This window comes from Lynx rufus, unplaced genomic scaffold, assembly GCF_022079265.1.
Source record: "Lynx rufus isolate CCGP_SWC_20201006 ecotype Redwood Valley unplaced genomic scaffold, mLynRuf1.p SCAF_7, whole genome shotgun sequence".
Taxonomy (NCBI): Eukaryota; Metazoa; Chordata; class Mammalia; order Carnivora; family Felidae; genus Lynx; species Lynx rufus.
Genome location: NW_025814889.1, coordinates 135602022 through 135669222, shown reverse-complemented (window position 1 = coordinate 135669222; position 67201 = coordinate 135602022). Strand labels below are relative to the sequence as shown.

General features: G+C 52.6%; 1 protein-coding gene and 1 pseudogene across 5 annotated transcripts; both read left to right on the top strand.

Moving 5' to 3' along the window:
* The first annotated feature begins 14980 nt into the window (after positions 1–14980).
* Positions 14981–38605, top strand: A4GALT (alpha 1,4-galactosyltransferase (P blood group)). Of its 5 annotated transcripts, none has more exons than XM_047066572.1 (3): positions 14981–15019; positions 35741–35882; positions 37493–38605. In XM_047066572.1, exon 3 carries the CDS (start codon positions 37539–37541, stop codon positions 38598–38600), a length of 1062 nt encoding a protein of 353 aa, XP_046922528.1. In that variant the 5' UTR covers positions 14981–15019; positions 35741–35882; positions 37493–37538; the 3' UTR covers positions 38601–38605. The 5 variants fall into 5 exon arrangements, with proteins under 5 accessions (XP_046922528.1, XP_046922525.1, XP_046922527.1 ...); XM_047066571.1 differs by lacking the exon at positions 14981–15019 and adding an exon at positions 23034–24706 and having other exon boundaries at positions 35741–35797; XM_047066569.1 differs by having other exon boundaries at positions 35741–38605.
* On the top strand, positions 22607–22759 carry LOC124502715 (uncharacterized; annotated as a pseudogene).
* Positions 38606–67201: the final 28596 nt, after the last annotated feature.

Here is a 67201-nt window from a genome sequence, read left to right as displayed (position 1 = left end):
AATTTAATAAACAGAACAAACGAGCAAAGGAAAAAAAGAGAGAGACAAACCCAGATACAGACTCTTAGCTACGGAGAACACACTGATGGTTACCAGAGGGGAGGTTGGGGGGGGTGGGGGAAACAGGTGAAGGGGGTGAACAGGACACTTGTCATTAGGAGCACTGAGTAATGTGTAGAGTTGTTGAATCACTAAATCACTAAAAAAACCCGAAAACCTTGTTCCTCGCCCTCTGGTTCCTGACCATCCCTTGTCTCCTTTCTGCATTCAAACTTCCTGAGAGAATGGTATATATGTTTGCTGTCCCCCCTGGTCCCTCTGGCTTCTCCTCCCAGAGTCCCACATTGCAGGGATGTCAGCCCTTGTCTTCGTGGACCCCTGCAGGGTCTGAGGCCTCGACACCGTCCCTCCCCAAGGCCTCTCCCCTGGCCCCGCTTCGGTCACCCGAGGGCGTTCTCCCTCCACGCTGGCCAGTCCCAGACTGTTGCGGGGCTCCTTCCAGCCCTCTTACTTCTTCTCGTCGTTCTCACCACTCCCAGGACAATCAGAGCCACCAAATCCCCGCCCCACCAGCCCAGCCGGCTCCCCTGACATCCAGGTTCACAGGTGCCCCTGGGCTGTCCCCCAGAGAAGTCACACCTCAGATGCAACACAACAAAACTGAACTCACCGTCCTTCCCGGAGCAGCTGCTCCTGCCACTGCCCCTTTGTACGGGCTGTGCCCCCTGCCAGGGACGCCCTCGCCACACCGACCTGTGGACGAGAGGCCTTTCGTGCTTCCCGACTCAGCTCCAGAGCAGAGAGGGTCACTGCCCCCCTGTAGCTGATTGGATTTCAGCATCGCTGACATCAGTCACCTCTGACGATGCCTCCGTCCAGGCTGGAAGACCAGGCGCCCAGAGGGGTGCTGGTTCCTGCCAGCACCTGAGCGGGTGGCTTCACCCCCCGCCCTCCAGCGCCCGTGTCTTCATTTGCAGAACGGGGACAGTAACCTCCAACTCACCTGCCTCCCCGGGCTGGCCCGGAGGTCACCATTTCGAGTGGGGCTTGTGGTTAGCGTTGTCCTTCCGAGACACCAGCAGGGGGATTGAAACCAAAGAACTTACAGGTAGAAAGGCACTTTGAGCTGCCTTTTTGGGAAAAGCCTCAGTTCATTCATTCATTCATTCATTCAACATTGCCAGGTATCCAGTATCTTCCAGGCCCTGCGCTTGAATGGAACCCAGGCCCTCCCTCCAGAAGCCCTTGGCCAGCGGGGCCAAGAGAGAAGAAAGCAGACCATGTCTCTGCTGTGTCACCAAGGCCGGGATGGGGGCAGGGAGAGGTGAGGCAGGGCCGACACGGAGGCTGACCCATTGCTGTCCCCACATTGGGAGGCAGAACTGGAACACAATCCCGAGTTTCCTCTTGCCTGCCAAGTCCGGGCAGGGCCTTCCCCCGAACAGCTGGACACTGCCATTCACCTCCCGGGGCCAGGGGCACCCCTGGCAGGATTGTGCAGGAAGCTGCGGGGCCTTGGGGGTTAGGGCAGAATAGGATTCCGTTTCTCAGAGTGGGGTTCCCGGTCGAGCAGCAGCAGCAGCCCCTGGAAACTGCTGGAAAGGCAGCCGCTCAAAGTCCCGCCCCAGACCTACCGAATCAGAAACTCCAGGGATGGGGCCCGGCTGTCTGCGGGTTCCAGGAACCTGAGGGTTCAAAAGCCACTGTCCTGGAGTCCCGAAGACCGTCCAAGGGGACGGTAACAGGTGTCCGGTGTGGGCTGGGTGCCCAGCGTGACCCCCGAGGCGGGACAACGTCACAGGTTAGCCCAGGGCAGGATCCGCACTCGAATCAGGTTGCTGTGCCCAGGAAGCCCGGGCTTTACCCGTCAGCCCAAACTCTGGGCGGGAACCAGCCCGTACATAGCCCTGGCCAGGCTGCCAAAGGCCTTCTCCTGCCTGCTTCTTCTGTTCCGTGTCTCTTCTCCAAGTGCTCCGGGCGGGAAAGCAGCTCTCTCTGTGCCGCTGGATTGGTCGACCACCGAGTCACAGCCAGAGGCTGCCGAGTGAAAGAAGGAGGAGGGCACGTCCCACATCGGGCATAGTGACCTCGGGCGGGTCAAGGGACCTCTCCGGGGTTCAGTTTCTTTATCTGTAAAGCAGGATGACCATCCCTCCCCAGGAGCTGGCAGGGAGATTGAGATCACATATGGGAGTGCCACTTCTATTTTCTTCCAAAGCTTAACCAAAGTGACACAAAAAGGACGCTTTTAAAGGCACGACACCTCGGGGCATCTGGGTGGCTCAGTCGGTTAAGCGGCTGACTTCGGCTCGGGTCACGGTCTCACGGGTTTGGGAGTTTCAGCCCCACGATCGGCTTGCTGCTCTCAGCACGGAGCCTGCTTCAGATCCTCTGTCCCCCTCTCTCTACATCCCACCCTCACTCGTATTCTCTGTCTCTGTCTCTCTCAAAAAATAAACATTAAGAGCAAACAAAGGCACAACACCTCGAGGGCAGAACTGACAGGGAAGGAGACGGTGGTTACACTTTGGAAGCTGGAAGGCAGAGAAGGAGCCTAACTCATCTAACAGACCCCCAAAAAGATGAACGCCAGGCTGTTGTGGTGGCCAAGCCCAGGAGCTACAGAATCCGGTAGGATTCCGCTCAGAAAGCAGGGGTGATGGTGCTTGGAAAGGGGGGTAGATCGGGATTTCCGCCTCCAGCTCTGCGGGAGAAGGTTTGCCTCGGAGTGAGGATCCGCCGAGAGCTGGGAAAGCCAGGCGGAGTGCACACACAGGCGCCCCGAGCCAAACCACGGAAGCGTCTGCTCACCCGAGAGTGGGGCGGGAAGCCGGGGGTACGGCCCGGGGCAGAAGTTCTGGAGACAAGGCAGCAGAGCCTTTGACCATCTTGGGAAGCTCGGCAGCACATTTTAGCGCCTCGACAGCCAGGATCCCAGAGGGAAGGGAAGGCAACAGGAAGGACCCCTGCCTCCCCCTGAGATCTGTAGGTTTCTGAAGTCGTACAGGACAGCAAGTGATGAGGCCAGGCAGAAGCCTCTGACCAGCAGAGCGGAGAACAGGTTGGGTAGGCGGGGAAAGGGAGGCTGGGCCTCCACGTCGGCCGCCATATTGGGTAATGAAGAAGATTAGCCCTTTGCCAAAGCAAGGATCCTTGTCACTCCTGTCCAGCAGGAGCCGGCCAGGGATCCCGGGCCATACCTCATTCCCTTCCCCTCTGAATGAGGATCTTATTCACTGCCTACTCTTGTGCCCTGCAAGTCCTGAAGTCAGACGCTTGTCTCTCAGCCTTCGGACTAATTACCTCCCATGACAGGTCCAGTAGGAAAATCAGAAATAAAACTAAATGAGTAACGATATGGAAGACAGAAATGACTTGATCAAGAAGGGTGATGTCACCGAGCTTATTGAGGGGCGCCCGGCTGGCTCTGTCAGAGGAACGTGCGACTCTTGGTCTCGGGGTGGTGAGTTTGAGCCCCCCACTGGGTGTAGAGATTACTTAAGTAAATAAATAAACTTAACAAAGATTGAGATGATTAAATTCTAGACTCTGAAAACGGAACACACTTCCTTTCAGGCACCAGCGGGACATTCGCAAAAACCTAACATACGCACTGGCAGATAACAAAGGAAAACTTGACAAATGCCCTCGCTCCAGGCTCCGAGCGCTCAGCACGGAGCCCAATGCGGGGCTCGAACTCATGAACCACGAGATCATGGCCAGAGCTGAAGTTGGACGCTAAACAGACGGAGCCACCCAGGTGCCTCTGTCTCAATCTCTTTATATAAAGACACCAGTCGGTTGGATTAGGGCGCACCCATATGACCTCATTTTATCTTACTTACCTCTGCAAAGGCCCCATCTCCAAATACAGTCACATTCTGAGGTCCTGGGGATTAAGACTTCGACCCATGAATTTTGAGGGGGACACAATTCAGCCCAGACTATAAAAGAAACAACCCCGCTTCCCGGCAAAGGTCCTACCATCCGGCAAATGTCAAAGCCTCTTAAATAACACTTGGGTGGGGGTGGGGAGGAAATCAAAATCCAAACTGCAGAACATTTAGAAAAAGTCTGTAATAAAAGCACATGTCAGGACCTTTGGGATAAGGAATAGAGCAGTGGTCTCGACGTATTAAAGGACAGGACCTATTTATGTTAACAAACAAGAAAGAAAGAATGAAAATCTATCACGGCCCAGAGAGGTTATTGAACATGCCCCAGAACAGACGTGTCTAAATTGCAGCACTGTTTGTAGTAGCCACCCCTTTCTTGCAAAAAAAAAAAAAAAAAAAAAGAGGGTGGAGGGGAAGAAAGAAAAAGAAGAAAGGGAGAAAGAAGAGAGAAAGGAAGAAAGGAAGAGGGAGGAAGGAAGGAAGGAAGGAAGGAAGAGGAAGGAAGGAGAGAAGGAAGGAAGGAGGGAAGGAAGGAAGGAAGGAAGGAAGGAAGGAGGGGGGGAAGAAGAAAGGAAGGAGGGAGGGAAGGAAGGAAGGAAGGAGGGAGGGAAGGAAGGAAGGAAGGAGGGAGGGAGGGAAGGAAGGAAGGAGGGAGGGAGGGAAGGAAGGAAGGAGGGAGAGAGGGAAGGAAGGAAGGAGGAAGGATGGAAGGAAGGAAGGGCAGGACACAAGGAGAGAAGAAGTGGAGAAAGGAAGAAAGAGAAGGAACTAGAATCATGAATTCACTTTTCTCCTATGCATCGAGGAAGGTATCAGCTGTGTCCCATCGCTGGGTCAGTTGAGAAAACAGACCTCCAAATCATTTTCTGTAGATCTCTCAGGGAACCTGGTTGAGAGACTTGGCTGATTGTCCTGCCACGAAAAACCACCAAGGTGTATTGTTAGGAGAAAAAGCAAGATGCAGAATCGGGCATCCAAAATACTACAGAGTGTGTGTGTGTGTGTGTGTGTGTGTGTGTGTATAGTTTTTTTTAATTTTTTTATAGTTTTTTTAAAGATTCTTAAAAAAATTTTTAACCCATCTCTACACCTAATGCGGGGCCCAAACCCACAACTCCAAGATCAACAGTCACATGTTACACCAGGCGCCCCTCTGGTAAATTTTTAAGATTTTATTTTTAAGTCATCTCTCCACCCAATATGAGGTTTGAACTCACAACCCCGAGATCACATGCTCAACTGACTGAGCCAGTCTGGTGCCCCTTGTTTTTTATAGTATTTTTCAAATTAACAGACTTTATGTTTTAGGGCAGGTTAAATTTGCAGAAGTTTGGGCAGATTGTAGATGTTCTCAGTCAAGCTGAGGAGGTTCCCTGCTACGCTAGTTTGCTGAGTAGGTGTCGGGTTTTGTGAAATGCTTTCTCGGCAACTATGGATATGGTCATATGATTTTTTCTTTAGCCTGTTGATGTAATGGAATACATTAATTGATTCTCAAATGTTGGACCAGCCTTGCATACCTGGAATAAATCCCACTTGGTCCTGACGTATAATTCTCTTCATGCACTGTTGTATTGAATTTGCCAATATTCTGCTGAGGATTTTTGCATCTTTGTTCATGAAGAGATATCGACCTATTGTTTCCCTTTCTTGTAACGTCTTTGTCTGGTTTTGGTTTTAGGGTAACGCTGGCCTCATAGAATGTTAGGAAGTGTTTCTTTTGCTTCTATTCTCTGGAAGGGATCATAGATCATTGGTGTCCCTTTTTCAAATGTTTGGTAGAATTCACCAGTGAAACCATTCGGGCCTGGTGCTTTCTGTTTGGGAAGGTTACGGGGAGAAGTGTTCTATAATCTTATAGTTAAATCTGCCTGGTTTTTGTTGTTGTTGGCAGGCCAGAGTCCTGTCCCTGGGCTATGACCTTCAGAAGAGTTTCTTAGTTTTGTTTTGTTTTTTCCTTATCATATATAAGACTGGAAGGTCAGAGCACGTGGAGTTGGCTAATTTCCCTTTCCCAGGTGGGATAAGGTTCTGGTAAAGTCCCATCCTTTAAGGGCTGGCTTTGCTGCTAAAGGAGTTCAAAGCACCCCCCTCCTTCCTCCCAAATGTGCTGCTTTGGCATATTGATTACGTTGAATTAAAGGCACTTGAAAAACAGTGCATGCACACAGGGTACACTGTGACCTTCCCTTTTCCCTTTTTTAGTTCCAGGAGATAAAATGCCCATGTGAAAGGTGCCTTCTCTGTACCAGGAGGAAGAAACACTCCTATCACGAGACAGGAAGTTAAGGTCAAGAGAAATTTGCACAAACACACATTGTTCGGATAACTCTTAACCTTCCTTTAGTCTCCCCACGTATTTTAGTTACTTGTCCACAATCACTACTCCGTCTTCAACCTAGTATCTAAGCTCTTGGGCCTTATCATTCTTGGGGTCTTCATTTGTCTTGTGAGGGCATCCAAGTACATGTAAATATAATATGCTTTTCTGCTGTTAATCTGTTTTATGTCAGTCTCAGCTGGAAACCCGAAGAGGGTAGGGGAAAATTTTTACTACCCGGGCACTACAGCGAGCAGGAGGAAGAACAAAACCCTTGTGATATATTTCAAAATACAGTAAAACCTTGGTTTGCGAGCGTAATTCGTTCTGGAAACATGCTTATAATCCAAAGCACTTGTATATCAAAGCGAATTTCCCCATAAGAAGTAATGGAAACTCTGATGATTCGTTCCGCAACCCAAAAACTATTCGTATAAAAATGACTCCAATACTGTAATATAATGTAGCGTTACTAAACTTTTGTCATGTACTATATTTAATGGAACTGGCAATAAGGGAGCAGAGGAAAGGGTCTATATCCGCAGGCAGCCTGACCTAGAATGAAGCAAAGCATTCCTAAGTTTACTCTTGGGTGGAAAAGCACAGGACCGTCCGTAGGTGCTTGGAAGTGACAAAAAATACACTGGTGCCAGTTGTGGGGACCTTTCAACGTTCTGAAAAATCACTGATTTCTGCCAAACATCACGGCCTGAGACCAAGCATCCGAGCGTGATCACCCACAGAGACACAGAGAGAGAAAACCGCTGGCTCAGTTGCGATCACGTGACGTTCGGCATCCCATACTATTCGTATTGCAAGGCATCGCTCGTTTATCAAGTTAAAATTTATTAGAAACGTTTGCTCGTCTTGGGGAACCCTCGCAGAACAAGTTACTCGCCATCCAAGGTTTTACTGTAGTTGGTTCGCCCCTTTCCCTGCCCAAAGCTCTGCATGACAGTGTGGGGGTCTCCTTCAGCTTTTCTCTCTCGAGTTTGCCTACTCGGAGCCTCCCGCCAGTGGCAATTGCCATTGAAGTGTTCCTACCACTATCAGCTCCAGGTGGGGGCTTCTGCTCCGAAGCGGCTGTGATTCCCCGGACCTGCCTTTCTCTCCAGTCTTTGGGCCCCGGTTTGCCCTGTGACCCCAGTTCTCTAATGGATCTGAGAAAGGTTGTTGATTTTCAGTTTGCTCACCTTTTTCTTGTTGTGAGGATGGGAGTGATGACCTCCCAGCTCTCTACGGGCTGCGCCGGAAATTGAACATTCTCATTTTCTTTAAGAGGGGGAAAAAAAAAAAACCAACCCACCGCTCTGAAGGTAAATATTTGGCAACGCTCTTTCGTCCTTTGAACCCTGGTGCCGCTCAAGGCTCCGTCCAGGCGCCCATCATCCCTGCGCTCCGACTGTACGTCTCCAGCCCAGATCTGTCCTTGGAGCTCTGGCTCCAATGTCCATCTGCCTTTGACCTCCCGCCTGGATGTCACCGGTGCCTCGATGCATCTCAAGCACACCCCCAATCTGAATTCATCCCGATTCCCCCCAAAGCCAGCCACAGCCCAGGCTTCCTATCACAAACGACAGGCATCCAGGGGCCCAAGCCAGAAACCTAAGCTTCCTTCCAGATGCCTGCCTCCTCTTGCCCTGCATAGCCTGTCAGCCCCCGGCTCCTGTGGATTTTGCAGCCGGCCGGCCCCCCAGCCCCCAGTCCCGGGGGAGATGCCTTAGCGTGGCCTCAGTGCCTCTCCTCTGGGTTGTCTCAGTGGCCTCCTTATCAGCCCGTCAGCACCCTCCAAGCTTCCCACTGCTATAAGAGAGCTATTCCCCGAAAACATTCACTTGTGTCCCACCCCTGCCTGCCCCCAGGCCCCCAGGTGTGTGCAGGATAAACTCTAAACCGTTTCTCCTGCGTCCCAAAGCTAGGTTAGCTAGGTTAGATGGCCCACCGGTGTGACCTGAACTAAGTGACCCAGCCTTGTTAAGCCTCTGATTGGTCATCTATACATTTACTTAGTTCAAATTTTAGAGGGAGAAAGAGGGCACATGCAGGGGAGAGGTGCAGAGAGAGAGAGAGAAAGAGAGAGAGAGAGAATCTTAAGCAGGCTCTACACTTAGCTTAGAGCCTGACATGGGGCTTGATCCCATGACCCTGGGATCATGACTTGAGCCGAAATAGAGTCAGATGCTCAACCGACTGAGCCACCCAGGTGCCTTATTTATTTATTTATTTATTTATTTATTTATTATTTTAGAGAGAGAGAATGCGAGCAGGGGAGAGAAGCAGAGGGGGCGGGGAGAGAGAGAAAGAGAGAGAGAGAGAGAGAGAGAGAGAGAGAGAATCTTAAGCAGGATCCACGCTCAGTGTGGAGCCCACGAGGGGCTCAATCCCACAACCCCGGGATCATGACCTGAGCCAAAATCAAGGGTTGGATGCTCAACCGACTGAGCCACCCCAGTGCCCCTGATTTGTCATCTCTAAAATGGTCAAAATCATATGTTCTCCCTAAGCTTGCATAGATATTAAATAGATGTAAACAGTGTAAAATCCTGTTAAGAAACTCAGGGGTCAGTCAAGGAGAGGGGAAGTCCATTCTAAGGCTGAGGACCAGCAGGGGTGAAAGGAGAAGCAGGAAGGAAAAAGGATGTGCGTCCTTGGTTGGAGGAGCCTATAAATCCAGGGCTCGAAGGCAGAGGGGAGGTCCGGGAAGGTGGGCTTTGGAGCGCCATCTAACAGGGCCGGACCTCATCCTCAGCCCGGGGGGCTTTGGGAAGTTCAGAAGGAAAAGTTGGACCAGGTTTCCTAAAAGCAGGAGACCCATCAAGGGCTGCTGGGAGTGGGTATGAAGCTGGCTGGGGAAAAACCCTTTTGGAGTCTGGGGCTGGATGTAATGACAGAGGAGGGGGTTGGGGCAGGGGCGTTTGTTTTCTTCCCCAGAGATGGGTTGACAGCCTTGGGGACTTGGTTATCAAGCTCAGGAGGCGAGAAGCTCATTAAGCATCATGGGAGATTTCCTGATGCAGCCAAGAGTGGGGGGAGGGCCCATCTTGGGGAAGAGGCTTTGATGAAAGAAACCAGGGTCTATTGCACTTGCCGGGAAGGGGGGGGAGCCTAAACTTCAGTTTCATCAAAGGACCCTTCTTCTGAGCCCCCTATGCTGTCTGCTAATCCTGTTTGGCAAGACCCAAAACCCCTGTGTAATCTGGGACCTCACTACTCAAAGAGCGGGTCTGGGGCCACCAGCGGCAGCAGCAGTGGCACCGGGAGCCTCTTAGAGATGCAGACTCACGGGCTCCAGCCCAGACCCGCAGCACGAGAGCCTGAGCCGTAACCATTCCCCCGGGAACGGTGCGCGAGGTAGAGCTCGCGCAGTGCTGGCTTAAGTCCCATCATGGCAGCCCTTCGTCCATCTTGCATTTCTAGGACCTCAAACATTGTGGGTGCTCAGAAAGGACCGAGGGTTGGACGGATGGCTGGCCGAGGGCTGCTGTAGGGGGTGGAAGGAGCAGGCGTATTTGAGAGCCTTGGGGTGGGGTGGGGGGGTGGGAGATGGGCCAGACTTGGTGGTTGACTGTGTAAGGAGGTGGAGGAGGGGAAGGTGAGGACCCAGGAGGGTTGACGCTGCCGTTTCCAGAGGTTGAGCAGGTAGATGGTGTCTCTGGGTCCTGCAGCCCCTTTGTGGGCCGGATGAGGGCTCGGCTTTGGAAGAAGGCCAGGGTACCCGGAGGCCAGGCCACATGCGCACGAGATGCCTGAGGGGGGCCTGGAAAAGGGCCAAGGGACTCTAGAATGGACGGGACAGGTGGAGAACGTAGAGTCCTCCCGAGGATGACAGTCAGAGGGCAGGAGGCTAAGAAGCACAGAGAGTTTATGGTCAACAGCCAGATGGCACCAGAAAGTCAGAAAGGCGGCCTGGAAACCGCCCACCGAATTTTGCTGATGGAACTGTCAGGAGACCTCAGTCCCCGGAGGGGACAGCCACAGCTATGCGGACTTCCTTCCCAAAGCTCAGCTCGTGTCTATGATAAACGAGACTTAGAAATCCAATTCTTCTGGAGTATTCCATCCTTGATTACAAACTTGATGAAATCCCTGTCAACTGTTTGAGCCGCAATTACAGACGTCCCGAGGCGAGGTCCGAGAACAACTCTGTCATAACATTTATCCTTAAAAGCTTCTAAAATGTCAAGGCCATAGGCATCATTTCCATCCTCGCTTTTGTTTCTTCTTGGGGCTTTGGTGATGAAATTTGGATACCATTTCATGTTTGTGACAATCTCGCAGGACAAGCTGAGGCCACGGGATCTGAATGTTTAACTGTGTCCTCGGCTGGGACACGGGCCTTAGCTGCCTCTCCTGGGATGACACTTGGCTAATTGACCACTGTGGACATGCTCTGTGATGCCCCCTTCTCCTGGACAACTGACGGTGACCCTGTGCAGTGCACCTGAAGAAACCTCTTCCACCCCGGCGGTTCTGGGTGGTCCCCGGGGCTCCCCAGGGCCAGAAAAAGTTTATTCTTTTTTTTTTAAAAGCTTATTTCTTTATTTTGAGAGAGAGAGAGAGAAAGAGAGAGAGAGAGAGAAACCACATGCATGCACGCATGAGAAGGGCAGAGAGAGAGAGAGAGGGAGAAAGAGAGAGAGAGAGAGAAAGAGAGACAGAGGGTGCACAGACCAACACATCCCAACTTACTAAGCTCAATAAAAAATCCAAACAAGTCACAGGGCAGCCATCTTTCCAATTCTCTTGGAATGCTTATCTTGACCTTTCTCTTCTGGGTATCATTATAGCCCTGACCTTTCACAGAGTGAATTTTTTCAAGCTGACTGTAATTATTTCAATTAATAATTTTTGAAGGTCGTGTTATTACAGCTTGGCTCGTGTTGGGGGGAGACTGGATCGTTCCATTGTCTTTCCTCTGCTCGCCGAGTACTTCTGAGGGTGGCTTTCCTTTCTGGCCACAACAGGGCATCCTGGGCCATTCTCATTTTCTTTTTATGTTCCAAAGAATCCCGGTTTCCTTTAGTGGAGAAGGTCTTCGAGGTCAAAGTCTGTGCACTGAGGTGTCCTTGAGATGTGGGGATGGTGGTCAGAGGCTCCTGTGGCTTTTAGGACACTTTGGTCAAAAACAAAACAGGAAATACTTCTATGTATATATATTTTTAATGTTTATTTATTTTTGAGAGAGAGTCAGAGTACAAGTTGGGGAGGGACAGAAAGAGAAAGGGAGACACAGAATCCGAAGCGGGCTCCGGGCTCTGAGCCGTCAGCACAGAGCCCGATGCGGGGCTCGAACCCACGAACTGTGAGATCATGACCTGAGCCGATGTCGGACGCCCAACCGACTGAGCCACCCAGGCACCTCAATACTTCTGTATTTTTAAGGTCATACAGTAAATCCTTTCAGTCTGTGCTTTTATTAACAAAGGTTAGCAGTATTGTTGTTGATCCTGTATTGACAAGTAACCGTGACACTGACGAGAGCCCCCATCCACAGATGGGGACAGGAAGCAGCTGAGAACAGGCACCGGGCAGGAGGGGGGCGGATGAGAGGGGGGACCAGGAAGGGAAGGGCCACAACAGGGCGGAGATGAGTCTTTTGAGAAACAGGCTGGAGGTAGGAGAGAATTGGAGGTCACGGAGGCGGAGGCGGGGGTCGCTTTGCTTTTTGATTTCTTGTCCTTTTTGTGACCATGGGGGGGCCTCCAGTTTGCTTCTGGGTGGAGCAGGTGTCAGTGGTGAAAGCTGAACCAATTAGGATTCTTCCACACACAAGGAAAAAAGAATCTAGCTGATCTGGTTACACCAAACTATACAATGGGGAAGCCTTCGGGTCAAGAGGGTCAGGTGGGGGTGGCGGGGACAGACAGGCTCCAGTGATGCCCCGAGCTCCCTGGCGGCACTTTACAGATGGGTAAACTGAGGCCAGAGCAGGGCTGACATACGGGCTCTTCCATCCCCACCCACTTCCTCCATGCCTTGCCCTCAGTGCCCCCAACAGCCAGGCCAGGGCAGACGAGAGGGGTTTGACCTCAGAGTCTGCCCAGGGCTTAGGGTGAGGCAAAAACTCAAGTTCCAATCTCTGTCCACCTTGACATGCTCTGTGAGCTGGGCGAGTTCCATCTCAGCCTCAGTTTCCTCAGCTGTAAAAGGGAGTTGGTGGCAGCATGATCTCAGAGGGTCGTGAGGTTAAACCAGCTGCTGGGGGAGGGGGGGTGGGGATGGCTCTCGGTTTGTGAGTTCAAGCCCCACATCAGGGGTGGGGGGCTTGGCAGTGTGAAACCTGCTTAGGAATCTCTCTCTCCCTCTCTGTCTGCCCCTCCCCTGCTCGTGCTCTAGCCCTTTCTCTCAAAATAAATAAACTACCATGAAAAAACAATTAAAAAGAGAAAGAAAGAAAAAGGATTGTATTACCAGTGGTGAAATCATACAGGTTCATTCATTCTACACACGTTTGCTGAGTGTCCAGTTACTCTGTTCCAGACACTGTTCCAGGAGGGAGACGTAGCAGTGATCAAGTCAGCAGGAGCCCCTGCTCTGTGGAACTCACATTCCAGAGCACAGGACTGGCTTTAAAATAAATACATACGTGGGGCGACTGGGTGGCTCCGTGGGTTGAGCAGCTGAGCGGCCGACTCCGGCTCCGGTCATGATCTCATGGTTCATGAGTCCGAGCCCCGCACTGGACCCCCTGCTCTCGGTTGCAGAGGCCGCTTGGGATACTCTATCCCCCTCTCTCTATCCCTCCCCTGCTCGTGCTCTCTCTCTCTCTCAAAAATAAAATGTAAAGCATTAAAAATTAAAAAAGAAAGAAATGCATGAGTGAAACATAAGGCATGGTGGTAAGTGTCTGGGGGAAAATCAAGGAGAGAAGGCCGTGGCGAGTGCAGGATGTGTGGGTCTGGTTTGAGGTAGGGAGGTCAGGGAAGCCTCACTGAGAAGCTGACATCGAAGCTTGAGCGTGAAGGAGGAGAGAGCCACGGAGATCCCTGCAAGGCTGTTGCTAGCAGAGGAGCTGTGAGAGCAAAGGCCCTGGAGGTGGTGAGTGCCAGCAAGGAGGCCAGCATGGCTGGGCAGGGTCCCCATGGAAGGGATGGGGCCTGGGTGAGGCAGGGGCGGGGAAGAGGGGGCTAGTGGCTTGGACCGGGGGTGGGGGTGGGGTGGGGGGGGGTGGAGGATGAGGAGTGTCAGATTCTGGACATATTTTCAGGGCAGATCGGATCAGGACTTGCTGTTGGAGTGAGCGTGGGGAAAGTGTGCGGTGGGCACAGAGGAGTCAAGGTTTGGGGCCCAAGTATTTGGAAAATGGAACCGTCCTCAGCTGAGATGGGGCAGTCGCGGGGCAGCATGGGCAGAGATCAGGCCGCTGGCTGGAGCCTTGTGAGGGAGCAGTTAGGTACGTGCGTGCGGGGAGAGGTCTGGGCTGCGGGCCACATCTGGGCGTCATCAGCGGATAGATGTCTCCGGAAGCCACGAGCCTGGACGACAGCATCGAGGTAAAGAGTGGGGAAAGGAGCAGAAGATCAAGGGCTGAGCGCAGCCCGTGGGAACTTCTAGAGGCTGGGGAGAAAAGGGAGTCTGCAAAGGAGGAGAAGACCCAGTCAAGTGTGGGTCTGGGAGGCCAAAAGAGGAAGGTGCTTCAGAGAACAGGAAGTCCGCAGCACTGACGGGAATTGCTGGAGGGACCGGGAGACAAGGACCAGCCTCCGTGTGGCTCCAGTGACACGCACGAGGTCGCTGGGGACCCAAAAGGACGGCTTTAGCGGGCTGGTGGGGGGGCGGGGCATAAGGGACAAAGGAGGAGAGAGACTGGAGACAGGAGGAGAGAACTTTTTCTGGAAAGGGAAGCACAAATGTGAGGCAGCAGTGGGGGCGGTTTCCGGGGGGCCTGGAAGGGTTTTCCTCGTCTTGTTTTGGTTTTATGATAGAAGTACCGGCAGGTGGACCGAGAGAGAGGGCAGAGTTGCTGAGTCAGTGCGGGCGCCAAGGGTGGGAGCCTGCGGACAAAGGGAGGGGGCGTAGGGGGTCAGCGGGTCCTGGGAGGAAAGGCGGCGTCTAAGTGCCAGGTCGGCGGAGACTGCGATGGGCGGCGGGAGCCTCGAGGAATGTCCTTCCGATTCATTCATTCAAAGGCACCTACTAAGTGCCAGACCGTCCCGGGGCCGGGGTGGAGAGTCTCCCGTGTCTCAAGGTGGTGGCCCGGGGGCCAGTCACGGGCTGACGGGGAGGCTGGGCGCAGAGGAGGGGGGACAACAGGGCGAGTGGCGGGTGGACCCGCAGGAGGGCCCGGTGGTGGGGGGTGGGGACCGGGGCGCAGCAGCCGCGAGGACCCTGGGAAGTTGTGAAGGTTCAAGCACATCACTGAAAAGCCTGCACGGCGTTTAGCTCGGGTCACAGCTGGGGACGGGGGCTGGGGAGGTTAATGCAGATGTTCCAGGCCCGGGTTCCAGTCCTGACGCTGCCCCGTCTCGGCTGCATGACCCTCAAGGGACAACCGTGTGAGCCTCGGCTTCCTCATCTGTTAAATGGGGCAATCGGATTATAAAGCCCTAGGGCGGGCGGCCGGGAGGCCCGGGAGCTCCCCATGCCCGTCGGCCGGCGGTCCAGCCGCGGCGCCGGGAGCAGCGGGGACGCGCGGCCCGGGGAGCCGGGACCCAGCAGGGGCGGCGGGCGGCGGGCGGGCGGGGCGGCGCTGACCACGCCCGGGCCGGAGGGGCGGCGCTCCGGCCGCCGGACTCCGGGCACTGCCTCCCGCCGCCGCCCCGCGGGGCCAGCTCGTCCGCCGCCGCCGCCGCGGGAGCCGGAGGTACCGGGGGCCGCGCGCAGGGGGCGGCGGGCGGGGGCGCCGCGGGGTGGAGGGGGGAGGGTGGGCTGCGGGGGGGCGGGGAGGGCCGGGCCGCCGCCCGGGCCACCTGTTCCGGAGGGACGCCAGGGTGCGCGCCGACTGGGCGCGGCGGTCCCCGGCCAACTGCGCCCCGAAGTTGAGCGCGGCGGCGGGACCGGGAGCCTGGCCGGCGAGGGGAGGGCGCGCCGCGCCCGGGAGCCCTCGGAGCAGCGCCGCCCGGGCCCGGGTCCTGCGCCCGCCGAGAGGGGCCGAGGGGGCGGGAGGCCCGGGGCCGAGCCCCGCTGCGCGGCGACCTGGGGCGCGGGGCGCGGCATCCCCTCGGGAGACCTCGCGGCCGGGCGGGGCTCGCCCCTGGCCCCGGAGGGGGTGCGGCTGGGAGAGGGGAGGGAGCGGCCGGCTGGAGGGGAGACCGCCCGGGGCGGGAGGCGTCGGCCCGGGGCCCGGGGAGCGCGCGGTGGGGGGAGGATGCTGAGGCTTCGGAAGCACCCAGGTGGGGGGAGGGCCCTGCAGGTGGAGAGAAGGGCCCGAGCGCTTCTTCCCCGGGGATCCGGACCCGGCGACGAACCGTCTTTCCGGCTTGCTTCGCCCCCTCCCTCTTCTCCAGACGGGAAACACTGAGTGGGATCTGCTCTGTGCTCGGGAGAGGCTCTGGCGGGGAGGTCCAGTCCCCTCCGCTGCTCGCGGAGCCCCCTTGCCTCAGTTTCCTCACCTGACACCGCGGAACAGAAGTTCCCACCTCCTTGACAGACTCAGCCGAGCCCCTGGCACCGAGAGGGTTAAAAGCCATCTTCCGCCGCACCCACCCCTCTCTCTGGAGGACACCGTTTCCGTCTCCCCCAGATCCTCAGGGATTGCTCCAGCTGGCCACTTGGGGGTCCCCAAAAGCAGGGCCCACGTTGGCCAGGACTACACCCTGCATACCTAGGCCTGCCTGCACACCCTGTTCCCACAGGGACTCCCTAGGGGTGTCCCCCAGCCAGGTCCAAATACAAAAGGAAAGAAAGGGAGGAGCTGAAAGGTGGAATCTTCTCGGGGTTCATCTCCCTCCCAAACTTGTTCCTAGTGTCTCGAATGCACGTCCCTGCTTGTCTGCCAGGACAGCTCTATATTGGAGTCCAAACTCCAAAACAGAAATTCTTAAAAACGCGCCTCCTTTCCTTGTGCCAACCGAAGCCCTTTCAGCTGCCTAGAAAGGTCTAGGTGAAAGGTCCAAATTGGAACGAGGGCAGAGTAAGACCAAGTGGCCGCCGGGGACGTTTGCGACCAGACTGGAAGAAAGGGCAGATGAGAAAGGGAAGCTCGAAATGTGGAAACAGCTCTTTCCTCCCCTATCTCTCCCTCCCCGCTGGCTGCAGCCCCTCCCGGCTCTCCCTCCTCTCCCTCTCCCTCCTCTCCCTCTCCCTCCTCTCCCTCTCCCTCCTCTCCCTCCCCGAAGGGCGGGCGGGTGGGTGGGGTATGAGTCTCCTGGCCTCAACCAAGGTCTGCGCCTGCTGTGCTCTCCTGAATGCATTTCTTCCCAACCGTTACCCCCCAGGTGAGCTCACAGCTCCTGCTAAACGCCCCCCCCACCCCCGTATTCTCATTGTTCCCCTCCTCTTCCAGATTGGAAACTTCTGGAGGGACAGAACCTCGCCCGAAACCCAGTGCCCAGCCCAGCACGTAGTAGGTGCTCACTAAATGTTGCTTGAGTGAATTAACTGTAAGAAATAGGGGAAGATTCCATATTTGCATCACCTGGAGATACCTAATCGTTCACATTCACCATTTCGCCAAACTTTCAAAAATACTTTTTTAACGTAGTTGAATATACCTTGTCTATATGAAAACTTCAAATGCCTCACCTCTCGCAAACACTTTTTTTTTTTTTTTTTTTTTTTTTTAACATTTTTATTTATTTTTGGGACAGAGAGAGACAGAGCCTGAACAGGGGAGGGGCAGAGAGAGAGGGAGACACAGAATCGGAAACAGGCTCCAGGCTCCGAGCCATCAGCCCAGAGCCTGACGCGGGGCCCGAACTCACGGACCGCGAGATCGTGACCCGGCTGAAGTCGGACGCCCAACCGACTGCGCCACCCAGGCGCCCCACGCAAACACTTTTTAAAATATTTTTCAGCACTTGGATACGTTACATCATGTTAGTTAATAGACTTTATTTGAAATTTAGGTGCTTTTCAATATTTGGCTCTTTGGGATGACGTTACATGGAACTTTCGCATTTATACATTGTCAGATCTTTCCTGGAAAGAGAATTACCTGGTAGTCACTGCATCTGATGTATAGGAAGGTCTAGAAGGGCTCTACCTAGAACCAGCTGGCTCTGTAGAAGGCCTATACCATTCGTACCTCCTCAGGCTGTGAGTATGCATTTCTCGTTATTTCCTAGAGGTGAAATTACTCTGAGTCAAAGAGTATGAATGTCCGGGATCTTTGTGTGGTTTTTTTCCCCCAGTTTTTTTTTTTTTTTTGTAAATTTTTTTTTAATGTTTATTTATTTCTGAGAGACAGAGAGAGACAGAGCGGGAGCGGGGGAGGGGCAGAGAGAGAGAGGGAGACACAGAATCGGAAGCAGGCTCCAGGCTCTGAGCTGTCAGCACAGAGCCTGATGCGAGGCTCGAACTCACGGACTGTGAGATCATGACCTGAGCCAAAGTCGGATGCCCAACCGACCGAGCCACCCAGGCGCCCCCTCCACCCCGGTTTTACTGAGATATAAATGACAGGCAGGACTGTGTCTGTTGAAGGTATACAGCACGATCTGGTATGCGTGAATTGCGAAATGGTTATCACCATATGTGTGTTTCTTATTCATTTGTTGGAGCTCATCCGTGAGGTCTTTGCCTCTCGTCTGGTCTCTTGGTGGCAAAGACCTCCTCCCAGGTTATCATTTGGCTTTGGCTTTTGCTGCCACCGGTGTGTGTTTTTGAGGAGCACGTTTTTTATTTTTATTTTACTTTATCTGCTGTGGTGCTTTTCGATGACGGAGATGGCTGCATTTATGAGCTGACGGGAAGGAGCCAGAGGACGGAGCGGCTGAGTCCCGGAGGAGAGGCGGGTCCGTAGGTTGAGGTCCCAGAGATGCAGGAGGTAGGGGTGTCTGGCACTGGTTGAGGGACCTTCTGAGCTGGTGAGGACAAGAGGCGAAAGGGAAGGGCTGGACCGACACCTTAGGGACCGGCTTTGATCTTCATGTAGAGAGAGGCGGAAGAGCTCAGTGGAGAGAAGAGATTCTGGTCCTGAGGTCCCAGCTCCCAATGCTGTTTGCCAGCCTCATCCCCTGGGGTCCTCCCTGCTTCCCTGGGAGGTAGCAGGTGTTATCACCCCCCACTTACAGACTGGGGGGAGGGAAGCTGCCTTGTTCTGGTTCAGTCAGCTGATGAGCGGCGGGGATGGGTTCAACGTTGGCCCTCCAACATTAACTGCGCGCCCTTGAGAACCGCTCTCCTCTTGGTGCCTCCATTTCTGGTAGGTATCAGGAAGCCGTGCCCATCTTAGTCCGAGCGAGTGTCCTTTCCTCTCCTGTCTGCCTGTTTGCTTTCCCTCTGGACGGATCCCCGTGGAAGCTGAGCTGGCCACGGGACTAGAAGAACCCCTCCCCTTCTGCTTAGTGCCTGCACACTGTCCCCCGGTGCCCACACCCGCACCCACCAGGAGCTGACTCCAGCAGGACACAGAGCACTTCCTGGAAGTCCCACCAGCGCCAGGTCTGAATGGACAGACGGGGGGGGGGGGGCGCTGGGTGAGGAGGCAGGCACGTGAGGGCGAAGCGGGAGAAGTGATCATCACGCTCACCCAACAGACTCGGTTTGGAAGAGCAGAATCTGTTGTCCCGGGTGTAGACACAGAGCCCAGAAAGGTCCCCACGGCTGCCCCCCCGCCCCCACCTCTCCGGGGTCATCTGCAGTCCTCATTTGCACCTTCCATTGGGTCTCCAAGGCAACCTCCTGATTTGGGGGGCGGGCTTCCACGATTGAGCCCTTACCCGGTGCCAGACGCTGTTACCTGACCTTATTTAACCCCCTCGGTCACCCTGTGCCATTCTGCCCATTTTACAGGTGAAGAAACTAAGACTCAGAGTCAAGAGTTACGTGCCTTTTCTTTATTGCGGGGGGTGGGGGACGTTTGAGGCTCCGGGGCCACAGCACTCCCAGGTGAACTTGGCCACGGGCAGACCCCTTTCACCTAGGGGAGGGGGTTCGAACCCCAGCGGTTCCCTCAACTCTTAAAACTGGTGGATACGAAGAGTGCCCGCTGGATATGAAGAGGGCTGGCGGGAGGCTTAAGTGAGTTACCGTGCAAAAGCCACTCTGCCCCGTGGCTGTGCACAGGAAGTCCTCAGGAAGTGGACACTGACCACGTAGTTCCGCGCCTGTCACGGGGGAGCCAGTCACAAACGTCAACTCAAGCGCGCTCACCCCTCCCCATGCTGAGGGGATGACAGCGTGAGCTCTGGAAAGCCTTTCTGGAGGCCAGTTACTGTGCCGCATCTGTAAGTGCAAATTCCATTTCCTTCGGCCCAAGCGGCTCATTTCGAGGAACCAGTCCTCCCGAAGCAATTAAGGATGTGCTCAAAGACGGGAGTGCAAAGACAGTCACCGCGGTGTCGCCCGTAAAAGCAGAAGGATGCAAACCACACTTCCGGCAGCCCAGACGGGAAGCAGGCGGGACGAAGGATGCGACTAACCACGCGAGGTGACGCGCGACCCTGGGAACTGAGGGTACGGGTCTGCGTTTGTGGGCGTGATAGGAGGGCAGAGGGCACGTGTGCTCTCGAGCAGGTTTGTTCCAGAACCGTTCGCGCGGCTCGATGAGTTTCAGGTCGTGGATATCGCCCCGTATGCGCCACCGCTATCTGGTTTGAAAATACAGGCGCCCGGCGTGTCTCTGGGTGAAAAATAAAACAAGGTATAGAACAGCGCGGGGGATAGGGTCTCCTTCCGTGCGTATGTGGCTCTGTCTGTCCACGGCAGCCCTGTGTGTGGCAGGTGTGCGGAAAGGGACCGAAAAGGCTCCACCGGAACGCTGACGCGGGCACTCGAGGTGCCAAGGTCACGGGGAGGCTGACCGTGGCACGTGCTTTTGCCTCAGGCCTTTAGTGACGTCACACTACCGTCCGCGAGAGAGAGAGTAAAGCAGGAGGTGTCGCTGCAGGGTGCTGACTGGACACGTCCCCCTCTCTGTGGACACGTGGGGACAGTAGCCGCAGGCACGAAGACACAGCTAATGTCGCCCGTCACCCTCGCCTCCGGGAATGGCATTTGGGACTCTTAGCACACGGCAGCTCATCTTGCCTACTGTGGCTGGAGGCTGCTGGGGCAGGGGAGGGGGTGGGGGCGTGGCATTCTGGGAAGCAGGAGGCACATTTTACAGAAACTCGGAGTTCCCAGAGCCTGGCGGGTCTGAGCCATGGAGTTGATTTTCCTTTCAAGTTTTTACCGTCATTTTCAAGGGCTTCTGGAGCGTCAGGATGGTTTTCCTTTATCCCTCGGTCGTCGCAAGTTTCTGGTCCACCTGCTGTCGCCAGGCCCTCCCTAAGTTCGTCAGGGTCACCTACAGCCTTGGGAGAGCGGCGTCTGGCTCAGTGCCCCGAAGGCCCCAAGGCCAAATCACCCTGGCCATTCCCAGCGGGACTCCCCCGGGGCCCTGAGGGTCTGCCCGGGATCCAGGCTGTGGGCGAGGCCAGGCCTTGGGGTGAGTGCTGCTCGTTTGGAAGGGAGCCACGAGGGCCTACTGTGTGCGGCGCGGGGGCCCCAGCCCACGGCCCACGGTGGGAGCTGTGCCAAAATCCAGGCAGCTTCCTGGAGGCGGCCTGCCCTGCTCGTCTAGGTCGGGAGAGACTCAGGGAGGAAGGGCCGTCTGAGAATTTGGGGCAGATATAATAACCCGGGTGCAAATCCTCCCTCCCATGCTTACTAGCCCCGCGGCATCGGGTGGGTCACCTTTCCTGTCGGTCTCTCTGTTTTCTCATGTGTAAAATGGGGCCGTGGTGGTAGATACGAGGACACAGTAAAGGGTGAACGGTGCTTGGCAGGATGCCTCACATTGCATCACAGGATGCCACAACAAGGTGGCACATTCTCGGCAAATGGCAGCTCTTCCCACATATTTCGGTTAAGAGGTTCCTGGACAGGGGAGCGCGGGGGGGGGGGGGCGTTTTAGGGAAAGGAGGGAGCGTATTGCAGAAATCCGGAATTCCCAGAGCCTGTTGGCTTGAGCAATGTGGCAGAGGTCAGCTTGGCTGGGCTGGAGGTTGTGGGCCTGAAGAGGGGCGGGGGCTGCTGGGGAAGTGCCCACAAGGCATGGGTGTTGCGGGGTGGGGTGGGGTGTGGAGACCTGCTGGGGTTCAAGGCAGAGGACAGAGTCCTGAGCTGGGCTGTGGTCACAGGGCTGAAGACGGGCAGGAGAGATGTGTCAGAAAGGTGTTGCAAGAGCGCCTGTCCCCCTGTGTCCCAGCCCTGTGCCTCCCTCTCCTCTGGACCATCCCCAAGAGCCTCGTAGCTGCCTTCTTGTTGCCACACGTCTCCCTTGGTTTAGTCTCAAAAAGCATCCAGATCCTAAAGATCTCTTTAAAGCGTCAGGTACATTGTAGCCCCTTCCTCCTCAAAATCTCCCAAAGGCAGGTCTCCCAATCAGAGAGACAAATCCTTCCAGTGGCCCTCAAGGCCCCCCATGACCCTGCCTCCTCATTATCTCTCTGACTTCCTGTCCTTCCTCCCACCTTGCTTACTGTGCTAGTCCACCAATACGTCGGGCACACATGCCCCAGGGCCTTTGCACTCACTGATTTCCCTCCCTGGACACACTACCCGCCCCCCCCACCCAAGGTAGCCCTAAGGCTTGCCCCCTCACTTCCTTCAGGTCTCTGTCGGCTTTTCAGAGAGGCCATCCCTTGCTGGTCTATGTAAGGTAGCACCCCTGCCCCTGGTCCTCCAGTCCAGTGTTCCTGCTGTATTTCTCAACCCAGCGCATGTTATCGCTTACTGTATTTCTTTATCCGTTAATTTTCTCCGCTAGGATTTCAGCTCCATGAAGCCGAAGAGTATCTGCTTTGTTCACTGCTGTCTGTGTTTCCAGACCTTGGAGTGGGGGGTGGCACATAGTAGGTGTCCAAGCATTTGTTGAATGAAGGACCAGGGTGCTCTGTGTGATGCCGAGGGCTGGCTGGGTTTCTTTCCAAGAAGACGTTTTGGTATCAGCTTGAGCAGGAACTCTCTTATCTGTGAATTATCAGCCCCTTGGCCTTATTATCTGCCTGCGCTCTTGGCCTGACACCAAGGGGCAGGTGGCCCTGAAATACTCTGTCTAGAGAGGCCGATGCTGGCCATGAACAGAACTGGTGCTGGAGAAACCAGATTTGGAAGGTCTTTCTAGAAGGGTCCTTAGAGATGGTCTTTTCCAAGCTCTTTATTTTACCGGTGGAGAAATTGAGGCTCAGAAATGGTGGGGGAGGCCGTACCCCACGATCACAGAGCGAGTGTGTAGAAGATAGAAACCAGGTCCCTTGCTCAGGTAATGTGCAGTTAGCAAAGGCTGTTAAGAATACCGAGTGTGAGCTTTGCTCATTGGCAGTATCGTAGCCAATGAGGTTTATCGGAGGCGCGATTATTGCTAATCGAAAGAATACCGAGTGTGGGCAGTGCTGTGTGTGTGTGCAAACCGCGTGGGGCAGGGTGGGCACTGTCTTTTGCTGCCAGTTAGTTTTAATCTTGAATACAGCAAAAGAGGAAAAAGTCAAGCAACATGGAAACTTTCTTCCAAGTAGGGTGAACTCTGGACTCTTAACTCAGGCCAGCGTTTCTTTCTTTCTTTTCTTTTTCTTTTTTTTTTTTTAAGTTTATTTATTTACTCTAGGAGAGAGAGAGAGTATGTGTGAGCGAGAGAGGAGCAAAGAGAGAGGGAGAGAGAATCCCAAAGAGACTCTCCGCCGACAGCACAGAGCCCCATGTGGGGCTCGATCCCACAAACCGTGAGTTCAGGACCTGAGCCGAGATCAAGAGCCAGATGCTTAACTAACTGAGCCCCCAGGCCAGAGTTTCTAAATGCCTTTTCCATGGGCATTGCATTTGCAGGCATGATTTTTTTTTTTCATGGAGTGGAAGATTTAATATTGTTAAGATAACAATTCTCCCCAAATTGGCCTACGGATTCAGTGCAATCCCCATCAAAATCCCAGCAGTTTTTGGTAGAGATTGATCAGCTGATTCTAAAATTGACACAGAAGTAGGAAGGACCTATCGTGGCCAAAACAATTCTTAAAAAAAGGACAAAGGGTGGGAGGGATACCTGATTTCGAGACTTATCATAAAGCTGGAGTTATGAAGTCCGTGTGGTCTTAGCACAAGGGTAGACGTGTCGTTCAATTAGCAGAATTTGGAGTCCAGAATCACACTCCCGCTTAAACAGCAGATTGAGTTTTGACCAGAGTGCCAAGGTAATTCAGTGTGGGAGCAGACATTTCCGGACCAGCGCTGGAAAAACTAACTATCCCTACGGAAAACAATGAGCCGCAGTCTTCCCTCATACCACACACAAAAATTAACCGAGAATGTAGCCTAGACCTAAGTGCTAAAGGCACCGGTTTTGCTTAAAGCCGGGCATGATTTTATCCGATGAAGAGTTTTCTGCTACCTGTTCCTCTGTGATCTCTGGGCAGAGCAAGCGACCGACGCAGAAAGCTCACCACGCCCTGCCACCGGGGCACTGCAGGGGGTCCTGGCAAGTGCATGTGTGGACATGCCAAGACAGCAAAGGTGTAGGAATCCAGATTCGTGGTGGCTTGTGCTGCCTGAACTGAGCAGAAAGCTCGGGGACGGTGACTTCACCCTATGCTCCTGAGAAGCCAACCCCAGGCAGCCCGATCTTCAGTCCAGCCTCCGGTGCAGAGGGGCAGTGACCCTGGCAGGGAGGGATGGCCTCGGGAAGAGAGGAGAGGTCTAAGACTTGGGGGCAGATCTCCCTAGGGGCAAATCGTGTCTCCCAGGCTTTGGGAAGGTGGCCTTTCCTCTCTCGGGACCCGTGAACACTCAGGCACTTTAATATGAAAAGTCAAAGGCGTGTGACCTTAATTTGTACCCACAGATGGTGAGGCAGGACGTGTCAATTACGCTTTCTACCAGCTGTCATCTGCATCCACACGTGGCTTACAGTTTGCAAAGGGCATTTCCCTGGTCAGTGACCGTATCTGATCTTGGCTTTGTGGGCCGTTTAGGGATCATTCACTCACTCGTTCAGAATATATATATTTATCTATCTACCTATATATCGAGCCCCCGCTTTGCGCTAGCGTCCGTGCTGGCCACGAAAGACGCAACAATGAGTCACAGCAGACTTGGTCCCTGCCCTCTGGGAGCTGACATTGTTTTTCATGGCATCAGTGTGTAATCAGTGCCTTCGAGAAAGACCTTGGGTTGTTTTTCATCGTTTGCGATCGAGAACCAACCTGTGACCTGTACAAGTGGCACTTATCTACGGATAAATTCACAGACTGGGATGGCGTGGCGAAAGGGTTTCGGTGGATGTCATTCAGTTGCCCTCCACCACTGGACTGGTACCATCTGGAATGCCTCCCGGCCGTGTGCGAGATGCCTGTTTGCTCCCAGCCTGGCCAGAAGAACGTGTTGTCGAAGTTTTGGATTTTTGCCAATCTGACAGGTGAGAGATGCTATCTGAGTGTTTCAATTTGCATTTCTTTTACTTACAAAAAGATCCTCCCTCTCGCTGACAGATTAAGGGTCGTGTTTTGCCTGTGCGAAAGCTGCCCTTGGCCTCTTTTTCTTCTCTGTGTTGTTGGTCGTTTTCTCCTTGACTTCTGGGAGCTCTTTAGAGGTTAGGAAAAGTGGACCTTTGGGATCCGAGGGGCACAAAAGTTCTCCCAAGTAGTTCCTTCTACTTTGACTTCCCTGATGGTGTTTTGGAGGAGGACACAGATCAGTTGGCATTTTCAAGGAGTCTAGTTTATTCATCTGTTCTTTTATGGCTTCTGGATGGATTTCCTACATAATTAAGAAAACTTTCCCAACTCTGAAGTTACAAAGGAATTCACCCATGTTTTGTTCTGCATGTTTATGGGGTTTATTATTTTCCATTTGGAGTTTATCCTGGGGCATGTTCTGAGAGGTGAACCGGGCTTCTACTCCACCTGCCCAACACCTTAGAAGACCCATTTAACTTTACTGATTGGAGATACTGCCTTTACTGGATGTGCGAGCACTTCATTATTTCTGTGATAGGTTTTGTCTCATTGTCCTGTTTGTTCGTATGCTAAGACTGCACTGTTTTTGTTTTCTGGTGTGTGTGTGTGTGTGTGTGTGTGTGTGTGTGTGTGTAAGACTGCATTGTTGGGGCGCCTGGGTGGCGCAGTCGGTTAAGCGTCCGACTTCAGCCAGGTCACGATCTCGCGGTCCGTGAGTTCGAGCCCCGCGTCAGGCTCTGGGCTGATGGCTCAGAGCCTGGAGCCTGTTTCCGATTCTGTGTCTCCTTCTCTCTCTGCCCCTCCCCCGTTCGTGCTCTGTCTCTCTCTGTCCCAAAAATAAATAAACGTTGAAAAAAAAATTAAAAAAAAAAAGACTGCATTGTTTTAGGGGTGCCTGGGTGGCTTAGTCTGTTGAGCATCTGACTCTTGGTTTCAGCTCAGGTCATCATCTCATGGTTCGTGAATTCGAGCCCTGCATAGGGCCCTGTGCTGACAGTGTGGAGTCTGCTTGGGATTTTCTCTCTCTCTCTCTCTCTCTCTCTCTCTGCCCTCTCCTTCTCTCTCTCTCTCTCTAAATAAATACATAAACTTCATTTTTTTTTTCAAAGACTGCATTGTTTTAATTATTGAAAATTTATAGGAGCACGTGGGCACAGTCACGTCTGACTCTTGATGTGGCTCAGGTCATGATCTCACAGTTCATGAAATCAAGCCCCTCATGGGGCTCTGTGCTGACAGCAGAGTCTGCTTAGGAGTCTCTCTCTCCCTCTCTCTCTGTCCCTCCCCAGTTCGTGCATGCACACTTGTACTCGCTCTCTCTCTCAAAATAAATAAACATGAAAAAAAAAAAGAAACTTCAGAGTGTGTTTTAATATCTAAAGCACTCCAGCCCTTTCTCATTTTTTCCTCCTTCTCAGAGTTTTCCTATGGGTCTTGGCTTGTTTATTTTGGTATATGAACTTCAGACTCAATTTGTAAATTCCAGACTCACACATGTGTCTTTGGTTTTGTTTCCCTTGCTTGTGGAGAGGTATCTAGAAAAGGGTTTCAAGAGCTGAGATCAAAGAAATTACTGCCTGTGCTCTCTTCTAGGAATTTTATGGTTTTGTGTCTCACATCTAGGTCTTTGATACATTTTGAGTTTATTTGTGTGCGTGAAGAAAGCGGCCCAGTTTCATGCTTTTGCATGTGGCTGTCCCGTCTTCCCAACACGATTTCTTGAAGAGACTGTCTTTTCCCCGTTACGTATTCTTGCTTCCTTTGTCGAAGATTAAGTGGACGTACGAGCGGGGGGTTATTTCTGGGCTCGCTATTCTGTTGCATTGATCTATGCGTCTGATTTTGTGCCAGTGCCATGCTGTTTTGATGACGACAGCTTTGTAGTGCATCTTGACATCTGGGATTGGGAAACCACCCCCTTTGGTCTTCTTTCTCAAGATTGCTTTGGCTACTCGGGGTCTTTTGTGGTTCCATACAAATTTTGGCATTATTTGTTCTAGTTCTGTGGAAAAATGCTGTTGGTATTCTGATAAGGATTGCATTAAATCTGTAACTTGCTTTGGGTAGTGTGGACATTTCAACAATATTGGTTCTTTTGATCCGTGAGCATAGAATACCTTTCCATTTCTTTGTGTCATCTTTGATTTTTGTCATCAGTGTTTTATAGTTCTCAGAGTATCGATCTTTCACGTCCTTGGGTAAGTTTATTACTAGGTATTTTATTCCTTCTGGTACAATTGTAGATGGGATTGGTTTCTTACTTTCAGTTTCTGCTACTTCATTATTTGTGTGTGGAAATGCAACAGAGATTTCTGTGTATTAATTTCTATATGTCTTATGACTTCACTGAATTCGCTGATTAGTTCTAATAGTTTTTTTGTTTTGTTTTGTTTTTGTTTTTGAAACTTTAGGTTTCCTCTTTATAGTATCGTGTCATGTGCAAATAGTGAGAGTTTTTCTTCTTCCTTACCAATTTGGATGCCTTTTATATCTTTTTCTTGTCTGATTGCTGTGGCTAGGACTTCCAGCACTGTGTTGAATAAAAGTGGTGAGAGTGAACGTTCTTGTCTTGTTACTGACCTTAGAAGAAAAGCTGTTTTTTACCATTGACATGATGTTAGCTGTGGGTTTTTCATATATGGCCTTTATTATGTTGAGATAATGTTCCCTCTAAACCTGTTTTGTTGAGGGTTTTTATCATGAATGGATGTTGTACTTCCTCAGGTGCTTTTTCTGCATCTGTTGAGATGATTGTATGGTTTTCATCCTTTCCCTTGTTAATAGGATGTGTCGTGTTGATTGATTTTTGAATATTGAGCCACCCTGGCCTCCCAGGAATAAATCCCAGTTGATCATGCTGAATGCTTTTTTCCCCTGCCCCTCCCAAGGATTTTTTAAATATATTGTTGGATTCAGCTTGGTAATATTTTGTTGGCAATTTTTGCATCTGTGTTCATCAGAAATATTGGCCTATAGTTTTCTTTTTTTTTTTTTTTTGTAGTATCTTTATCTGATTTTGATATCAGGGTAAGGCTGACCTCATAAAATGAATTTGGAAACTTTCCTCCCTCTTCTATTTTTTTGGAATAGTTTAACTATTTAAAGAATAGGTATGAACTCTTTCTTAAGCCTTTGGTAGACTTTGCCTGTGAAGCCATCCAGTCCTGGACTTTTGTTTGTTGGGTTTTTGTTTTTTATTTATTTATTTATTTTTATTACTGATTCAGTTTCATTGCTGGTAATCAGTCTTTTCAGATTTTCCATTTCTTCCTGATTCAGTTTTGGAAGGTTATATGTTTCTAGGAATGTATCCATTTTTTCCAAGTTGTCTAATTTGTTGGTATGTCATTTTCCATAGTATTTTCGTATAATTCTTTGTGTTTCTGTGGTGTTGCTTGCTATTTCTTCTCTTTCATTTCCGGTTTTGTTTACTTGAGTCCTCTCTCTTTTTTTCTCAATGAATCCAGCTAAAGGTTTGTCAGTTTTGTTTTCAATTTTAGTGAATGCTTCAACTCTTGAGAACAAAGTGTGTTGCCTATTATGAAGATAGAGAGTTTGATACAGTGTAGAACCTCACTGATCATTTATTTACATTTTCTGAATTCTTATTTATATTTATTTCTTGGGTTAAGAGTGGTGACTTAAGGGGTGCCTGGGTAGCTCTGTTGGTTAAGCGTTCGACTTCGGCTCAGGTCATGATCTCACACTTCGTGGGTTCGAGCCCCGTGTCGGGCTCTGTGCTGACAGCTCGGAGCCTACAACCTGCTTCGGATTCTGTATCTCCCTCTCTCTCTGCCTCTCCCCCACTCCTGCTCTGTCTCTGTCTCTGTCTCTCTCTCAAAATTAAATAAACATTTAAAACATTCTAAAAAAAGAGTGGTGAATTAAAATCTCTTATTAGTGTGTTTCAATCTATTTATCGTAGCATTCTGTAATTTCTAATTCCTGAAAATTGCTGCTGGTATGTTGTGAATTATACCTTTTAGCATTATTATTGGCCCTTCTTTGGCTCACTTACTGATGGTTGCTTGAATTCTCAGTCTGATATTAAGATTACGGCCCCAGCTTTCTTTTTGTTTATACTTGTTTTTATATTTTTGCTCTTTCTTTTGCTTTTAACCATTCTAAATCATTTTGATGTATATCTCTTAAATACAGGATAGAGTTGGGTTTTGTTTGGGATCTAAATAAAAAAATCTTTTTCTTAGTAAAGGTAAGCGAGGCAAGCCGGTTTATATATATTGATGCGACAGGTGTCTGGTATTCTTTCCATCATGTTGTGTATGTGTGTATATGTCTTTGCACACGTGGGAGGGCTATATTCTTTATTCTTTCACTGTGTTTAAAAAAAATCCCCCTGATATTCGGGAAAGCTTGTATTTTTGTTCTAGTGGCTACATTTATATTGACACCCTTATATAAAATACTCTTAGTTTCTTTTTTCTTTAGAGAGTCTCTGTTGTTTCTCTTCTATGAACAACAATAAACTTAACGGGTTTCCCTTTCTCTTGTGGCTGCCCCATTTCAGCTGATACTGTACTGAGTGATTAAGGCATATCTTCTGTCAGTTCTAAAGCCTCAGAGGGGCCTTTAAAGTCCTTTAAAGTACCTTTAAAGTCCAGAGATTTGGGGGCACCTGGGTGGCTCAGTTGGTTGAACGTCTGACTTCGGCTCAGGTCACGATCGCATGGTTCGTGGGTTCGAGCCCCGCATCGTGGCTCTGTGGAGACACGCTCAATGTCTGCAGCCTACTTCCGATTCTGTGTCTCGCTCTCTCTCTCTCTGCCCCTCCCCTGTTCGTGTTCTGTCTCTGTCTCTCAAAAATAAAATAAAACATTTTAAAAAAAAATTAAAGTCCTGGGGCGCCTGGGTGGCGCAGTCGGTTAAGCATCCGACTTCAGCCAGGTCACGATCTCGCGGTCCGTGAGTTCGAGCCCCGCATCGGGCTCTGGGCTGATGGCTCAGAGCCTGGAGCCTGTTTCCGATTCTGTGTCTCCCTCTCTGCCCCTCCCCCGTTCATGCTCTGTCTCTCTCTGTCCCAAAAATAAATAAAAACGTTGAAAAAAAAATTAAAGTCCAGAGATTTTACTATTACACGTCTCGGGATTCACGGTTCCGGGTCACCGCTGTCTAACGCACGGTGTGCCTTTCCATTCATGGGATCAAGTCTCCCCCTATTTCAGGTAAGTTCTCCTGAATTTTAATCGCAAATATTTCTTCTAGCCATTGGCGTCATTTTCTTCCTCAGGAGCCCTGGCCGCACGTTTGTTGGCTCCCCTCTGCTGCCTGTTCCACCTCGTGTCTTCAGTTCTAACATCTCCTTGATGATTTCTGTTGGATTTTCTTGACTTCTTCTCCCTTTCCTGTTTGTATCTCTTTCGATACTTTGTATGGAGCCCGTGCTCCCGTGTGTCTCTGGCCGTTTGGTTTTCATTTCCGAAGTGTTTTTGTTATCGCCTTCTAATTCTTTCCTGAGGTCTGTCAGTCCTCACACATCATCCTCTTCTCTTGCTGTCACTTTGCCTAATTGTTTCTTCTCCAGCTCTTGTACCTTCTGCTTTTTGGTCTGCCTTCATGGCTAGAATTACTTTTTAAAGTTGTTGTTGTTCTCATTGTTTTAAATTCATGCTGTAATTTTGTATTCGAATTTTTATTTGTTTTGTGGTGATTTTTTTTTTAATTTTTTTTTCAACGTTTATTTATTTTTGGGACAGAGAGAGACAGAGCATGAACGGGGGAGGGGCAGAGAGAGAGGGAGACACAGAATCCGAAGCAGGCTCCAGGCTCTGAGCCATCAGCCCAGAGCCCGATGCGGGGCTCGAACTCACGGACCGCGAGATCGTGACCTGGCTGAAGTCGGACGCTTAACCGACTGCGCCACCCAGGCGCCCCTGTGGTGATTTTTTTTTAAAAAAAATGTGTATTTATTTTTCGAGAGAGAGCAAGCTGGGGAGGGGCAGAGAGAGAGAGAGAGAGAGAGAGAGGGAGAGAGAAATCCCAAGCAGGCTCCGCTCTGTCAGCACCACCCAGATGCCACATGTTTTGTGATTTTTTTTAAGTTTATTTATTTATTTTTGAGAGAGAGAGAGAGAGAGAGAAAGCACGAGCAGGGAAGGGGCAGAGAGAGAGGGAGAGAGGGAATCCCAAGCAGGCTCCACGGTCAGTGCAGAGGCCGACACGGGGCTCGATCTCACCAACCGTGAGTTCATGAGCTGAGCCAGATCGTCATCAACTGACTGAGCCACCCAGGTGCCCCATGTGGTGATATTTTCACAGTGAATTTTCTTAACTGTAGTGAATTTCTTTTTAAAGTTTATTTATTTTTGAGAAAGAGAGAGACAGAGTGCTAGTGGGGGAGGGGCAGAGAGAGAGGGAGACACAGAATCCGAAGCAGACTCCAGGCTCTGAGCTGTCCGCCCAGAGCCTGACGCGGGGCTCCAACTCACAAACGGTGAGACCGTGACCTCGGCTGAAGTCGGCCGCTTAACCGACTGAGCCACCGAGGCGCCCCCAACTATAGTGAATGCTTAAACTACAGTGAATAGTTTCTCTACATAGGAGAACATTAGCGTTCCTTCCCCTTTTCATTCTTGTAGCTTCCTTATATGGACACTGTGTTTATTCCTTTCACCATTGTTTTTTATATTCAAATCGGTTGAATTTTCCTGGATCAGCATTTAACAGGAGGTTTTGGTAGAAATTGGGAGACAGGCCAGGCAAGTTCTCTAAGTTTCTCTGTTGAAAGACTCCCTCCTCTGCTTTTATGGAAATGGATTGTTCCTTTAGAATACGACCCTTCTCAGGACCCAGTGCTCTTTTGCCTCACAGAACCCAACCGGGTTCAAGGGGACACCTGCCTGCATCCTTGAACTCTCCTGCTTCATCCAGGCTACATCTGTCTTCTGACTTACTCCTCTTGCTTTTAGAAGTGGCGATCTCTATGATCTTCCACTTCCGGCCCCGCCCCTCCCCCCCCCCCCCGCCCCCGTTCCTCCCCACCTCACCGCTGTATCTGCTGGTCCAGCTTTGCGAGTTGGAGTTTATGGGTTTTTCATGCCCCGGTTTTGCTAAAGCTGTAGCTTGTGGCTTATTTTCTCTTTCCTGTGTTGCTCTGTATGACATCAGCAGGGGGGGGAAAGATCCAGAACCCAGAATCTGCCTTATTCCTATTGGAAAAAGAAGTCTCTACCTCCCTACCTCCCTGGCTTTAGAACATCTTATAGGCTCTGGAGGAGGAACATTTTATAACCTCCATTCTGAAAACAGCCATTTTTACGAGGATCACTTCCTAATAACTGCAACTCCTACTCCTTCAGTAGAAATATTCATTTACTGGGGCACCCGGCTGGCTCAGTTGGTTAAGCTTCTGACTTCGGCTCAGGCCATGATCTGGCAGTCTGTGAGTTCGAGCCCCCCGTCGGGCTCTGTGCCGACAGCTCGGAGCCTGGAGCCCGCTTCGGATTCTGTGTCTCCCTCTCTCTCTGCCCCTCCCCCATGCACGCGCGTGCTCTGTCTCTCTGTCTCTCTCAAAAATAAATAAGCATTTAAAAAGTTTTTAAAAAGAGAAGGATTTATTTATGCCCTGAAAGATGGGAGGGGGTGTGCAGGGACAGGACAGCGGACCCTTCAAGCAGGGTTTCCAAGCTCTAGGTATTGATTTTTCCCATCAAAGAGGGTCTGAGTTCCTGATCCTGTCCTGTCTCCAGAAGTGTCCCTGCTTTCAATTTGGCAGACTCTTCCCACGTCCCCCCCACCCCGTCTCTGTGTCTGTGGAAAGTGCAGGATGTACCAGTCTCTCTCTCCGTCTCTTGGCTCTGTTGCCTCTGGGCCGGCTTCAGCCTCAGCCAGGCTCTCCCCTCTGGCTCGGGCCTCATCTTAGAGACCCCACTGGAAAGCTCCTGACTCTGCTTGGCCCGCACTGGGTTACATGCCCTGCCCCCGGCTACTCACTGTGGCTGGAGAACGTGACACAGTCATTAGGCAGATCTGAATCTGTGCCGCCCCCGAGAGCTGGAGAGTGGGGTCTGTGGGGCAGAGGTGGTCCCTCAAAGGCAATCAGGATACTCTTATCAGCAGAGGGGGGACGGATGCTGGGCAGGCAAAGCCTGCCACCCCATGTCCACTGGGACTCCCCAGCGCTGTCCTGCCACGCAGAGAGGCCCCCCCAGGCACATTCTCCACGGAGCTGCCGTTTCAGGGATGTTCCAGGCAGCGTGTGACCTGAGAGGGGCTCTGAGTCTCCAGGGCAGAGGGACACAGAAAGGAGGTGTAGTGGGGTGGATCGTGGCCTCAGAGAAGATTGTCACGTCCCAACCCTGCGACACGTGAATGTGACCTCCTTTGGGAAAAGGGTCTCTGCAGGCGTTACTAAGTTAAGGATCTTGAGTTAAGGAAATGACCCCGTGTTAGTGAGGTGGGCCATAAGTACAATGACAAGTGTCCTTGCAAGAGACAGAGGGGAAGACCGCGTGAAGACAGAGGCAGAGATTGGAGGAAGCGGCCACAAGCCCAGGAATGCCTGGAGCCGCCAGAAACTGGGAGAAGCAAGGAACCGTTCTCCCCCGGAGCCCGAGAAGGGGCGTGGTCCGGCTGACACCTTGGATTTAGACCTCCACTCTGCAGAGCTGTGAGAAGATACGCGTCTGCGTTCAGCCTCAGAGCCGGGGTCCTCAGTTTCCGCAGCCACAGGAAGCCGATACAGGATGCTGATCAGAGTCTCGCACATCTCCTTGGTTTTGTGCTTTGAGACTTCTGCTGGGCTCTCAGCCTCCTGCAGCAGCTCGAGGAAGGCCCGGGGAGGGGACGTTTCTTGCAGAGGGGTAGGAAGAGCTCCCTAAGGGTGCCAGTTCCACTCTCTGCTGCTGCGAGACCCTGGCCAAGTCCCTCACCGTCTCTGGGCCTCTGTGTCCCCCTTGGGATATCAGACTCTCCAAGGGCCTAGCTCTGGAACCCCAGGGACAGTGAGCACCTATCCTGGTAGTAAGTCGTTCAGGAAGTGTGGACTGTGTCTGACCATTGCCGCGACCCTGTTCTGTCTGGGTCGTGGTCAGCCAGCAGTGGGCTGAGCTGGGCTGGACCTGGGAGCCGAGGGAAGGGCAGAGGGAGATGCCCCTACTGTGGGCCGTGAATGAATGACAACCTTCAGGTAGTGGGGCCATTCCCAGGCCCTGGGCTGGTCCCTGATGCTGACGCTCCTGACGTGGGGCCCCCAAAACTAATGCAAGGGCCGAACCCACAGGGAGCGGTCAGGCCTTTGGCCCTTTGGCCTGCCGGCTGTGTGCTTCTCGCCCTCACGTCCTGCCTGAGATGGATCATGGGGGGCTGGGAGGGTCCCTGAGGATGGGGAGCCACAGAAGAGCTCAGGGCAGGGAAGTGGCCACAGTTGACCAGCTAACTGGAAATCTCTCCCCGGTGCAGGGCTGAAAGCGTTAGGCAGGGAGGCAGGAGGAGGAGCAGTGTGCCAGGCTCCACTGACAAGGGTCAGGACTTGAGCCACAGCTGCGAGGCCCATCCAGGGGGGCCAGGAGCATGCTTCGGGCCTGAGGTCACACGGGTATTTGGCTGTGGCCAACTTGGCCCCGCGCGTCGTTTCTATTCCTGGGTCTTGGGCTCGAGCACCAAATACGGTGTTGCTCGGGGCCGGTACTCTCCCCTGCGGTCGGCGCGGGCTCAGGTGGCAAATCCCGTCTCCCCAACAGGCCCAGACCCCACCCCACCCCACAGAAGGCCCAGATCACCCCAACGCCTCGGGACCCCCGAGCAGCCAGGACCTTGCTCGATCCAACTGTCTGTCCCCTGCTCGGTGTGGTTCACACTGGGTTAAAAATACTCAAGACCAAAATAGCCTCTCCTCGCAGGCGAAAACCAGGGCGGGGGAACACAAGGTTCTTGATGTATATTGGCCCTGCCACTCCTGACCCAGCCGCCGACCCCCAGGTCCCTCACACAGGCGCTCAACTGCTTTATTCGGTCACGTGCTGATTTGCTGGCTCACTGACTTATTCACTCATTCATTCACTCATTCGTTCATTCACTCGCTGATCATTCACTGATCTGCTCCTTCACTCACTCGCTCCCACCTTCGTTCACCCACCCGCTGCGTCACTCACTCCCTTGGTATTTGTTAACTACCTTCCAAGAGTCATCTCTTCTGGATGCTGAACAAAAGGCAAAAAATACCTGTCCTCGTGGGGTTATGCTCCAAATAAGTAACCCAAACAGACGAGTACCAAATGTCCAGCATGCTCGATTAGGTGCCGCGAGCTCCACAGGGGACTATGGAAGGGCTGGGGAGGCATGATTTTTGAGGACGAGAGGGAGGTGAGGGAACGAGCCAGGTAAACACTATGGGAAGAACATTCCAAGCCGAGGGAACAGCAAGTGTGCAGGCCCTGAGATGGCAGCACGGGGGTGGGCGGTGGGGTTGAGAAGGCGTGAGGAGGCCAGGCGTGGCTGGGGTAGGGCAAGTGGGGTGTGAGGTCAGGGATGGGGGCACCTGGGCGACCGGGGCCTCCCACATCACTGAGGGTCTGAACAGAGGAATGGCGTGACCTGGCTTGTGTTTTTGAAGTGTCCCTCTGGCGGCCAGGGGAGTGAGTCAGTGAGTGAGCGGGTCCACGAGAGGATGAGTCAGGTTGTGTGTCCCTACTATGCGCCAAGGACCGAGCTGGGCTCCGGGGAGGAGGGCAGGTGTGCAGGCGCCCTTGGCGGTATGGAGGCCCATCTGGCTAAGGCCCCTCCATCAGTGTGACCTCTCCAGAAGCCACCTTCTCTTTGCTGCATTTCAACTGTGACTAGTGCATTTCCAGATGGTCCCCCCACACGCTGAGAGCTCCTCCAGGGCAGAGCCGCGCCCAGCTCTCCCTTTCTCCCAAGTACATTCCCTGTGGGGCCGAGACAGTCAACAAATCAATGAACATCCCCCCCTGTGCGGCTGGGGGCTGACTCCGTGAGCCCGCTACCCCCCTCACTCTGTGTCTCGCTGTGTCTTACAGATGGATTTGTGGACGCGGAGAGCTTGTGGAAGGGCCGTGTTCCTGTTGGCAGAGAAGGTTGGCTGCTGAGCCGGGGCGTGTCTCCAGGAGGGCTGCCCGGCTGCCCAGATCCCCACCTCGCCGCCATGGGCCGCCCAGGCTGGTCAGTTACCAGCCAGTGACGTCATCGCGGTTCCCGGCCCTCCACCAGGAGGGCCGGCCAGTTGCTCAGTCTCGCTGTCAGGCCAGGAGATCCGTCCGTCCTGGGGAAGGGGTGACTCTAGCTCCCCTTAGCCTGCGGGCCGCACCCAGTCCCCCCGCCCCTCTGTGTCCAAGTTTCCTGGCCGCTGAAGGAGAAATGATACAACTACCCCTGGGGTTACTGAGAGCCAGAGGGGGTGTGCGTGGGGCACCAAGAATTTAGAAGGCACTGAGTACACGGTGGCCAGGATCCTGCGAAAAGCGAGAACAGCCCCGGCGAATGTGCACCGAGTCCTCAAAGTGCCAGGCGCGCTCCCAGGTCCCCTCTGCCGGTTCTCTCCCGGGCCGGATGGTGCAGTGGTGAGAGAGTGCACTCTGGAGCCAGATGGCCTGGCTTCCAAGCCCTGCCCTGCCACTTGCCTACCGTGGGACTGTATGTGAGCTTACCAGACTTCTCAGTGCCTCGGTTTCTTCACCTGTAAGATGGGGGCGATGATCGCCTCTGCAAAGGGTGGTTGTGAGGGTTTAAGAAGTTGACTATGTGTGAAATGCTGAGCACGTCACCTGGCACGTGTGTGGTGACGGCCAACCCTTTAGTGGGTTCCAGTGTTCCCGTCCTGAAGGTGGCAAATCTGAGCTGAGTGCGTTGCCCCAGGTCTTAGCTGGTTCAGGTACACGTCAGGTCCCGTGCCTCCCAGATGCTCCTATAGTCCTACCCTTGGGGACAGAGCCCAAGCCTGTTTTGTTCCCCCAGCCACCTGCTGGGCCCCCAGGATGTTCTTAGCTGCTGGCCAAGTGGACATCACCAGGAGAGGGTGAGGGTCCAAGGGCAATAGTCCTGGGCAAGGTTACGGGCTACGGCACAACCTCCCCGCCCCTGTCCCTCCAGACCTGCGTCTGTAAGTTGCACGGCCCAGGGCGGGGGCTGGGGAAGCCAGGTGCCCAGGAGACCCCACTGCGTCTGAGGCAAGGGCTTTAGGACCCAGCACGCATCCCCGTGTGTCTGGAGCCCACCCGTCCTGCAAGCTTGCCAGCCAGCCCCTTAGCAGCCAGCGCCCAGGCCGCCGGAGCCCCAGGCTTCTCTGCAGAAAGTCCCCAAGGCTGCTTGGCCGTCTGCCTCCTCGGCGCAGTTCCAGCCGGTCTGTGGAGCTGAATGGGGCTGAGGGGTAAAGCGCTAGGCTTCGAATCACAGGCTGCCAGCGGCCCGAGGGGGACCGGCCTCACCCGGCAAAGGGGCCTGCGTGCCGCGTGCAGGAGCATCACCTCTGACAACCCTCGTGGCTGCCGGAACCCCGGCCTGGGCCCGCGATGGCCACGTGTCGTAGATAGCACTGGCTGCGTCCTTGGGAAGCTCACAGGTGTGTCACAGAGAGCGAAAGGGACTCTGCCCAGACCTCGGCCCCGTGGCCTGCTTTTCCAGCTTTCCCAGGTGAGGAAGGAGATGGGACTCTGCGACCAGCGGGCCCCAGGGCTTCGGAAGCCAGCATCGGCCGTGGCCGGTGTCTGTGGGAAGCGTTTTCTCGGGCTTAGGGAGGTGGCAGCCTGCCCTGATGTGCTGCTCGTCTCTTGCAGACCAGCCAGTTCCCGCTGGAGGCTCCTGGGGTCATCCGGGGAGAACATGTCCAGGCCCCCTGACTGCCTGCTGCGGCTGCTCCGGGGAGCCCCGAGGCAGCGGGTCTGCACCCTGTTTATCATCAGCTTCAAGTTCACGTTTTTCGTCTCCGTCATGATCTACTGGCACATCGCGGGAGAGCCCGGCGGCCAGAGGGAGTTCTCTAACCTGCCTGCCGACGTCCCCTGCCCCCGGCTGGTGCCCCCTACGCCGATCTCCAGCACCCCGCCTCCGGGCAACATCTTCTTCCTGGAGACCTCAGACCGGACCAACCCCAACTTCCTTTTCATGTGCTCCGTGGAGTCGGCGGCCAGGGCTCACCCCGAGTCCCGGGTGGTGGTCCTGATGAAGGGGCTGCCCGGCGGGAACGCCTCCCTGCCCCGGCACCTGGGGCTCTCGCTTCTGGGCTGCTTCCCCAACGTCCACGTGCTCCCGCTGGACCTGGAAGAGCTGTTCCGGGACACGCCGCTGGCGGCCTGGTACGCGGCCAGGCGACGCCGGTGGGAGCCTTACCTGCTGCCCGTGCTCTCCGACGCCTCCAGGATCGCGCTCATGTGGAAGTTCGGGGGCATCTACCTGGACACGGACTTCATCGTCCTCAAGAGCCTGCGGAATCTGACCAACACGCTGGGCACTCAGTCCCGCTACGTCCTCAACGGGGCCTTCCTGGCCTTCGAGCGCCACCACGAGTTCATGGCGCTGTGCATGCGAGACTTCGTGGCCCACTACAACGGCTGGATCTGGGGCCACCAGGGCCCGCAGCTGCTCACGCGGGTCTTCAAGAAGTGGTGCTCCGTCCGCAGCCTGGGTGACAGCCACGCCTGCCGCGGGGTCACCGCCCTGCCCTGTGAGGCCTTCTACCCCATCCCCTGGCAGAACTGGAAGAAGTACTTCGAGGACATCAGCCCCCGGGAGCTGCGCCGGCTGCTCAACGCCACCTACGCCGTCCACGTGTGGAACAGGAAGAGCCAGGGCACCCGCTTCAAGGCCACGTCCAGGGCACTGCTGGCCCAGCTCCATGCCCGCTACTGCCCCACGACACACGAGGCCATGAAGATGTACTTGTGAGGGCCCTGCCGGGCCCCGCCCACCCCGCGCCCCACCCGGGCGTCCTGATGGAGAGGGGCTCCCGGTCACCTTTCCCCGGGGGAGGCGAGACGGGGCGGGGGGAGCGGCAGCCAGAATGAGCTGGAGTGAGCCGGGTGAACATCTGGGTCATCTGGACGGGACACACCAGAGCCGTCGTGAACACCGAAGCGTCTTCCAGGGCATCACAGGGAAGCCAGGCTGGTGGGGGCTGAGGGGCCCACCACGGGAGCATGGAAAAACCCAAGAAAAGGGGATAGGAAGGAGAGGGGGGCTCCTGAGGAGCAGGGGGAGGCAGCCTGTAGGAGAGCCGGGGGTGCAAACCCAGCCTCGTGAACCCAGGTAGGTGCCTGGCTCTTTTCTGCCTTTGGTTTCTTTCTCAGCAGCACTGAGACATGCAGAGCTGGCCTGGGGAGCCCTTTGGGGGAGGCCTGCCTGCCCACCCCATTCTTTCTTCTTTCCAGAGTTGTTGCAAGGGTGAGATGTGCCAGCTGGCCACCCCAGGGCATGGGGGCGTGGAGTTCTTTTGGCTCAGGAAAAGCATTTTAAGGAAAACACCCCCCCCACCCACGATCAACACATGATAATAATAAATATAATAAAAGTGACGCCCTGACACCAAGTGCTTGGTGGTTGATGAAACGAACCCGCTCACACAGCCCACATTAGCCCCATCCTGCAGATGGGGAAGCATCTGGGGCTGGAGGGGGTTGGTGACAAGCTTGAGGTCACTCAGCCTGCCCAGAGAGCAGAGTCTAGGGACCCAGCAGCCAATAAGCTGACAGCCTGGGGGTGGGGTTGGCGTGGGGAGCCTGCGTTCCTACCCTTTACCCCCGGTGCGTAACCTAAACGAGGCCAAATGAGATGCCCCCAAGAGCCCGTTACCAGAGTAGGGCCATGCTGCCCCCGGCCCGTGGGGTCCCTCCTGCCCCACCTTGGATGCCTGGCCAAGATCCCGGGAGAGACCAGAGGTGCCCTGCTCGCAGTCCCAGGGCTGGGCCAGAGGAAAATGCTCTCTGCCAGGTGAGGCCCCAGCTGGTTGGTGTTGAGGAAGCCGTCTCTGAGAGCTGGGCATTCTGGTCAGCCTGGAGAAGCACTCCCCCTGCGGGGCCACGATGCTGCCGGGGACTCGGGCTCGGCAGGCTGCGCCCTGGCAGCCAAGGGGCAGGTGTTTAGAGACCCCTGGATTCTGCCTGCAGACCCTCTTGGGCAGCCTTATTAGGAAGTGAGCTCCCTGGCTCTAGGGGTACTCAAGAACAGGAGATATTTTGGTGAAAACAATGGATTCTATGTAAGTAATTTCTCCAACCACAACATCATTCACCTATCTTTTAATTTTTTTTTTTAGAACGAGCAGGTTTTACTTCAATAATGGAAATTCTATAACTGTATATACTTAGGCAGGTAAGGTGCCCTCCTAGGATCAAGCATTGGTTAATCAGCCACTTAGCCGTCGTGTGTGAGTGCCTACTGGGTACCAGCACGCAGAGGTGAACAGACGACGTCACTTGCTCACCCTCAGCGCCTCTGTGGGCCTAACTCGGGCCCAGCATTACTGATCGCTGGTCCTGCCTCCCTCTGCAGCCTTCAGCATGGCCCTCCACTCCGGCCAAACTGCATATGCTTGACTCCCCTCCCTCTCTATTGGCCACTCTGTGCCTGTATTGCCCTTCCCATCCATCTTCACCAACAGACTCTTCATGTTCCTTCCCATAAGGTGGATGTCCCCTCCGGGAAGCCTTCTCTGACTGCCCTTCCTGCGGCCCCACAGCTCCCAGGCATCTTTGACTACTATTGGATCCTTGGCCCGTCCCCAAAGATCTTGAAGGGCAGCGGCTTGTCAGAGCCTCTCGGGGCTATCGCTGGGTTTGGGCTCAGGCTCCCAGTGGGGCACATCCATGTAATTTTCGGCGGGGGTGGGCACGGGGGTGCCTCAAGAGGTTCCCAGAAGTCCATGCAGAGCTGAGGGACCAGCTCTGGGTCCCCTCTCCCCGGGGGGGGGTGCATCAGTAAGATCGTTGGGGCCTCGGCCGCCCTTGCCGCCTTCTAATCCGCCAGGCCAGGCCAGAGCAGCTGAAGCCAGTTCTGCAGGAGCACAGCCTGGCCAAATGTTCACAGACCTCCTGAGAGGACCCCATTCTGGAAACGGGGCCCAGGAGGCAGCCTTGGCTTCCAGACTCTCCTCACATCATGCCAGGCGGGGCCAAGAACGGGAGAACTCTCAGATGCTCCTGGCATCCTTTCTCTGAGAAAGGGGGCAGGGGAAGGCGGAGGGGGCACGCAGGCGATTTTTCCTCTTCCGCGTCCTACAAAGGACCCTCCATCCATCAGCCTGGCAGTTGGGACACTGGACCTCAGCCTGACCCACGCCCAGCCTCTTAATGCGGCGGATATAAACCAGTCAGGATTCAGCTGGCCAGAAATAACAGCAGCGGCCTGGAGAAAAGAGGCCGAGAGGATGGGTGTGGGCAGGCAGAGGTAAGGGGGAAAGGCTGATTCATCCCCTGGTTGTGAGGCCGGAAGATGCCACCCTCACCACCCAGCCTGGAGGACCCCAGCCTCCTCCACCCGCCCTGGTGCTCTGTTCTTGCATGGTTGTGACGATCAAATGGGCCAGCGCGGCGCCTGGCACGGAATACGTTTCTATGTTACACCCCTCCCCCAAAATGCTCCCTGGGGAAACTGAGGCTTAGCACGTGGGCAGCAACACCGAGATTCGAACCCAGCCCTGGGCTGGCCTGAGGCCTGAGCTCCAAGCAGGGAGGAGGTAGGCTGGGGACGCTGGAGAGGGCTCTTCCCTTTTTTTTGGAGAGGGCTCTTCCTGACCTCCCAGGGCAACACCCACAGAGCAGAGCTCCGGCCTCCCCACCCACCCCCTGTGGCCTCCTCTGCCTCTACCTGACTCCCCCGCCCCTTGGTGCTTCGCTCAACCCCATCCCAAGCTCACAGCCTTGGGCTAACCCCCCTTCTTAATAGCCGGAACATTTGCTGGGCAACTGAGTTCTCCAGTTCTCGGAAAGGGGAAGGGAGGGGCGGGCTCCCATGGAAGGCTGCCCTGGGGACAGTAATCAGATCCTAGGAACCCTGCGGTTGGTTTCTGGCTGTGTGTTTGCAGATGCTTTTGTTTGGGAGTCTAGGAAGATGAGGATCCAGCCCTTTACGGGGGGGGGGGGGGGGGGGGGGTCAAGAGGGGCCCAGCAGGGCCTGAGGCAGGTAATCTAATGAATCTTCCTGGCTGGCCAAGCCCAGGCAAGCAGGACAGTAGCTTTTCCAGCAGCTCTGGGCTAGGGGAACAAGTCCCCTCGCCCCTGTATCAAAATTCAACTTCTTGTTTAAATATTAAATTGGGACGTCCTCCATCCAAGTGCCTAACAGAGGCAGAGGATGAGTAAGTTAACTAAGAAGTGTGTTCCTGGAAGTCTGGTTTCATGGTTCACTTATCCCTCAACCTCTGCTAGTCCTGACGTGGCCCAGGCCGGTGCAAGGCATGCTGGGAATTCCAGCGTGAGGTCGGGGCTTGGGACGCCCGTGGACTCAGGGGTGATCTGGGCTGTGGCGGAAGGGAACCCACTTTCCTGGCCAAGGGCCACAGCAGGGGGGAACCAAGGTGGTGGGTGAGACTGAACTGGGGGGGGGGAGGTCCCCAAACAGGAAGACATTCGTCACAGCCATGGTCCACCACCCACACAAATCAGAACCCCGCCCCAATCCCCACCACCTTCCAAGGAGAGAACCAAGAACAGAGACTCAACAACTCAGGGTGTCTCCATAAGGTACTCAGGAAGCTGCTGTCATGAAAAGACTCCAAAAGTAGGGTTGCTTAAACAAGGCAAGAAATTGTTCCTCTCTCACATCATGGCCCTAGGTTGAGCACTGCAAGGCCCGTGGGCCTGGATGGGGCATCCAAAGGTCTCCAGAGAGAGAGGGAGAGAGGGAGAATCCCAGGTAGGCTCCCCACTGTCGCTGCAGAGCCCTTTCCCTACCCCAATTACTAGCAAAGGGAGTAGAATGACAAAGACTGGCTTAGACCAATTGAGATTTAACCCCCCCCCCCCCCGGGCCTGGGAAGGGTGCCCCACTTCCTTTCCAGCTTTAGACCACCTGAGGGCTGAACACAATCAGGGTTCCCTTAGCAAGAAAGAAGAAGGGTAGGTGTGGGTGTGGGTAAGGAGCTTCCCTGGGAACTGGCATTTCCCGCCCACCTGCTCTGCCCCAAGCCCAGCAATAAACACTTTCCTGCACATGATTTCATTCGCCCCACTGGACGCAGGCGGCATTTCCTGTATGAGGAAATGGAGACTCAGAGAGGTTAGGTGACTTGCCTGAGGCCACACAGTCAACACCTGGAAGAGCTCAAGTTGCAGCCCAGGTGTGTGGAACTCAAGAGCCAGGCCCTTCCGGTGACGGGAACCTCTTAGTTCTATGACCGGCAAAATCAGATCTTAAGCAATATTCCATGCTGATGTAAATGGCGGAGTATTTTTTTTTTAACATTTACTCATTTTAGAGAGATAGAGCCCAAGTAGAGGACGGGCAGAGAGAGAGGGAATGGCAGAGTATTTTTGCAGAGACATGGGTTTTATTCTACATCAAAACTGAAGGCACATTTTAATAGTATCCTAAGGCTCTTTGCAAAATCGTTTTTTGGGGGGAGGTATCTGTTTTCATTAGATGCAGTGCACAATTTTACTCTTTTTGGCCTCTCACTCGTCCATGACTGGTTGGCGTTGAGACCATTTGAGGGTTCATTAATCACGAATGAAACGAATCTGTCAGGATTCATCTCAATGGTAAATAGCAACAACAAGGTAAGAGTGGCTTAAACAGGTTAGAAGTCACTTTCTCGCGGGGTGCCTGGGTGGCTCAGTCAGTTGAGCATCCCACTTTGGCTCGGGTCACGATCTCATGGGTCGTGAGTTCGGGCCCCGCATCGGGCTCTGCGCTGATGGTGCGGAGCCTGCTCGGGATTCTGCATTTTCTCTCTCTGTCAAAATAAATAAATAAACTTAAAAAAAAAAAAAAGTTACTTTCTTCGCTTGTGAAGAAGCCCAAGGAGGGCAGCCCAGGGCTGGTCACCACAATGTCAGTGAGCCAGGTTCCCATCGGCTTGTGGGTTGTACCACCCTCAGCACACGGCTTCCACCTACCTTTCAGTCCAAGATGGCTGCTCAAGCGCCAGCATCACGTATGCATTCCAGCCAGAAGGGATAAGGAAGGACTGAAGCAGGGCACTCTCTGCCCCTTAGAGGGAGTCCCCCAAAGTGGCATGTGATATTTACACCTCACATCATTTGCCAGAACTTAAGTCATAGGACAACTTAGCTGCAAAGGAGGAGTTGAACCGTGATGCCCTCCCTTTACAGCCTCAGCACCCACGGGGCTGGACGGCCCTGCAGGATTGTCCCGAGTTAGGGCAAGGGGCTGGGTCTTTACAGGCCATGCTGACGAGTCACTGGATGCAGGCAGTCCCTAGAAGACATGACCTTGGGCAAGGCAGCTTTTGTAGCCCCCAAAGGGCCAAGAACTGACGACCATGTTCCAGTTGCTCTCCCAGAAGCAAGTTAAGTTCTCCATTCCAGGAGGGGAACCTGGGCAGTTCATCACAGCACCCACCCCAATACTGTGAGATTCTACTCATGCGATGCTCGAAGACAGGCAAAATAATCCACGGTGTTGGAAGTCAGGATCACGGTCGCCCTGGGAGGGGGCTCGGGGCTCCGGTTACCATTTCTCGATCTGGTGATCAAGAAAATCCGCTGGTCTTACATTTACGGATTATGTGCTTCGCTGGAATCACAGGACGGGGGCTCTGAGGGCGGAGGGAGAGGGCTGGGGAGGCCGTTATGCTGCAGCGCAGGACGACGTGGGGACCTGGGGGACGGCCTGCCCGCTGGCCTGGTGGGAGCGTGAGCAGACAAGAAACTCAGACGAGACTTGAATGTGAGCGGCCCCTGGAGATGCGGCTCGGGCTCCACGACAGCCCAGACTGAGCTCACCCAAGGCCCTGGCCAGGGATGGCTTAGAAAGGACGAGCTGGTCCCAGGCAAGAGTGTCAAATAAGGACCTTGGAGGCCAAAGACCCGCTGGAGGGGGATGCCTACCCCTCGGAGAGTGAGTCCTGGAGAAGCAGCTGGAGGAGGCGGAGCGAGGCCAGAAGCCAGCAGTGTCCCGGAAGTGAGCCGGGGTGGGGAAGGGGGGTCAGTCCTTCTGGGGCTCAGAGAGGCCCCTGGTGCTAACAGCTGGGGCCTCTGAGCCCCCAGGCCAGCAGTCCCAGGCTCTCTCCCTCCAGGCACGGGCAGTGAGCATTTACGAAGAGGGTCGGCAGTAATCAGGGAGGCCTTGCAGGGATCCCAGGCAGAGGAGGCACTGACAGGGCTGATGGGGACTTGGCCCCTCTTTGCCAGCCCAGCCCATGCTCTTGGAGCAGAGGATGAGCAGGGGGCCCAAGCAGTCTGGGCCAGAAGCGGCCCGGGCTGCATGGTATGGAGGACAGAGCCGCGCTGGGCTGGGACTCCAGCGTAGCCAGGAGGGGGAGGGCTAGGCTGGGCCCTGGGATTCGGGGCCTTTGGGCTATTCAGCCCCAATGTTACCTTAGGAAGTCGAAAGAGTTAGCGGTGTGCAAATCATACTCGATAAAGACCCCTTGGAAGGCTGCCTTGCAGGGTAGTGGGAAGAAATGTGTTCCATGGGCCAACAACCCCCCCGTGGGACTGAAGAAAGTCACATCCTCTCTGGGCCTCAGTTTCCTCATCTGCAAAGTGGGGACAAGGTACTAAGGAGCCCTTAAGCAGTTTCTGGCTCTAAAATCCCCAAACAGGGGCGCCCGGGTGGCTCAGTCGGTTAAGCGTTGGACTTCAGCTCAGGTCATGCTCTCACGGTTCGTGAGTTCGAGCCCCACTTTGGGTGAGCTTGAGTCCCGCTTCGGGTGAACCCCGCTTCTCTCTCTTCCTCCCTCTTTCTCTCTCCCTCTATGCCCCTTGTGGGATTCTCTCTCCCTCTCTCTCTGCCCCTCGCTCACTTGTGCCCTCTCTCATAAATAAATAAATAAATAAATAAATAGAATCCCCAAATGGATGAAAAACTTCAAGGGGCCTCAGGGGCTAGAGTTGGGATGTGGCCACAGGACCTCTGTGAGGCCTGGATGGGACAGGGGGCTCTGACCCAGCTGCCCTGGGAGTACCTGTAGCAGCACCTGGGAGGAAGTTTCTGGATACAGCCTGCAGAGCCATTATAGGGCATCCACGCCAGGAGATCACACACCTCAAAGCCCGGAGGCAACGAAGGCCTGAGACAACGTGTCCCCAGATTGCAGGAAAGTGTCTGCCTTATGTCACCTCACCCAACTCTCTGGGGCGGGTATCACGACCGACCGTCATTTTGCCAGGAGATGGGCACCACAGGGGCCCAGGGATTCCCAGCTGGTTCCTGCCACCCGGAACAGAGCCGTCTGGAACACAGCCTGGCCCCCTGGCCCCTCTCTGCCCCCCGTCCCTCCCGGCAGTTCCCACACACAGCACTTTCATTTCCCTTGCAGGCTCTGAGAGCTTCAAGGACAAGGTCATCACACGACCCTTTGCATGGGTGCAGGATTTGACGTTTCACAAAGCGCCCCGTCCTCCTGTGAGGCAAGGGTGAGCCCTACTTCACTGCGGAGACACCCATGCCCTGAGAAGCCCGGGCCCAAAGTCCACAGCTGGTGGGAGGCAGAGCCGGACGTGATCCAGGTCTGTCTGAGCTTCATTCCTGTCCCAAGCCCAGGAGTATGCCGCTCGGCCGTCCTCTAGGGAAACCCAAGAAGGACCCACTCATTATTGGGGTGGGGGCGTGCAGAGAGGGTCACAGGACCCCCCTCAGATCCAGCCCACTGTCCGGTCCATCCCATCAGGTAAGGCTCAGGCCTTTCTGTGCCAAGAGACCGAACCTCTGATGGGGGAATCCAGGCAGAACGACGCTTCCTCCCCTGTGGGCAGCCACTGCCCACCCCCCCACCCCCGGCTCCTCTGAGAGGCCTCAGGCCCGACTCTGCATGTGCCGGAACCTGCTGTGGCATCTGGGTCCCATTAGCCTGCTGTGGGCTGGCTTGAATCTCAGCAGCCCCCGGGGGGACCCCAGCCGGGCTGATGCAACTCACATCTGTCCCTACTCCCCCCAGCAGCTCCCAGGGGTGAGAGTCCCCACCCCCAGAAGTCTCCCAGGACTGGACAAGGAGGAGACAGGAAGCATGAAAGGCTTACACGGGTCTTCAAATTGTGGTCCTGGTTTTCCTTGGCAGCTGGTCTCGGGACTGGCTCTGTGTCCGTGAATGCCTCTCCTATCGGCCTGTGAGCTCCTCAAGGGTAGAACCATGTCTGATTTATTTTATTTTAATGTTTATTTTTGAGAGAGAGAGAGAACAAGCAGGGAGGGGCAGAGAGAGAGAGGGAGACACAGAATCCGAAGCAGGTTCTAAGCTCTGAACTGTCAGCACAGAGCCCGACGCGGGGTTCGAACCCACGAGCTATGAGAGATCATGACCCAAGCCGAAGTCAGACGCTCAACCAACTAAGCCACCCAGGCACCCCGAACCACGTCTGATTTATCCGCGAGCCCCCAGCTTTGCCCTGCCTGGGCCCCATCACAGAAGTGTGAACTGAGTGAGAGAATGAATGAATGAAGAATGAATGAATAGAAGCATGTATCTGCGAGGGTCAAGTCAGGAAAACGGAAATCTTAGCAGTTATTTTACTCATAAAAAAATGTTATATTGGGGGGCACCTGGGTGGCTCAGTCGGTTGAGCACTCCACTCCGGCTCAGGTCATGATCTCCAGTTCATGGTTTCGAGCCCCACCTTGGGCTCTGCACTGACAGCTTGGAGCCTGGAGCCTGCTTCGGGTTCTGTGTCTCCCTCTCTCTCTGCCCCTCCCCTGCTCACGCTGTGTGTGTCTCTCTCTCTGAAAATAAATAACCATTAAAAAAAAAAAGTAGGGGCGCCTGGGTGGCGCAGTCGGTTAAGCGTCCGACTTCAGCCAGGTCACGATCTCGCGGTCTGTGAGTTCGAGCCCCGCATTGGGCTCTGGGCTGATGGCTCAGAGCCTGGAGCCTGTTTCCGATTCTGTGTCTCCCTCTCTCTCTGCCCCTCCCCCGTTCATGCTCTGTCTCTCTCTGTCCCAAAAATAAATAAAAGTTGAAAAAAAAAAAGTAAAAAAAATAAATTAACGTTGATATTTCTTTTTTTTTTTTTTAAGAATTTTTTTTTAGCCAAAATGAACTACTGGGACGTCATCAAAATAAAAAGCTTCTGCACAGCGAAGGAAACAATCAGCAAAACTAAAAGGCAACCGACAGAATGGGAGAAGATATTTGCAAACGACATGTCAGATAAAGGGTTAGTATCCAAAATCTATAAAGAGCTTATCAAACTCAACACCCAAAACACAAATAATTCAGTGAAGAAATGGGCAAAAGACATGAATAGACACTTCTCCAAAGGAGACATCCAGATGGCCAGCTGACACATGCAAAAATGCTCCACATCACTCATCACCAGGGAAATACAAATGAAAACCACAATGAGGTACCACCTCACACCTGTCAGAATGGCTAACATCAACAACTCAGGCAACAACAGATGTTGGTGAGGATGCAAAAAAAAGAGAATCTTGCACTGTTGGTGGGAATGCAAGCTGGTGCAGCCACTCTGGAGAACGGTATGGAGGTTCCTCAAAAAACTAAAAATAGAACTACCCTACGACACAGCAATTGCACGACTAGGCATTTATCCAAGGGACACGGGTGTGCTGTTTCAAAGGGACACATGCACCCCCATGTCTATAGCAGCACTATCGACAATAGCCAAAGGATGGAAAGAGCCCAAATGTCCATCGATGGATGAATGGAGAAAGGAGATGTGGTATATATACACAGTGGAGTATTACTCGCCAACCAAAAAGAATAAAATCTTGCCATTTGCAACCACGTGGATGGAACTGGAGGGTATTATGCTAAGTGAAATTAGTCAGAGAAAGACAAAAATCATATGACTTCACTCATATGAGTGAGGACTTTAAGAGACAAAACAGATGAACATAAGGGAAGGGAAGCAAAAATAACATAAAAACAAGGAGGGGGACAAAATATCAGAGACTCTTAAATATGGAGAAGAAACAGAGGGTTGCTGGAGGGTTTGTGGGACGGGGGGATGGGCTAAATGGGGAAGGGGCACTAAGGAATCTACTCCTGAACTCACTGTTGCACACTATATGCTAACTAACTTGGATGCACATTTTACATAATTAATTAATTCATTAATTTTTTAAAAAGAATTTTTTAAATTTTTTTTGTAAGTTTATTTACTTTGACAGAGACAGAGAGAGTGTGAGTGGGGGAGGGGCGGAGAGAGGGAGACAGAGAATCCCAAGCAGGCTCTGTGCTGTCAGCGCCCAATCAGGGCTTGAGCTCACAAAACTGTGAGAGCACGATCTGAGCTGATCAGAGTCGGACACTCAACTGACTGAGCCACCCAGGTGCCCTCCCCGCCTTTTAAAAAGCTTTCAAGTGGTCTCTACACCCAACGTGGGGCTCAAACTCACAACCCCGAGATCAAGAGTCACATGCTCCACCGACTAAGCCAGGGGGGCGTCCCTAGAATGTTGATGTTTCAAAGGACACCCAATTGGGAAAGTGAAAAGAGGACCCACAGAATGGCAGAAAATATTTGCATATCTGGAATATACAAAGGACTGTTACAACTCAAAAATAAAAAGACAACCCAATTAAAAAAATGGGCAATGGATTATTTCTCCAAAGAAGATATGCAAATGGCCAATAAGCACACAAAAAGATGCCCAACAGGGATGCCCCCCGGGTGGCTCAGGTCATGATCTCACGGTTCATCAGTCTGAGCCCGGAGCTGGGCTCCACTCTGACCGTGCAGAGCCTGCTTGGGATTCGCTCTCTCCCTCTCTCTCTCCCCCTCTCTCTCCCCCTCTTCCCTGCAAAATAAATAAATAAACAGTTTTTAAAAAAATCAATAGGAAAGTATGCAATGAGATCAGGAAGCACTACGGCAAAGCCTTGAACTTGAAACCCATCCAACAGACATGTGTCAGTGCTGACTGTGCTTACAAGACAAAAACCCCAAACCTAAAATTCCTCAAATCTCGGGGAAATTGAAGTGGCTTCCTTATTTGCCTTTAGCAACCCACTGTTTTAATAGCAACATGAAACTTGGTTACGACAAAGCCTTTCTTGGCCATGAAAGGCCACAGCGGACTCCAGCAACTATCTATTTAAAAGGGGAAATGATGATGATGGCGGGGATGGCCACTGACAGTTTTCCAGCCCTTGCTGTCAGCCAGCTGTTACATGTGTAACTCACTTACCCTCACACTCACCCTTTGAAGAAGGGGCATATTGACCCACTTTGCAAGATCTCGAAGGCTCTTCTGGGTTAAGATGAGCCATTTGTGGTCAAGGTCATTCTGAGGTTGGCCTTTCACGAATTGCTACATCTCCCATGTTTGGCCAGTCTGGCTCCTGACTCCTCTGGTGAGACACATCAGGCACGTCCCCTTGGACAGAAGCACGCCTTCCAAGAGAGGCCCAAGACGTGGGGGACTATGCCCCTGGAACCAGCTACCTGGCTCCCTGCCCTCAGGCCTCTGTCGTCACCAGCACTGCCCTGTTCCCCTCTCCTGCATCTGTGTTTCTGCCCGAGCGTCTCCCTGTGGCTGGGGCTCCAGGCCTTATCCCCTGGCAAGCCCTCCCCCTTCTCAGGGCCGCTTTTGTCTCCCCCCACTACTGAGCCTCCTCGTCCTGTTCCCTGTCCCAGGAAAGTCCCCACATGCCCAGAGAGGCCAAATCAACTGAATATTTCTTCACCAGAAAGCTCCACATCCTAGCCATGATGGGGAAACAAAGCTTTTTTTTTTTTTCCTAATCAGAGTAAAAGGAAAAAAAAAGTCCCAAACGACTCCATGATGTTTTCGTAGAGCAAAAAGACACACACACACACACACACACACACACACACAGCATTTTACAAAGTAGATTTCTGGCCATTGCAAAATGATCATAAATTGTCTCAACCTCCCAAAGAGCCCGAAAGGAAAATTTATCTCAAACAGCTTCTTACTTTCCACTGGGCTTTAAATGTAGTCCAACGGGTCCGTTCGACCGCAGAAGGCCAAAGCAAGGTTGCGGGAAAATAGTTCACATGAAGAAAGGGAGGAAAAGATCAGCCTCTTGTCCAGAGCCTAGAAACTACTGGAAGTCCTCAGCCCAACTCAACCCTTTCCCATCACAAAGCCACAGAATTCCAGGACTGTGAGGGACCGCAGACCCACAGGCCCAGCGGCGACATCCCTGGACAAACACTCACCCTTCCATTTGAAGATAGCCTGTAAGTGTTGATACGATTCCAAATGCAGAAACAAACACTGAAATTGATAATGGCTTAGAGAAAGTAACATTTTATTTCTAAAAGTAAGAAGCCAAGGGTGGCAGTCAGGGCTCAAGGATTTAGCTGCTTCTCAAAGTCATCCAAACACCCAGGCTCCTGCCACCCTGCTCTGTCCCTCCATATCCAGCTTTCATCTCATGGTCCAAAGCAGCTGCTCTAGCTCCTGCCATTGCACCCACACTCAGCCAGCAGACTCAACCCAGAGCTTGTTCCCATCACTTCTGCTCTATCCCATTGGCTACACCCTACTCCTGTTAGTTGCAAGGGAAGCTGGGAAAAACAGTTGTTAGACGGGGTGCCAGGTGACCAACTAAAAAGGTCTATTGTTGTATATTAGACAGGGAAATAGTTATTTGGGAGAAACTGGCCATTTCTGCCACAGAGGGTTCCTGTGGGAAAATACAGATCGTTTTATGGCACAGTTTTCCAGAATGCACCACGCTAAAGCATGACGAATGTCAAAGTTTGTTTTCTTTGGAACTTGCTAGCATCTTGGGCACGGTCCCACTTTGTTGTTAATGCCAAAACCGTGTCCCAAGATAAAAATGTAATGTTTTTTGGACTCTGCTATTGGATCCAAGGATGAGTTCTGGAGTTTGACTCTGGTTTAACTACTCAGGTGTGATTCTGGGCCTTCTTCCCGTAAACCATATGGCTTTGGGCAAATTCCTTACCTGCTTGTCACTCCGTTTTCTCATCTGTAAAATGGGGATAGTAATTGTTCCTGCCTCGTATGACTGTGAGATTGCATGGCCGGCACAGTCTTGGGCATGTAGGAAAAGGTCGGGAAACGCTGTTATTTCATTGTTACTCCCCCCGCCCCTTTTAGCCTCCAGTCCCACTGCTCAGTCTCACTTTGCTCATCTATAAAATCATGGGTGTGCGGGGCGCCTGGGTGGCTCAGCCGGTTAAGTGTCCGACTTCGGCTCAGGTCATGATCTCTCGTTGGTAGGTGTGAGCCCCTCATCGGGCTCTGTGCTGACAGCTCGGAGCCTGGAGCCTGCTTCGGATTCTGTGTCTCTGCCTCTCCCTTATTCGCAATCTCTCTCTCTCTCTCTCTCAAAATAAAATAAAATAAAATAAAATAAAACATTAAAAAAATGTTTTTAACTCACAAGTGTGATGGCTAGTCTCCAAAGATGGCTCCAAACAGTCTCTCCCACTCAAGGCACACGCACCACATGTCCTATCAGGATGGGGAGCTTACTGGTCACCCCTTGAGTCTGGGCTGGGCGGAGGGCGGCGGCAGAAGGGATAGTGTGCCACTCTGGGCCTGACCTTTAAGAGAACAGGCAGCTTCCACTCCCTCCCTCTCGGAACCCGCACGCCAGGCGGTGAGGAAGACCAAGCAGGTGCAGGGACAGGCCCACAGGCAAGAACGAGGCTCCCGGCTGTGTGAATGAGCCATCAGGGAAATGGATCTTCCAGGCGGTCCACTATCCCAGTTGATGGCCAGTGGAGCTGAGACGTGATCCTGCCGACCCCACGGAATTGCAAGGTGTGAGCAAATAAACAAAGGATCTTTGTTCCAAGCTACTAAATTTGAAGGGGATGGGTTACGAAGCAACGGGTGACCAGCAGACAGCCTGTATGTAGAAGTAGGATGCTGTTGAAATAAACATTTTCGGGGCGCCTGGGTGGCGCAGTCGGTTAAGCGTCCGACTTCAGCCAGGTCACGATCTCGTGGTCCGTGAGTTCGAGCCCCGCATCGGGCTCTGGGCTGATGGCTCAGAGCCTGGAGCCTGTTTCCGATTCTGTGTCTCCCTCTCTCTGCCCCTCCCCCGTTCATGCTCTGTCTCTCTCTGTCCCAAAAATAAATAAACGTTGAAAAAAAAAATTTAAAGAAATAAACATTTTCTAAACATGTTTATTTATCTCTGAGAGAGAGGAGAGAGAGAGACAGACGGACAGAGTGTGAGCGGGGGAGGGGCAGAGGGAGAGGGAGACACAGAATCCAAAGCAGGTTCCAGGCTCCGAGCTGTCAGCTCCAACACGGGGTTCGAACTCACGAACCACGAGATCATGACCTGAGCCGCAGTCAGATGCTTCACCCACGGAGCCACCCAGGTGCCTCTCCCTGAAACAAGCATTTTGTACGTGTGGCATTGGATTGGGGACCAGACGGTACGAAGGGTCTTGTGCAAGCACAGTGAGGAGTTGCAGGTGGCTGCTGAGGAAAATGGGACCCTGGTGATGTAACCCAAGTTGACTACAAGCACACACTTGTTTTAATCTCCTCCCGTTCATCTCATGGGTGAGACGGGGGATTACGGGATGGCTGAAAACACGACACCCCCCACCGGACAGGTGGGACAGACAGCAGCGTATGAGTCACCGCAGGCCAGGCAGGGCCACTCGGGGCTGGACCCGGGCACGGCGCGACAACCAGGGGCGGTGGGAGGCAAGCTTTGTAGTATCGAGAGGGTGGAGTGCCCCTGGCTCCCACGGGAGGATGTGATGGGCTTGTTCGTGTAGCTCCCTGGGGCTGCCAGGGAACCGAAACCCGCCACGCACACGTAAGTGGGAACTGTACCTGGTGCAGGTGATAAGGAGGGTTGTCTGGCTAGGGGACCTTATCCAACCACAGGAGCAGAGCTGAGGTTAGGGGGACTTGCCGTTAGGCCATTTGAGGGCCTTCTGATTTCACCAGAAGTCAAGGCGGTACGCAATATTGGCTTTAATTTTAGTCTCTATACCACAGCACTTAGCCCAGCTGTTGTAGAACACAGGAAAGGTGTCTAAGGGGGGCGCCTGGAGGGGGGGCTCAGTCAGTTTAGGGTCCGACTTCGGCTCAGGTCACGATCTCACACTTCGTGAGTTGGAGCCCCGCGTCCAGCTCTGTGCCCGCAGCTCAGAGCCTGGAGCCTGCTTCGGATTCTGTCTTCCTCGCTCTCTGCCCCTCCCCCACTTGGACTCTCTCCAAAATAAATAAACATTAAAAAAGAAGAAGAAGTTATTTTCCAGGCAAAGTTAATTTTTTTTTGGGGGGGGGGTCCTGCAGCAACAGCCACAACATATTATTCCCCAGAGAAAGTGGTCTGTTTCCTTTCACGTTGCAGGATTTCTCACCTAGCTTTCTTGTTTATTTCACACAACCACCTTACTAAGTTGTAATAAAGATTCCCATTTTATTTTTATTTTTTTTTAATTTTTTTTTAACGTTTATTTACTTTTGAGACAGAGAGAGACAGAGCATGAATGGGGGAGGGTCAGAGAGAGAGAGGGAGACACAGAATCTGAAACAGGCTCCAGGCTCTGAGCTGTCAGCACAGAGCCCGACGCGGGGCTCGAACTCACGAACCGTGAGATCGTGACCTGAGCCAAAGTCAGACACTTAACCGACTGAGCCACCCAGGCGCCCCAAGATTCCCATTTTAGAGATGGGGCTCTTGAGGCCTCAGAGAGGTCCAGGCTCGAATCACTGTCTCTCGGAGGACAGAACTCATGCTCAGTCAACCACACCAGACAGTCCCAGGCTTTCGCTCAAAGCCCCTGCCCTGTGACTACCCAGGGGACCCAGATCTCAGATGGGGATAAAAATATATGACAAATCCCATCCTTGCTTGTTACAGCGCAAAAACCCGCAATGCTCATCTGTGTCCGTGTGCAGGCTGCAGTGTGGACCCCAGATCCCAGTCTGACTTAAGCGTGTCAGAATAGCTGGGCCGGCTCCTCTCTCTGAAGGGCACTTGGGCGGTGCCCTTCACCCCACCACTATTTGACTTGGCCGTACAGCAGTCCCTGGGGGCTGCGTCCAGAGAGGCACCTGCCAGGCCAGACTGCCTGGATCCCAGCTATGTGATGCTGGGAAGCGAGTCAGTGACGTGTTTTCTCTGGAACGGTGGCAATACAGCTGACAGCCCAGACCGGTCGGGAGGAATGGACGTGTTACAGTGTGTCTACAAGGTCCCTTATAGCATACAACAAGCACCCTCCTTTCCTTATTATTCGACGAACAGATGGATGGATTTAATTACAACGCTATAAGGTAGACAAGAGAGGCTATAATTAGCCCCATTTTACAGATGAGAAAATTGAAGCTCGGAGCATTAAAAAGTTTGCCCGAGACAGAATGGGTATAATTATTCTCATTTTACAGACTATAAAACTGAGGCTCAAGGGAGCTAAGTAATGGGCTTAGGGTCAAAGTCAATGTCAAAGCCAGGTCCAGGCCTAGACCTCTCTGGCCTAGGCCTCACCTCTGCCCTCAGTAATATCCCCCGTTTTGAATTCTGCAGGATTTCACACGGGGCACAGGTGGCCCCAGAGGACAGGTGGCCCAAGATGGTGTAGGTACCACAGTAGCCTGCCTCCTCCAGGCTGCCCTGCTCAGGCCTCACCTGCTCAGGGCTGTGCAGAAAGTCCCCTGGGAAATGTTGGCTCTCCCTCTGGGCTCAGCACCTGTGTCCGACTGGGTGGAAGGAGACGGGGTCTGGACCAGAACACCCCAGGACCCCATCCTCCCCTGGCTGGGTTAGAGGGCCTGGCGCTGTGCCTGAAAGCCCGTCATAATCACTTCCTTTGGGTTTAAGTTGCTGTGTAGCCGGAACTTTCTCATAAAATAGAAATGCTACCCAGAGGGGAGACTTTAGGAAGTCTTAACAATCGGGTAGAAGACAGCCAGGGAGGGGCTAAGGTGTCTTTCCCGATTTTTAGTAAAAGGCAGCAGAGTCTGTTTTGAAAGGAGGTAGGTGGAAAGGGACAGAAGAAAGTTCCAGAGTGTGAAATTTGGAGGAGTTAACGGGCACCTATGGGAGGTTTGAGGGAAGACAGCTATTACCAAGCGCTAAAGTTTATTAAGCACCTTCTTTGCGCCAGGCTCTGTCCTCAGCACTGACCGCAGCACCTCCTTGAACCCATCAGGCGGGGACGCCTAGGGGATGGGCCCTGCGTGCGCGCCCCCGCGGATGCCATCCGGACCCCAGTTCTAGAGTTTCATCCTGCTGATGCCGGGAGCCTCCGGGGCGCTGGAGAACTAAGGGGCAGGGCTAGAAGTGCTGAGCGCGGCGGGGGAATAAGCCGAGGAGGGGATGGCCAAGGAAGGAGATGGGCGGGATGGAGGGGAATTTCATCTCGAGCGCTGGTGGCCGGTTGCCACCGCCTCGAGGCTGCGCGGGGGACCAAGACGGCGACCCCGAGGCTCCAGAGGGCGCCCCACAGCCCCTCCGGGTATCTGAGGAGCCCCGGACAGAGAGCGCAGGGGGGGGGGGGCAAGGGGGGCAGCTCTCCGCAGGCTGATTCGGCCCCTCACCAGGCCCCCCAGCTCTCCCACCTCCCGGCCTGTGTTCGAGCCACGCCCTCGGCCAGAACACATTCTCCACCCCTTGAACTCCTGCCGGTCCTCCCAGGCCTTCCCGGGCAGCCTCCCCAGGCCGCCCACCCCGCCCCAGGACAGAGTTTCTGCTCCGCCCTGCGGCTTCCCCGGAGCCCACGGCCCGAGGGTACTGCACGGTTCCTAGAGGGGCCGCGGCCTCTCCTCCCCGCCGAGGGGTCTGCAAGGGGGACAGACGCCGGCTTAACGGGAACATCTCCTAGAGCGGTGGAGACACGAGTGCGCGCGCGCGCACACACACACACACAAACACACACACACACACACACACACACACACACACACACACATAGCGGAGATGCACGCACAATTCGTAGGGAGACACGCCCCCGCCAGGGGTGGCTATTAGGGGTGCAAGAGGCCGCAGGCCCGCAAACCCGCGCAGGGAGACTTTTCTTGGCCCTGGGCGCCCCCTGGTGGCCGGGGCCTGCCCACGGGCGCGTACCCTGACTCTGCGCGCCCCCCACCGCTGACTCAGGGCCGGGTAGCCTCCCCGGGCCCCTAGGCCGGTGTCCCCTGTCCTGCCCCACCCCACCTCTCCCCAGCGTCTTCTTGGTCTGGGAGGACCGGCTGGGAGTCTGTGAAGAGCGTGCGCCTCCTCCAGGAATACCGGGGTCGCAGGGAGGGAGCGGGCAGGGGGAGCCGAAGTCCGGCAGATCTGAATCCACCACCACCGGACAGACCTTTCCGTCCCGATCCACCCCTCCCCCCCCGCCCCACCCTGGATGGCACGCGCACACCGTGGGCACACACGCACGTGCCGGGGGCACACACTCGCCCCACCATACTCCTGCAAACACGCACTCACAGGTGCGCACGACACGCGCGCGCTCACCCACCTACACGTGCATGCGCGCACACGCTGACTCGCCGCTCTTTCTGTTAAGTGTGGTTCACCCTTTGCTCACTCCACCGGGTTCATCACCGGGCTTGCTGGTGCCCGCCTCCCATGATCCAAGATCTAGGCCTTGGGCCCTCAGACCCCGCCCCCCAAATCCCACCTGCGGCTCAGGTCAGCTGCAGGGCAGAGCTAGTATTCCTGAGCCGCCCAGAATCCCGAGGTGGTGCCACCTTCTGGGGCAGGCCACTCAAATCCCAAGGCACACAGAGCCCCCTCGTGTGCCAAGCCCTGGGCTAACAGAAGATGGGATTAGCCAGCACTGCTGTAAGAGTGGGGTGGGTTAAGGGCTGCTGTGACCACACCACACCGCAGCGCGAGTGGCTGTGATGGTGGAATTTTAGGTCCAGTGACAGGCTGGAGGGGAGTCCCAAGCCCACTTACTGAGTAATTCATCACTGCCTTCCTAATTTGAAATGTCACCTTGACACTGGACTTCAAATGTTCCCCTGATGTCTATTCTGCATTGGACAGAACCAGGGAGCCTCTGCCCCACCCACTCTGTTTCCCAGCAGAGGGGAACCTTGCTACCTGCCTGGGGTATTCTCTTGTGCTGCGGCTGGCCTGAGAATTAACTGATCTGAGACAGGTTATCCCGAAGGAAGCATACAGATTTATGTAATGTTCCTATGTGTACATAGGAATCTCTAGAAGAAAAAATAAAGACCCAAAGAAGCCATTGGGCCCCAAAGCTTGTATACCTTTCTTTGCATAAAGAACGAGATATCTTGGGGCGCCTGGGTCGCTCAGCTGGTTAAGCCTGGGACTTCGGCTCAGGTTATGATCTCACGGGTTCGTGAGTTCGAGCCCTGCATCTGGCTGTCTGCTGTCAGCACAGAGCCTGCTTCAGATCCTGTTTCCCCTCTCTCGTTGTCCCTCTCCCCTCTCAAAAAGAAATAAACATTAAAGAAGAAGAAGAAGGAAGTACCGTGTAGGGATGCGACAAGACAAAGGGTTTTGCCTGGGGGCAGTAACGCTGTGGGACAGTGAGTAGGAAATCTATGGGGAAACTCTTGGAAGAGGCGGCTTATTTTAGATTTGTTTCTATACATCCGATGTGGCTTGGACCCCTAGTTTCCGGCGATAAGAATGTTCTCTTCTCAGTGCAGGGAGGGCCCGCTTCTCTTGGCAAATGTTAGGAGGGACTTTTAGGTAGGAAGGGGGTGGGCAGGGAGCCCTTGCTCTAGCTGCTGCTTGTTAAATGCCTTCAGCTCAACGTAGTCAATATACCAAAGCTGCATATTTTGGTGTAACTTGTTCTGAACCTGTCCCCAGTACTTAGAGCTCTGGCCCCAGGCATGGGACCACGATCGGTGAACTGGGATGAGGACAAAGCTGCCAGTATCTGTCCCCTCACCCTCGACCACCCCAGTCCCCAGAGAGCCCCTCCCACTCCTAGGTATGGGGGGTTGGTGGCATTCCCAGCTGCTTGTGGCTGGATGGGGAAAGCCCGTCCCTCTCTGGGTTGGTTTTCCTTTCCTTTTTTTAATGAATAGAGTTTGGTTTTTGGAGCAGTCTTAGATTTACAGAAAATTGAGTAGATAGTAGAGAGTTCCCATATACCCCCCCCCGTGCCCACTGCTCCCCTGTTATTAACATCTCACATTAGGGCGATGCATTCGTTACAACTGATGGACCGATACCGGTACACGGTTATTAACTAAAGTCTGCAATTTACACTGGGGCCCACTGTCTGAGTTGCACAGTTCTGTGGTTTCAGATAAATGCATCATGTCACGTATCCATCATTACAATGCCAGATTGGCCTCTCTTTGACTAAGCAATATGTGGTTTTTTTTAACGTTAATTTATTTTTGAGACAGGGAGAGACAGCATGAACGGGGGAGGGTCAGAGAGAGAGGGAGACACAGAATCTGAAACAGGCTCCAGGCTCTGAGCTGTCAGCACAGAGCCTGACGCGGGGCTCGAACTCACGGACCGCGAGATCATGACCTGAGCTGAAGTCGGATGCTTAACCGACTGAGCCACCCAGGCGCCCCAGCAATATGTGTTTAAAGTTAGTCCATGCCTTTTCATGGCTTAATAGCTAAGTTTTTTGTTTTGTTTTGTTTTGTTTTTAGCCCTGAAGACTATCCCATCGAATGGATATACATTCCATTATCTATTCATCTACTAAAGGACATTTTAGTTGCTTTCAGTCTGGGGCAATCATGAATAGAAATGCTATAAACATTAATGTGCAGGGATTTGTGTGACCAATAAGTTTTCAGATCAGCTGGGTAAATACCAAGGAGTGTGACTGCTGGATCACATGGGAAGGCCATTTTAGCTTTGTTAAGAAACTACCAAACTGTCTTGCAAAGTGGCTGTACTGTTGTGCATTTCCACCAGCAATGAGTGAGAGTTCCGTTGATGCACATGCTCACCAGCATTTGGGTATTTTTATTTTAGTTTTTTTTTTTTTTTTTGATTTGGGCCATTTTGATTTTAATAGTTGTGTGTGGTATCTTATTGTTGTTTTAATTTGCAATTGACTAATACATGTGATTTTGGTCACCTTTTCCTACGCTTATTTGCCAACCTGTATGTCTTCTTCGGTGAGGTGTCTTTTTAGATCTTTTGCCCATTTGTGGGTTGTTCATTTTTCTTACTATGGAGTTATAAGAGTTCTTTGTATATTTTGGATACAAGTTCTTTATCAAATATGTATTTTGCACATACTTTTTCCCCGACTCTGACTTATCTTTTCAATCTCTTAATGGAGTTCTGCTTTAAGAAGCTCATTATTGGGGCACCCCCCAGTCAGTAGAGCATGTGACTCTTGATCTCCAGGTTGTGAGTTCAAGCCCCAAGTTGAGCATAAATCTTATTTTATTTATTTTGTAAAATGTTTATTTTTGAGAGAGAGAGAGCAAGCAGGGGAGGGGCAGAGAGAGAGGGAGACACAGAACCTGAAACAAGCTCCAGGCTCTAAGCTGTCAGCACAGAGCCCAACGTGGGGCTCAAACCCAGGAACAGTGAGATCATGACCTGAGCTGAAGTTGGACGCTTAACAGACTGAGGGACCCAGGCACCCCAGCATAGAGCTTACTTTAAAAAAAGAAGAAGAAGGGGCGCCTGAGTGGTTCAGCGGGTTGTGTCCGATTTCGACTCAGGTCATGACGTCAGTTCGTGAGTTCGAGTCCCATGTTGGGATCTCTGGTTTCAGATCCTCTGTTCCCCCCTTCTGCCCCTTTCCCACTTGTGCATTCGCATGATCTCTCTCTCTCTCTCTCTCTCTCTCAAAAATAAATAAACATTTGGGGGGGAGGAGGAGGAGGAGAAGGGGGAGGAGGAGGAGGAAGAGGGGGAGGAGGAAGAGAAGCTCATTGTTGCCACCACCTATGCCTCGACCCCGAATCCAGCTTCTGTCAGTAAGAATGATGTGTCCCTGACTTCTCTGTCCTTCTCTCAGTGGGTTTGAGTTTGGGCAGGGGGAAAAGAGTACCTGTTTTGAGCCCCTAAAGCCCTAATATCTATTACGTCAAATGTTTAAATGAGGATCGAATGGTTGTTTTTACTGGAACATATTAAGTGCTCAATTAACTTAGATAATTATAATAAGTACTACATCTTTTGATAGCTAATGGAGTCAGTCTTTGCTCATCACACTTCCTTTCCAGAATTTCTCCTAGCTATTTTCATACATTTACTCTTCTGGATGAATTATTTAATTAATGTTTTAAGTAATTTGTTTGGATTTCATTAAATGCATAAGGAATTTAGAAAAAAATAGACATTTTAATGACAGTGGGTTTCTCTCCAAGAATGAAGCTCGACTTTTGATTTAGGTCTTGCTTTTTGCCCCTTTTCTTCACATAGAACTTACACAATACTTGCTAAATTTATTTCCTGGTACTTTCCTGTTTTTTCTTAAATGCTATTATGAATCAAGTGTTTTCTGCAGATACATATCCTAATCGATTACTATATATAGGCAATTGCTTTTTTTAAATAGCCTTTATTATTTGGAACAGTTTTAGGTTCACAGCAAAATTGAGTGGAAGATAACAGAGATTTCTCTAAAACCCCCAGCGCTCACACATGCACAGACTCCCTGTTATCAGCGCTCCCCACCGGAGTGGGACATTTGTCACAGTTGATGAACCTGCATTGACATGTCATCGTCACCCAGTCCATTAGGCTTTCTTCTTGGTGGTGTACCTTCTATGGGTTTGGACAAAAGCATAATGACGTGTGTGCACCATTAAAGTATCACACAGACTAGTTTTCACTTGATTTTTAAGTAGTAATTTTTTTCTAATCTCCTTAAAGTTTCTAATAGTGGTTCTAATTGATTCTCTTAGCTTTTCCAAGTAATAATGTAAAAACGGAGGAATTTGGCCTCTGCATTTCCAACACTTATCCCTTTTATTTATGTGCCCTGTCTAATTGCATGGCTTAGTTCCCCCAGAGCAGCATTAAATAGCGGTGACAGGAAATACTTGCCTTGTTCCAGAAGTTAATGGGAATGCATCTAGTGTTCGCCAGAGAACATAATGCTGGCTTTTGCTGTCATACGTTTATACATATTTTATCATGCTGAAGCATAAAATCTATTCCTATTTTAATAACATATTTTTCTAAAATTAAGAATGGAGGGGGGCGCCCGGGTGGCTCAGTCGGTTGAGCGTCCAACTTCGGCTCAGATCATGATCTCATGGTTCGTGGGTTCGAGCCCCACGTCGGACTCTACACTGACAGCTCAGAGCCTGGGGGCTGCTTCGGATTCTGTGTCTCCCTCTCTCTCTACTTCTCCCCTGCTCATGCTCTGTCTCTATCAAAAATAAATAAACGTGAAAAAAATTAAAAAAAAAAAAAGAATGGAGGGGTGCCTGGGTGGCTCAGTCGGGTAGGCATCTGACTCTTGATTTCAGCTCAGGTCATGATCCCAGGGTCGTGGGATTGAGCCTCACATGGGGCGGGGGGGAGGGGGCAGTGTGGAGCGTGGAGTGTGGAGCCTGCTTGAGATGCTCTCTCTCTCTCTCTCTCTCTCTCTCTCTCTCTCCCCCCCTCTGCCCCTCTCCCCCCTCTAAAAATAAAAAAAGGGAAAAAATCTATTAAAATAAAATTAGGAATGGATGTTGGCTTTTATGAAATACCTCCTTAGTATCTATTGAGACACTCATTTGCTGTTTCTCCTACAGTCAGTTCATGGTGGAAGACAGGTTCTGTACAATTCGGGAAACAAGGCTCAGGCAGGGCAGGTCATTTGCCCAGGGTCACACAATGGGCAGGTGACAGGGCTCCTCGAAGCCCATGCTCTTTATCACCTGCCTGCCCCCCAAAGCTGCCTGCTCTGAATGCTTGTGACCTTGCAGCTCCCAGGAGGCCACCCTGCACCCCTAGTCCCCTGCCAGGCCTTACCCACAGTCCTCACAGCCTTTGTGGCCCCCACATCCCTGCTCTCCTGCAGGAGATGCCAGCCCAGGTCAGCAGCCACCTGTGTCTCACCCATAAACACAGGTTAAAGCCACAGGAGACAGGCCTGGGTGGAGCAGGGGGTATTAAGCAGTCCCAGGGTGGCAGAAAGTAGAAGAAAAAGGTTTTTCCACCAGGCTTGATAAAAGAGGAAAGGGCATATAGCTGCCCTCAGGCAGAGGTATGGCTTCACAGGGGTGGGTTTAATTTTTTTTAATTATCTTTTTAAATGTTTGTTTATTTATTTTTGAAAGAGAGAGAGTGAGCTCGTGAGGGGCAGAGAAAGAAGGGGAGAGAGAGAGAGAATCCCAAGCAAGCTCTGTACTGTCAGGGCAGGGCTGGATGCAGGGCTTGAACTTGCATCGTGAGATCATGACCTGAGCCGAAACCAGGAGTCAGACACTCCACTGACCGAGCCACCCAGGCGCCCCTCACGGTGTTGACTTTAAAGCAGATACACGGGGGCACCTGGGTGTCTCAGTTGGTTCAGCATCTGACTCTTGATTTTGGCTCAGGACATGATCTCCACATTTGTGAGATCATGCCCCTCATTGGGCTCCATGCTGACAGCACAGAGGCTGCTTGGGACTCTCTCTCTCTCTCTCTCTCTGACCCCTCCCCTGCTCTCGCTCTCTCTCTCTCAAAATAAACTTAAAATAAAATAAAATAAAATAAAATAAGATAAAATTTTAAAAATGAAATGAAATAAAACAAGGTAAAATAAAATAAAATAAGATAATAAAAAAATGAAATGAAATGAAATAAAATAAAATAAAACAAAGTAAAACAAAACAAAATAAAATAAAATAAGATAAGATAAAATGAAATGAAATGAAATAAAGTAAAATAAAATAAAATAAGATAAAATTAAAAAATGAAATGAAATAAAATAAAGTAAAACAAAACAAAATAAAATAAAATAAGATAAGATAAAATGAAATGAAATGAAATAAAATAAAGTAAAATAAAATAAAATAAGATAAAATAAAAAAATGAAATGAAATAAAATAAAGTAAAACAAAATAAAATAAAATAAGATAAGATAAGATAAAATGAAATGAAATGAAATAAAATAAAGTAAAATAAAATAAAATAAGATAAAATAAAAAAATGAAATGAAATGAAATAAAGTAAAGTAAAATAAAATAAAATAATGAAATGAAATGAAATAAAGTAAAATAAAATAAAATAAGATAAAATGAAATGAAATAAAATAAAATAAAATAAAATAAGATAAAATAAAAAAATGAAATGAAATAAAATAAAGTAAAATAAAAAAATGAAATGAAATGAAATAACGTAAAATAAAATAAAATAAGATAAAATGAAATGAAATAAAATAAAATAAAATAAAATAAGATAAAATAAAAAAATGAAATGAAATAAAATAAAGTAAAATAAAAAAATGAAATGAAATGAAAATAAAGTAAAACAAAACAAAACAAAATAAAATAAAATATAAAATAAAATAAAAGTAGGCACAAAGAAAGCATCTGGGCTCAGAAGAAGAGCCTCGGGCTCTGGCTCAAGCCCATCCTGCCCATCCCAGGACCCTGCCCCTTGCCGTGCTGGGTGACCTGGACAGGCCCAGGCCCGTGAGTGCTGAGGCACAGAGCCCCCCGAGGAAGCCTCTCAGAGCTCCGGGCCGGCCCACGAGGCAGGCAGCAGGGGAAGAGCTGGCCGCTCTGCCTTCCGCCCTGGTTGCCACCCGCACCTGCTGCCTCTCTGGCCCGCGCGTGGAACAGCTGAGCCCGGAGGTGGCTCGGAGTCCCTGCAGGACCAGCATTTAGTAGAGACGCTGCGGCGGCCACACGCTGTGTTCATTATCCCATTTAATTTAAATTAACTTACTGTAATTAAATCCTCCGAGTAATCCCGCCTGGAAGACGACACGGTCTTCTCAGTGTTGAGTGCTTTGCAGACCATCTCATTTACCCCATTTTACAGATGAGGAAGTTGAGGTGAGGGAGGGAAAATAATGTAGCCAGGGTTGTTGGTGGCGGGGGGACGGGGGGCGGCGGTGGCAGGGAGGTCAATCAGAGCCAGGGCCCCTGCCTTTGACTGCGATGTTAATATTTCAGCCTCCTGTAGATTTTCTGAGACCTCTGAGGTCACCCTGTTCCCAGCTGGCCACACCAGTGAAAACAGGTCGTGTGGGGGAGGGGGAGGAAACTGCAATTAGCCGAGGGCCTCCTGAGACTGAAATCCATGTTTACTTATGACAAAACCGAGAATTCGGGTGGCCTGAATTGTCCAGCTGGGGGCGCTGGATACCAAGCCGGGACAGGAGCTTTGCAGAGATCTCTTTCCCAGCTGCCTAGGACATCTCCCCTCTGGGCCCCAGGGATGCTCTCCTCCTGCCTGCTCACGTGGGGCTCCTCCTCACCCCCTGCCCCCCCCCCACCCCAGGAGCCTGGACAGACCTCCAGGTGTTATCTTTGGCTCACAACCGCCCCCCCCCCCCTCGCCAGAGTGTGGGAGGCCAGGCCTGCGCTGATCAAGGTGACACTTCTGGCCCAGATCAGGGCCTGGGCAGTCTGACTCCCCGACCTTGCTGGCCTCTCGCCTGGCCAGCTGCGCCCTCGGCCATGTCCCTGCTACCTCTTCCAGCTCCAGAATGTTTTCTTTTCCTTCTTCAACTCCACTCTAAAGCAGAGACCCAGAGTGGGGGCTGGTCATTCTATAACAACCTGCTTCTGGGCCTGAGACCCCCAGACCTACAGCGTCTCAAGGGCAGGCCCGCGGAGGCCTCCGGGCGGTGTGCCGAGTGCACAAACAGCACGAGGTCCCTTGTGGGTGGTGCGCCCAGGCAGGACAGGGCCTCTGAGGGACCGGACATCCGGGGATCTGCGGTTGTAGCAGGATTCTCGCACAGAGAGTCGTGACTCTGCGGCTTTTCTTCCCAGGAAGCAACTTTAGTCGTGCCGGCACCGCTCTGTTGGCTTCATACCCGAAGAACTGAGCCCTGAACGCCACGTGGCGTCGTAGTTTTTTATATATTTTCTACCTCTTTGTCTCCCATCTATGGTAACACGCAAACAGGCAGTCTGATGAAATGGTCTCCCGTTGCAAGGTCGTGAGGGACGTTGTCACGTATGGTCTAGCCAGGTTGCCTTGAGGTTTTTTTTTTTTTTTCTTTCCTTAGGGGTGGGACCCTACCACATGGTTGGTCCTCTGCCACTGCTGTTCCCAGAACGGCCGGAAGTGGACCGTATGGGACTTGACTTTCCGCTAACCAGACTCCAAGAAGCTGACCAAGAACCCAGAGTAGCCAGGTGCTGATTCACAGAGATGGTCACGTGTGTGGGGTGGCCTGCCCAGGGGAGCTGCTGAGGGGAGCGGGAGGCCTTCAGCCACAAGCCCAACACCATTCTGCGCAAGGTACTTCCAGGTTCATCAAGCAAGCCCTTTGCCGCTCCACCCGGTGCACCCGTGACCCACTGGGACTGGGGATCCGGGGTTATTTAGCGCTATGTGGACATGCTACGTTAACTGATGTGGACTCCCACGGAGAGAAAGTTCTTGCCTTTTCAAGTCTCTTTCCAGCCTTCTCATCAGGGCAAAAGAAAGCCTCGATTGGGTGGATGGCCTTTACGACCCTGGCAGAGCACTCTTTTCATCCAGACATGAACACCCCTACCCCCAGCCCCACCCCAGGCCTCCAGGGCAACAGCATCCGGCTAGAAATGAATCACGTGATTTCCATGGTGCCTATCTTTATGGTTGCTTTTTTTCTTTTTTCCTTTTTAAATTTTATTTATTTTTGCAGAGAGAGAGAGAGAGAGAGAGAGACAGAGCGTGAGTGGGGGAGGGGCAGAGAGAGGGGGAGACACAGAATCTGAAGCAGGCTCCAGGCTCTGAACTGTCAGCACAGAGCCCGACATGGGGCTCAAACTCACGGACAGCGAGATCATGACCTGAGCCGAAGTCGGACGCTCAACCGACTGAGCCACCAGGTGCCCCAAGTTACTTTTTATTTCTTGTAAGTGATACTTGTTCTCTACTTGGGATGACACAAGTTTTTTGTTTTTGTTTTTCTAAGTTTATTTATTTAGAGACAGAGACAGCACGAGTAGGAGAGGGCAGAGAGAGAGAGAGAGAGAGCGAGAGAATCCCAAGCAGGCTCTGTGCTGTCAGTGCAGAGCCTGACATGGGGCTTGAACCCACGAACCGGTGAGATCATGACCTGAGCTGAAACCAAGAGTCGGATGCTTAACCGAATGAGTCACCCAGGGCCCCGACACAAAGTTTTTTGTTTTTGTTTTTGTTATTTAAGGAGAATAGTAAATCCGTTTGAGGACATAACAGAAGAGGTGGGGCTCAGATGGGCCAAATCGGTCAGAATGCCCTGGAATGCATGGAGTTGGGGGAATGGAGGATGCATTCCTCTGACCCTCTCAACTACCCAGGAGGTGACCAGAGCTGGGGAATTGTCACCTTTGTACAGCTGAGGAAACAGAAGTCTTGAGAGGGGAAATGAGCATGACAGAGA

Coding starts and splice junctions, on each gene's coding strand:
- A4GALT (XM_047066569.1), top strand. CDS start 37,074: ATGGGGCTGAGGGGTAAAGCGCTAGGCTTCGAATCACAGGCTGCCAGC.